This window comes from Salmo trutta, chromosome 1, assembly GCF_901001165.1.
Source record: "Salmo trutta chromosome 1, fSalTru1.1, whole genome shotgun sequence".
Lineage (NCBI taxonomy): Eukaryota > Metazoa > Chordata > Actinopteri > Salmoniformes > Salmonidae > Salmo > Salmo trutta.
Window position 1 is genome coordinate 13793072 of NC_042957.1, and position 72089 is coordinate 13865160.

The following is a 72089-nucleotide window of genomic DNA, read 5'->3' on the forward strand; positions in this document are numbered from 1 at the left end:
GCACTACATAGGGAATAGGGTGCCATTTGGAACACAGACCTGCTGAAGAGGAATTCATCAGTGCAGTTTAAACGTCATAATAAAAAAGTATTGCAGTCAGACATGCACGCTCACATGCACACGCATGCTCACTCTCACACACACACATATTAATTAATTTGCCATGTATTTTATCGTGTATGCTTTTACGTGAGTCAAGTGCAATCTGTCAGGTATCATTTTATCAACGAACAAGCAATATGCTCTCTCCCCATGCAGCTCCCCAATCAACAGTACATGAAGTGTAATTTGTTTTTTAACCTCGCCTGCGTAACATGACCTGCATTTTCTAGTTGATTTTCTGCCGACACAGTTTAGGACATTCAAAAAATAAATTAAGTTCAAGTTATTAGCATGTTTTAACCACTCCTATAAAAATTGTAGATTATCAGATGCTCAACAAGAAGGTCTGATTTCACTATTACTGAAACAGGAGCCAAGTGGCAAATATGAAGATCCAGTCCATTAAAAGAATTGTTGGCCCCCTACAACTCAGTGTTGTGATGCAAAAATTCGAGCAAAATGCATAGCGCATGTGATTGAAAAGGTATTGATGGATATTATTCATCCTAATCAGACAGGTTTTTTACTTGGAAAATACATATGTGATAATATAAGACAAGTACTGGAAATAATAGAACATTATGAAAAATCTGGGAAACCAGGTCTGGTATTCATAGCTGACTTTGAAAAGGCTTTTGATAATGTACGACTGGAATTTAAATATAAATGACCAGAATATTTCAGTTTTGGTGAATCTCTTATACAATGGGTTAAAGTTAGTTATAGTAACCCTAGGTGTAAAATAGTAAATAATGGCTAGTTCTCAGGAAGTAATGAACTGTCAAGAGGAGTAAAACAAGGCTGTCCACTATCAGCATATCTATTTATTATGGCCATCGAAGTGTTAGACATTAAAATCCCATGTAACAATAATATCAAGCGGCTAGAAATCCAGGGCTTAAAAATGAAGGTGTCATTGTACGCTGATGATTCATGTTTTATTTTAAATCCACAATTTGGATCCCTCCACAGCCTCATAGAGGATCTAGATATTTATTTACAACCAACACATGATATTACGTATTAGATCACAAAAAAATGTACTTTTACATTACAGTGTAGTATAAATTCTTGCAACCAATTGAATGTAATATATACTGCTCAAAAAAATAAAGGGAACACTTAAACAACACATCCTAGATCTGAATGAAAGAAATAATCTTATTAAATACTTTTTTCTTTACATAGTTGAATGTGCTGACAACAAAATCACACAAAAATAATCAATGGAAATCCAATTTATCAACCCATGGAGGTCTGGATTTGGAGTCACACTCAAAATTAAAGTGGAAAACCACACTACAGGCTGATCCAACTTTGATGTAATGTCCTTAAAACAAGTCAAAATGAGGCTCAGTAGTGTATGTGGCCTCCACATGCCTGTATGACCTCCCTACAATGCCTGGGCATGCTCTTGATGAGGTGGCGGATGGTCTCCTGAAGGATCTCCTCCCAGACCTGGACTAAAGCATCCGCCAACTCCTGGACAGTCTGTGGTGCAACGTGGCGTTGGTGGATGGAGCGAGACATGATGTCCCAGATGTGCTCAATTGGATTCAGGTCTGGGGAACAGGCGGGCCAGTCCATAGCATCAGTGCCTTCCTCTTGCAGGTACTGCTGACACACTCCAGCCACATGATGTCTAGCATTGTCTTGCATTAGGAGGAACCCAGGGCCAACCGCACCAGCATATGGTCTCACAAGGGGTCTGAGGATCTCATCTCGGTACCTAATGGCAGTCAGGCTACCTCTTGCGAGCACATGGAGGGCAGTGCGGCCCCCCAAAGAAATGCCACCCCACACCATGACTGACCCACCGCCAAACCGGTCATGCTGGAGGATGTTGCAGGCTGCAGAACGTTCTCCACGGCGTCTCCAGACTCTGTCACGTCTGTCACGTGGTCAGTGTGAACCTGCTTTCATCTGTGAAGAGCACAGGGCGCCAGTGGCGAATTTGCCAATCTTGGTGTTCTCTGGCAAATGCCAAACGTCCTGCACGGTGTTGGGCTGTAAGCATAACCCCCACCTGTGGACGTCGGGCCCTCATACCACCCTCATGGAGTCTGTTTCTGACCATTTGAGCAGACACATGCACATTTGTGGCCTGCTGGAGGTCATTTTGCAGGGCTCTGGCAGTGCTTCTCCTGCTCCTCCTTGCACAAAGGCGGAGGTAGCGGTCCTGCTGCTGGGTTGTTGCCCTCCTACGGCCTCCTCCACATCTCCTGATGTACTGGCCTGTCTCCTGGTAGCGCCTCCATGCTCTGGACACTACGCTGACAGACACAGCAAACCTTCTTCCCACAGCTCGCATTGATGTGCCATCCTGGATGAGCTGCACTACCTGAGCCACTTGTGTGGGTTGTAGACTCCGTCTCATGCTACCACTAGAGTGAAAGCACCGGCAGCATTCAAAAGTGACCAAAACATCAGCCAGGAAGCATAGGAACTGAGAAGTGGTCTGTGGTCCCCACCTGCAGAACCACTCCTTTATTGGGGGTGTCTTGCTAATTGCCTATAATTTCCACCTGTTGTCCATTCCATTTGCACAACAGCATATGAAATTTATTGTCAATCCGTGTTGCTTCCTAAGTGGACAGTTTTATTTCACAGAAGTGTGATTGACTTGGAGTTACATTATGTTGTTTAAGTGTTCCCTTTATTTTTTTGAGCAGTGTATATGGGGATACAACCATCCCAGCTCTGCAGATTTTTCTGCGAAGAGACTTGTAAGAATTGTAACATTTACCTGGAGCTAACTCTGCAAATAGCATTGCTGGGTGATTTCAAAAGTCATAGTCAATCGATCAATAATATAATAATACTCTTGGCAAAAATGTTTATCTTTAATTTTCAATCTGTAGAAACTATGAGAATAGAATGGTTCAGAACTTTTGTGAAACAGCACAGTTGAAAAATATTTGACAAATAGAAAACAAAACTGGATGGTATTCAGAGATAGATGAGAGGGGTTGAGTGGAGCTGAAAAGTGAGACAAAAAATAACAAGATAACTAATGTAAAAATATACTGTGTCCTCAAAATGTAAAAAGGTTTATAACTTTTGTGAAACAGCAAAGTTAAATATATGGCAAATAGAAATCAAAACAGGATGGTCTTCAGAGATAGATGGGAGAGTTTGAGGGTATCTGAAGTATGGGACTAAAAACAAACAAAAGATAACTATTGTAAAATATATTTTGTCAGTAAAATGTATATAGTAGGTATAAGCTGGAAGTAGAAGCCTAAGTGTTGTTGTCCATTTGTTTACTCCAATTACAGAGGGGTGGTAGGGTTAGGGGAAAATAACAAAGGAAAATATATAAAAAGAAAACAGATATTCATTTTATAGAAACTGTATATTAACAAAAAAAGATATATGGGGATTGGAAATGATGCAGACAATTGTATTGATGGAAGCGACAATCTATCAGCAATATTAATGGTGATCGACTCACAATTTAAAAAAATAATTTAAAAAAAAGCTCTACCCAACAGTGCAGTAATCAATATCAAAATAGTATATATACAGTACCGGTCAACGTTTGGGCACACCTCCTCATTCCAGGGTTTTTCTAAATGTTTTACCATTTTATACATTGTAGAGTAACCCATGTTTCCAAGAGAACCAGAATTTCAGGACACGCATCCTGAACCCAAATGTAAATTATGTCAATGTTTAAAATCATACTTCGCACATTTAGGTTTATTAGCCCAAGCCCCCATCAGTTCACAGGCATAGGGTCATCTGCAGCTATCTGTTGATTGAGCTGAGATTTTGCCATGGTCCCTGGCCAACCACATTTGAGCAAAGCGGTCTGAGCATTTGACAGACCTCCCTCAAGTCCATGAATGTTCATGAATGGCCAGAGATGTTATGCCATGGTGTTTTGTCTCAAGGGAATTATTTCGAGTCAGTATCTCTCTGTTTTTCTGATATTTTGAATGGTGTTAGAAAGAATATAGGCTGTTTAATGGGCTCATGACCAATTGTGCTATTTTGTGTGTTTCTTTGGTGCTGATCGTAACTTTTTTTGTGCATAATGTTTCCGCCATTGTTTCCTATGAGCTTCTGGACATCAGAACAGCTATCACTAACCTATATTTGACCTATATTTGACGACGACTTCTACTTCAATGAGTCGGAGACAAAAGACATATTGATTATATTGGACCTGGCCCAAATCTATAGAGGTCAACATGTGGGATACCTGACGAGACTACGTCTTGGATAAATTACCTCTACCCTCTGTTCCATTGGCAAACATGCAATCACTGGAGAGTAAACTGGATGAGCTCCATTCACAACTATTGTATCAATGTGATCTGAAGAACTGTAATATCCTGTGTTTTTCCAAGTGTTGGCTGAACAATGACATGGTAATTATAAATCTACTGCTTTTTCTAAGTTATCGTTTAAGTGTTTATATTATTTATCTTTCTTTTCTATCTGCATTTTTGGGAAGGGCCAGTAAGCATTTCACTGTTAGTCTACACCTGTTGTTTACGAAGCATGTGGTAAATAACATTTGATTTGATTTTGATTAATGGTGTTTTGTCTCAAAGGAATTGTTTCGAGTCAGTATCTCTCATTTTTATCGATATTTAGATTTCCAAACTTTTCTCTGGCTTTTCGTTAAACTTATGAGGCATATTCAGTTGAAAATGACAGCCAGTAGTAGTTAAAGCGGTATCCAAAATCATCTGTTATGAAACAGATGTCCCTCTGACACATAGGTGGCATGAAAGTACATAATAGTTCCCTTACCTAACATTCTCCTCACCACCTTCGTTGGGAAATCTGTGGTGCCGTTACTGTGAAGGTGTTACTTCCTACCTGATCCCTGGGGCCTGTCACTCTTCACTGATTGGCAGGGGAGGAACACACACACACTCTCTCTCGCACATGTAGTCAGACAGACACATAGTCAGACACACACACACACATTTACCCACACTTGGAGCAGTGCCATAAAGCTGTCAGCCTAGCAGCCCAACAGTGCTGCCATGATGATATGATTTATGTTGAAGCTAGATCATGTCAGTGATTTCATAAATTGATCTTGTCAGTTATTCCCACAAACGACATGGTGAGGATGGCTGCAGTGCACATGTCGACTCTTCTGCTCTGCCGAGCCAGCCAAAAGTTTCCTCCTATCTCTTCTTACGCTACAAAAGTCAGCCAGGAGAAGAGGAGATGGAACTTGACTATGGATTATTCTGTGGTGATGATGATGATGATGATGATGATGATGATGATGATGATGATGATGATGATGATGATGATGATAAAGGTGTGGTATTGTCAGGTGTTTGATAAGACAGAGGAGAAAAAGTTATATCCTGCTCATATTTCAGTCCCAGGTAAAGTTATATCCTGCTCATATTTCAGTCCCAGGTAAAGTTATATCCTGCTCATATTTCAGTCCCAGGTAAAGTTATATCCTGCTCATATTTCAGTCCCAGGTAAAGTTATATCCTGCTCATATTTCAGTCCCAGGTAAAGTTATATCCTGCTCATATTTCAGTCCCAGGTAAAGTTTCAGTCACTTCAGTCAGTGCCACTACTTCTTGTACTACCAGTTTCAATGAAGAGGGGTGTATCAAGGCTCAGGCTAAGACCCAGATGCAGACACAGGAGGCGGATAGTACGAGTCTCAGAGTTTATTATAGTACAAGGGGCAGGAAAAAGGTAAGTCAAGACAGGAAAAGAGTTGTAATCCAAACCTAGAAACAGGAGACAAAGGGCTGTGAGACAGAGGTATAAATTATCTTAAGGATCTGCCCCTTTTCAATTTTCACCTAAAATGACATACACAAATCTAACTGCCTGTAGCTCAAGACCTGAAGCAAGGATGTGCATATTCTTGATACCATTTTAAAGGAAACACATTGACATTTATGGAAATTAATGTAGAAGAATATAACACATTAGATCTGGTAAAAGATAATACAAAGAAAAAACATGCATTTAATTTTTTTTCCCATCATCATTGAAATGCAAGAGAAAGATCATAATGAATTATTCTAGCCGAGGCGCAATTTAGACTTTGGCCAATACATGGCAGCAGTGTATATGCAACGTTTTAGACTGATCCAATGAACTATTGCATATCTATTCAAAATGTTGTATCAATACTGCCCAAATGTGCCTAATTGGTTTATTCATACGTTTTCAAGTTCATAATTGTGCACTCTCCTCAAACAATAGCATAAATTATCCGCCGCCATTGTTGCAACTCCTATTACCAGTCTGTTCAACCTTTCTTTCGTATCGTCCGAGATCCCTAAAGATTGGAAAGCTGCCTCGGTCATCCCCCTCTTCAAAGGGGGTGACACTCTAGACCTAAACTGTTACAGACCTATATTCATCCTGCCCTGCCTTTCTAGTCTTCGAAAGCCATGTTAACAAACAGATCACTGACCATTTCGAATCCCACCATATCTTCTACTCTGTGCAATCCGGTTTCAAAGGTGGTCATGGATGCACCTCTGCCACGCTCAAGGTACTAAACGATATCATAACCTCCATCGATAAGAGACAATACTGTGCATACTTCATCAATCTGGCCAAGGCTATCAACTCTGTCAATCACCGTGCTCTTATCGGCAGACTCAACAGCCTTGGTTCCTAAAATGACTGCCTCGCCTGGTTCACCAACTACTTCTCAGATAGAGTTCAGTGTGTCAAATCAGAGGGCCTGTTGTCCGGACCTCTGGCAGTCTCTATGGGGGTGCCATAGGGTTCAATTCTCGGGCTGACTCTTTTCTCTGAATATATCAACGTTGTCGCTCTTGCTGCGGGTGATTCCCTGATCCACCTCTATGCAGATGACACCATTCTGTATACATCTGGCCCTGCTTTGGACACTGTGTTAAGAAACCTCAAACGAGCTTCAATGCCATACAACACTCCTTCCGTGGCCTCCAACTGCTCTTAAATGCTAGTAAAACTAAATGCATGTTTTTCAACCGATCGCTGCCCGCACCCGTCCACTGGACTAACATCACTACTCTGGATGGTTCTGACTTAGAATATGTGGACAACTACAAATACCTAGGTGTCTGGCTAGACTGTAAACTCTCCTTCCAGACTCATATTAAACATCTCCAATCCAAAATTAAATCTAGAATCGGCTTTCTATTTCACAACAAAGCCTTCTTCACTCACACCGCTAAACATACCCTCGTAAAACCAACTATCCTACCGATCCTTGACTTCGGCGATGTCATTTACAAAATAGCCTCCAACACTCTACTCAGCAAACTGGATGCAGTCTATCACAGTGCCATTCATTTTGTCACCAAAGCCCCATATACCACCCACCACTGCGATCTGTATGCTCTCATCGGCAGGCCCCCGCTACATATACGTCGCCAGACCCACTGGCTCCAGGTCATTTAAAAGTCTTTGCTAGGTAAAGCTCCGCCTTATCTCAGCTCACTGGTCACAATAACAACACCCACCCGTAGCACGCACTCCAGCAGGTATATCTCACTGGTCATCCCCAAAGCCAACACCTCCTTTGGCCACCTTTCCTTCCAGTTCTCTGCTGCCAATGACTGGAACGAATTGCAAAAATTGCTGAAGTTGGAGACTTATATCTCCCTCACTAACTTTAAACATCAGCTATCTGAGCAGCTTACCGATCGCTGCAGCTGTACACAGCCCATCTGTAAATAGCCCATCCAATCTACCTACCTCATCCCCATATTGTTTTATTTACTTATTTGCTCTTTTGCACACCAGTATTTCTACTTGCACATCATCATCTGCACATCTATCACTCCAGTGTTAATTTGCTGAATTGTAATTAATTCGCGACTATGGCCTATTTATCGCCTTACCTCCGCACGCCATTTGCACACACTGTATATAGAGTGTTTTATATTGTGTTATTGACTGTACGTTTGTTTATTCCATGTGTAACTCTGTGTTGTTGTTTGTGTCACACTGCTTTGCTTTATCTTGCCCAGGTCACAGTTGTTCTCAACTGGCCTACCTGGTTAATAAATAAAGGTGAAAAAAAATGTAATTGTATTTTTTCACTGTAATAGCTACTGTAAATTGGACAGTGCAGTTAGATTAACAATAATTTAGGCTTTCTGCCCATATCAGATATGTCTGTGTCCTGGGAATTTGTTTTGTTTCTTACAACCTCATGCTAATCACATTAGCCTACGTTAACTCAACCGTCCCGAGGTCGGGACACCGATCCTGTAGATTAATCCTAGACAAATGAAAAGTGGGATGTATACGGAGGGTGTGGGGCAATAGAAGATGAACAGCATAGGGGCTAAGGATTTTAGAGATGGGAAAAGGGCAGATGAAATGGAGAGAAAGTTTAAAGGACTCCACCCGAAGGGGCAGGTCCTGAATAAAAAGCCAACCCTCTGCCCGAACCAATAGCTGAGAGCAGGGATCAGGTGGCGATCCGCCTGTTTCTGATACCTGGATGTGGTCTTCAGAAGAGTGGCCCGGGCTCTCTTCTAGGTACGGCGACAGCGGCCGACACACATCTGGGCAAAGGGTATGATGACTTCTTCCTCTTGCTCAGGGAAGAGCGGGGGCTGATATCCCAAGGAACACTCGAAAGGCTAGAGACCAGTGGCCGAGCAGGGAAGGGTGTTGAACATGGCTCTTGCAACACCAAGACCTCGGGAGGCTGAAGAAATTTGGCTTAGCACCCGATGTCACAGGAAGGCCAAAAAGATCATCAAGGACAACAACCACCCGAACCACTGCTTGTTCATCCCGTTATCATCCTGAAGGCGAGGTCAGTACAGTTGCATCAAAGCTGAGACTGATAAACTGAAAGACAGCTTATATTTCAAGGTCATCAGACTGTTAAATAGCCATCACTAGCACATTAGAGGCTGCTGCCTAAATACATAGACTTGAAATCACTGGCCACTTTAATAAATGGAACACTTATGTCGTGTCTTTGGCTATGCCAGATTAAGTGATATTTCATGCTAACCTATAAAATTCTTTCTCTGTAATTAATATTACCTGATTAAACTAATCATGTAAATGTAATTAACTAGAAAGTCGGGGCACCACGGAAGAACGTTTATGGAGCCGTTATCTTCCGAATAAACTCTTAAAATACTTAGTAATCTTTTACATCGATAGCCATCATCTTAATCATCTTATTTTCAGTCTCATAATGAAAATTGTAAATTCTTGGTTATCTTCACGAACCCTGGCTAACAATTAGAATAAGCAATACAAAATTGGGTTTAACTATTTATTTACTAAATACCTAAACCAATCACACAGAATTACAAATACACAGAATACAATGATGTCATACAGAAAACATCCCTGGTGGACGGAACCTGTATGAAAGCTGGTTACACAAAAACCTAAAGGGGGTTGGGCTTGAATGAAAGAGCGGGAAGACTTAGGAACAAAGAAACAGCAGCTATGCTATCGTAAATCCATTATCTTATGCATTACTAAATCACCGCCCATTTGGAAAAGGAAAATGCAATAAATATTTACTGAGCTGCGCTTCGGTAGATTGGTCGTAGATGCTGGCCGGGTTGGCCAACAGATCTTCCTGTCATCGGAAGAATGTCTCTGGTGGTAAATTGGATACGTGGTGGTATCTTCGTCTGTTTGTTAGACTGGATCCGTCGTCCGTCCTACTAACTCAACGGCTAGGAAGTATCACTTCTGTAGTGAATAAGCTCAAAGTTCATACCATTCGCCACCAAAGCTCACGCCGAGGTTGGCTTAGTTCTGTACTTGACGTGTGTCCTAACGTAGAGGCTGCAGACCTCACGTACTGGAACATGTGGTTATCTTTTCGTCAAAGGCTTATATAGTGGAGAGGGGGAAGGATGTGTTTCATCGTTTATAACCCCTGTCTCTTCACAGGGGTGGGCCACTGATCAAGCAGGGCACTTTCCTTATGAAAACCCAATTCTCTCATTTGGAGGCTAAAATTACATTTAATCTCCTAACAAACAATTTCAATATCAAACATTTCAATTGCATAACAATTCCATGTGACTCTGATAACTAGAGGGTGTATACTTTCCCAGGTACAGTTTATGTTGTCCTGTCATCAGTCATAATGTCTCAGATGACAACCGAACTGACATCCATACTCATTACGTTCCAAAGCATATTTCCAACTGGTTTTATTACCAAAATATGGTTCCTTTCCCCATTTGTTTGATGTTCCCAGACTCTCTATATTTAACAGGACAGCAGTCCTTCAGGACAGCAGTCCTTCAGTAGGGTCAGAAAGAGAGGGGAAGGGAGAAAGGTATTTATGGGGGGGTCATAAACCTTACCCACAGGCCAACGTCATGACACTAGTCACTTTAATAATGTTTACATATTTTGCATTACTCATCTCATGTGAATATAATGTATTCTATGATGACCCAATAAGAACTGAGGACCACGATCGGAGACCATGTCGACCGGAAGTCCATGGATCCGGAAGACGTGCTGCACCATGAGCAGGGCCGTCTCCTTGGCTGAGGGTAACTTGGGAAGGGTAATAAAATGGGCGGCTTTAGAAAACCTATCCACCACCGTCAGGATCGTGGTGTTGCCATCTGACGAGGAAGACCATTAACAAAGTCCAGTGATATATGGGACCAAGGGCGGTGAGGAACAGGGAGTGGTTGAAGAAGGCCAGACATGGGTTGCCATGGAGTCTTATTTTGTGCCCACACAGTGCAGTCGGTGATGAATACGGAGACATCGGGAACCATGGAAGGCCACCAAAAACGTTGTCGAATGAATGCCAGGGTCCAACGAGGAATGTGCCCATTCCAGGACAGGGGAACACCCGGTTAGCCGGACCCCCCCCATGGACCAGGCTCTCTTACCCCAGACGTTATAATGTATGCCATTTAGCAGACGCTTTCATCCAACCGGAGCATACAATTTGTATGGGGGGGTGGGGGGGGGGGGGGGAATCAAACCCACAATCCTGGTGTTGCAAGAGCCATGTTCAACCAAATGAGTTACATGGGACCCAGTAATGGAGAAATCATTTCTAGAAAATATAGGGGTGAGGGTCTTCATTCCTGTTAGTAAATATCAGAAAGAACCAAACGCCACACTGTGTAGAAATCAAAAGCGCTCTCTCTCCTCCCCCTTTCCCTCTCTCTCTAGAGACACCTAGTACCATTGGTGACTCAGCATCTATTTGTGTCACATGTGGGAGGGAGAGAGAGAGAGAGGAAACCATCAACCTGAAGAGTGTTGTGAACGATGGGGAAATAAGTAGCAGTGGGAAGCCCAGAGCAAGAGGTAAATTAATTATCACATCCGGCAGGAAATGGCAGCCAGGGACCTCAAAGGGTCCCCAGGGCCCCCTCCCTGCCCACCTTTAAGCCCCAGAGAGGCTTTCAATACTACGAGCAGTTGTTTAGAAACCCCACATAGATACTTTTATTTATACTGTATAGTGTATGTTTACACCCCTTCAAATTATTGGATTTGGATATTTCAGCCACACTCGTTGCTTACAGATGTATAAAATTGAGCACACAGCCATGCAATCTCCATAGACAAACATTGGCAGTAAAATGGCCTTACTGAAGAGCTCAGTGACTTTCAATATGGCACAGTCATAGGATGCCATCATTCCAAAAAGTCAGTTTGTCAAATTTCTGCCCTGCTAGAGCTGCCCCGGTCAACTGTAAGTGATGTTATTGTGAAGTGGAAATGTCTAGGAGCAACAACGGCTCAGCCATGAAGTGGAAGGCCACACAAGCTCACAGAACAGGACCGCCGAGTGCTAAGAATCGCCTGTCCTTGGTTGCAACACTTACTACCGAGTTCCAAACTGCCTCTGGAAGCAACATCAGCACAAAAACTGTTCGTTGGGAGCTTCCTGAAATGGGTTTCCATGGCCGAGCAGCCGCACACAAGCCTAAGATCACTATGTGCAATGCCAAGCGTTGGCTAGAGTGGTGTTAAGCTCGCTGCCATTGGACTCTGGAGCAGTGGAAACACGTTCTCTGAAGTGATGAATCAAACTTCACCAGCTGGCAGTCCGACAGACAAATCTGGGTTTGGTGAATGCCAGGAGGATGCTAACTGCCCGAATACATAGTGCCAACTGTAAAGTTTGGTGGTGGAGGAATAATGGTCTGGGGCTGTTTTTCATGGTTCGGGCTAGGCCTCTTAGTTCCAGTGAAGGAAAATCTCAAAGCTACAGCATACAATGATATTCTAGATGATTCTGTGCTTCCAACTTTGTGGCAACAGTTTGGGGAAGGCACTTTCCTGAGAAATTCCTGATAGAGAGGGCTGCCGAGCTTCCAGCTCTTAAGACACTTTGCAATATTTTGTTTTTTGATGTATTATTTCCTACATTATTAGCCCAGAAAATGTTTTGTGTTATTACATACAGCCGGGAAGAACTATGGAGGCGGTAACTCACCAGCACTACCAGCATTATGACCAGGAATACGACTTTCCTGAAGCGGATCCTTTGTTCGCACCACCTATGGCAATTGAACTGATTCTAGAGGCCGACCCAAAACACTGCCGGCGGAGTAGAGTTACTCGGAGTGGTCTTCTAGTCCGACTTAGGAGGTGCGCACATTACCCACCGCTTCCGAGTATATTACTCGCTAATGTTCAGTCTCTGGATAATGAAATGACAAGCTCAGGGCGAGGATTTCTTCCCAGAGAGACATCATGGATTGTACAATTTTTTTACTTTTGATTTTAATTTAACATTTATATAACTAGGCAAGTCAGTTAAGAACAAATTCTTATTTACAATGACGGCCTACACCGGCCCAACCCAGACAATGCTGGGCCAATTGTGCACCGCCCTATGGGACTCCCAATCACGGCCGGATGTGATACAGCCTGGATTCAAACCAGGGATTGTAGTGATGCCTCTTGCAGAGATGCAGTGCCTTAGACCGCTGCAACACACTGGAGCCCAAAACATACTCTGTTTCACAGAAACATGGCTCTCTCGGGATATACTGTCTGAGTCGGTCCAGCCAGTTGGGTTCTCAGTTCATCGCGCCGACAGGAATAAATATCTCGCCGGGAAGAAGAAGGGTGGGGGTGTATGTTTAATGATTAACAACTCATGGTGTGATTGTGATAACATACAGGAACTCAAGTCCTTTTGTTCACCCAACCTAGAATACCTCACAATCAAATGCCGACCATATTATCTAAAGAGACTTTTCTTTGGTTAAAGTCACAGCCCTTTATATCCTCCCTCAAGCCGAAACCACGACGGCCCTCAAAGAACTTCACTGGACTTTATGCAAACTGGAAAACACATATTCTTAGACCACATTTATTGCAGCTGGCAATTTACACAAAGCAAATTTGAGGAAAAGGCTGCCGAAGTTCTATCAACACATTGACTGTGTTACCCGCGCTGCTAAAACACTCGACCACTGCTACTCCAACTTCCGGGATGTCTACAAGGCCCTCCCCCGCCGTCCTTTTTGCAAATCTGACCACGACTCCGTTTTTCTCCTCCCTTCCTATAGGCAGAAACTCAAACAGGAAGTACCCGTGCTAAGGACTATTCAATTCTGGTCTGACCAATTGGAATCAACGCTTCAAGATTGTTTTGATCACGCAGACTGGGATATGTTCTGGGTAGCCTCAGAGAATAACATTGACGAATATACTGATACGGTGTCTGAGTTTATCAGGAAGTGTATAGGAGATGTACCCACTGTTAAAATCTACCCTGACCAGAAACCATGGATAGATGGCATTATTAGCGCAAAACTGAAAGCGCTAACCACCAAATTTAACCATAGCAAGGTGACTGGGACTGGGGGCTCTCCTTCTCCATGGCCAATGTGAGTAAGACATTTAAGTGTGGTAACCGTTGCAAGGCTGCCGGGTCAGACGGCATCCCTAGCCACATCTTCAGAGCATGCTCAGACCAGCTGGCTGGTGTGTTTACAGACATATTCAATCTCTCCCTATCCCATTCTGCTGTCCCCACATGCTTCAAGATGGCCACCATTGTTCCTGTACCCAAGAAAACATTGGTAACTGAACTAAATGACTATCACCAAGTAGCACTCAATTCTGTCATCATGAAGTACTTTGAGAGACTAGTCAAGGATCATATCACCTCTACCTTACCTGTCACCCTATACCCACTTCAATTTGCTTACTGCCCCAATAGATCCACAGATGATGCAACCGCAGTCGCAATGCACACTGCCCTATCCCATCTGGACAAGAGGAATACCTATGTAAGAATGCTGCTCGTTGACTTTAGCTCAGTATTCAACACAATAGTACCCTACAAGCTCATCATTAAGCTCGAGGACCTCTGTCTGAATCCCACCCTGTGCAACTGGGTTCTGGACTTCCTAATGGGCCGTCACCAGGTGGTGAAGGTAGGAAACAACACCTTCATTTAGCTGATTCTCAACACTGGGGCCCCCACAAGTGTGCGTGCTCAGGCCCCTCCTGTACTCCCTGATCACCCATGACTGCGTGGCCAAGCAAGACTCCAACTCAGGGAGGAGGTGAGGGCTCTGGAAGTGTGGTGCCAGGAAAATAACCTCTCACTCAATGTCAACAGAACATAGGAGATTATAGTGGACTTCAGGAAATAGCAGAGTGAGCACCCCTATCCACATCGATGAGACCGCAGTGGAGAAGGTGAAAAGCTTCAAGTTCCTCAGCGTACACATTACTGACAGACTGAAATGGTCCACCCACACAGACAATGTGGTGAAGAAGACGCAACAGCACCTCTTCAACCTCAGGAGGCTGAAGAAATTTGTCTTAGCACCCGATGTCACAGGAAGGCCAAAAAGATCATCAAGGACAACAACCACCCGAACCACTGCCTGTTCACCCCACTATCATCCAGAAGGCGAGGTCAGTACAGTTGCATCAAAGCTGAGACCGAGATACTGAAAAACAGATTCTATCTCAAGGCCATCAGACTGTTAAATAGCCATCACTAGCACATTAGAGACTGCTGCCTAAATACATAGACTTGAAAACACTGGCCACTTTAATAAATGGAACACTAGTCACTTTAATAATGTTTACATATTTTGCATTACTCATCTCATGTGTATTTACTGTATTCTATTCTACTGTATCTTAGTCTTGTTGCTCTGATATTGCTAGTCAATATATTTACATATTCTTAATTCCATTCCTTTACTTAGATTTGTGTGTATTGGGTATATGTTGTGAAATTGTTAGATATTACTTGTTAGATATTACTGCACTGTCGAAGCTAGAAACACAAGCATTTCGCTACACCTGCAATAACATCTGCTAAACATGTATATGTGACCAATAAAATGTGATTTGATTTTCCTGTTTAAGCATGACATTGGCACCGTGCACAAAGCAAGGTCCATACAGAAATGGTTTGTCAAGATCGGTGTGGAAGAACTTGACTGGCCTGCACAGAGCCGTGACTTCAACCCCAACGAACACCTTTAGGTGTGATCAATGGATGGTTTGGTGACTGGTTGACTGAGTCCATGGCAGGTATCACCCTCTACTTTATTCCTACTAGACGACTATCAACACCCATTCTCCTATTTGGCGCCGCTCTTCGGTTTGCCTTCTACCCCATGGTTTCTCTATGAATTTATTTGGAGAAAGGATTTCTTCTTGGTGTAAAATGATGGATGGGGTATTGTGATAATCCTTTACAGTGAGTGCTAATGTTTTCCCCTTTCCCTTCACGCACATCAGTTCTTCTTACGCTGTATTTATATTTTGCATTTTAATGGCTGCTTGGCAAATTCTCAGGGCAGTTTTGCAATGCAAATGCACATCTTAACAAAAGAGGAGCGCTGTGCTTTTTTTATAAACACCATTGCTCTTCTCCCCCCGAGACACTCGTTGGCGGCAGGGAAAAGGAGTGGGATCAACATGCAATCATCAAAGCTGGAGGAAACTGCTTATCTAACCCGCCACTGCTATGGAACTGTGTTTTAAGACATATGTTACTGTATTTATGTTCCTATGCTCTATTCTACTCCGCTGTGTCGCTGACCTTCACACTATAAAGTAGTTCCCACTAATGGTGCGGGATGGTTTCTAAACACCATTTTGATGTTGAGGCAAATGTTTCTAAAGGTAGTGAGGCTCAAGGTTTTTCTAGGACATTTGGACATCCGATAAAATCTCCAGTTAAAGTGGCTGGGTTTCAAAATCACTTTGAACTACAAATGAAGAACCCTCCTTTAAGAAGTGTACATTCAGTGCTTCAATTTCATCTTGGCTAACTCGTTCTTCTAGGCATGGGCATTGCATTGTATCTGAATAAAGTTGTTTCAAATGTCAAATGTGAACGGTGAGTGTAGCACTATAGCTACTCTGTGAGGTGTGAGCGAGTGGGTGTAGGGGGATTACAGCAATGGACTATTAGTTCTCAGCTTAGAAGGTCTGCATTTGGAGGAAGACTGAATGCGCATAATCTCAATAATGAGCTATATAGCATTTTCCCTCCATTTCTCTGGAATTTATGGTCTCTGTGGATCTATTACAAAATATTGTGAAGAGCCAATGTGATTTCTCCTTGAACATTCAAACTCATCAGTCATTGTAATCGTTCCAGCGAGAAGTTGTATAGATGGGGCTCCAGATTCAGAAAAAAACATCAAAAAGAAATGCTTAAGTGTGATTACTTAGTCCAATCAATTTGTCCTCCATTGAATTGAGGCATGTTATAATCTTCCAGTAAATACAAAGCAATATAGCGAATCAAAGTGCTTACCCTTATTTGAAAGGTAGAATTGTTCTTGAAGAACGATCTGGACTTAATGGCCATGTACAGTACTCTTATAATCTCCACCCGGCACAGCCAGAAGAGAACTGGCCACCCGTCAGAGCCTGTTCCTCTCTAGGTTTCTGTCTAGGTTCAAGCCATTCTAGGGAGTTTTTCCTAGGCACTGTGCTTCTACATCTGCATTGCTTGCTGTTTGGGGTTATAGGCTGGGTTTCCGTGTAAGCACGTCGTGACATCTGCTGATGTGAAAAGTGCTTTATAAATAAATGTGATTTGATTTTAGAATGTCTGAATGATGTTCCACCTGGAAAGCCCTACAACAATGTGTGCAACAGGCCAAAAATTGGTGTTCAATTTCTGATACAACACCTACTGATTGTTTTGAATAGCAGCAGTAAGACTACCACATAGCATCAGTAAGACTACCACACAGCCTACATAGCAGCCTGGCAGCAGTAAGACTACCAAATAGCCTACATAGCAGCAGTAAGACTACCACAAAGCCTAAATAGCAGCCTGGCAGCAGTAAGACTACCACAAAGCCTAAATAGCAGCCTGGCAGCAGTAAGACTACCACATAGCCTACATAGCAGCAGTAAGACTACCACATAGTCTACATAGCAGCAGTAAGACTACCACTGACTACAAAACAACCTGGAAGCAGTAAGACTACCACAAAGCCTACATAGCAGCCTGGCAGCAGTAAGACTAGCACATAGCCTACATAGCAGCAGTAAGACTACCACATAGTCTACATAGCAGCAGTAAGACTACCACACAGCCTACATAGCAGCCTGGCAGCAGTAAGACTAGCACATAGCCTACATAGCAGCCTGGCAGCAGTAAGACTAGCACATAGCCTACATAGCAGCAGTAAGACTACCACATAGTCTACATAGCAGCAGTAAGACTACCACACAGCCTACATAGCAGCAGTAAGACTACCACAGACTACAAAACAACCTGGAAGCAGTAAGACTACCAAATAGCCTACATAGCAGCAGTAAGACTACCACATAGCCTACATAGCAGCAGTAAGACTACCACAGACTACAAAACAACCTAGAAGCAGTTAGACTACCACATAGCCTACATAGCAGCCGTTAGACTACCACAGACCACATAGCAGCAGTAAGACTACCACATAGCCTACATAGCAGCAGTAAGACTACCACATAGCCTACATAGCAGCAGTAAGACTACCACATAGCAGCAGTAAGACTACCACATAGCAGCAGTAAAACTACCACATAGCCTACATAGCAGCAGTAGTTAGACTACCAAATAGCCTACATAGCAGCAGTAAGACTACCACATAGCCTACATAGCAGCAGTAAGACTACCACATAGCCTACATAGCAGCAGTAAGACTACCACATAGCCTACATAGCAGCAGTAGTTAGACTACCACATAGCCTACATATCAGCAGTAGTTAGACTATCACATAGCCTACACAGCAGCAGTAGTTAGACTACCACATAGCCAACATAGCAGCAGTAAGACTACCACAGACTACAAAACAACCTGGAAGCAGTAAGACTACCAAATAGCCTACATAGCAGCAGTAAGACTACCACATAGCCTACATAGCAGCAGTAAGACTACCACAGACTACAAAACAACCTAGAAGCAGTTAGACTACCACATAGCCTACATAGCAGCCGTTAGACTACCACAGACCACATAGCAGCAGTAAGACTACCACATAGCCTACATAGCAGCAGTAAGACTACCACATAGCCTACATAGCAGCAGTAAGACTACCACATAGCAGCAGTAAGACTACCACATAGCAGCAGTAAGACTACCACATAGCCTACATAGCAGCAGTAGTTAGACTACCAAATAGCCTACATAGCAGCAGTAAGACTACCACATAGCCTACATAGCAGCAGTAAGACTACCACATAGCCTACATAGCAGCAGTAAGACTACCACATAGCCTACATAGCAGCAGTAGTTAGACTACCACATAGCCAACATAGCAGCAGTAAGACTACCACATAGTCTACACAGCAGCAGTAGTTAGACTACCACATAGCCTGCATAGCAGCAGTAGTTAGACCACCACATAGCCTACATAGCAGCAGTAAGAATACCACATAGTCTACACAGCAGCAGTAGTTAGACTACCACATAGCCTACATAGCAGCAGTAAGAATACCACATAGCCTACATAGCAGCAGTAAGAATACCACATAGGCTACATAGCAGCAGTAAGACTACCACATAGCCTACATAGCAGCAGTAAGACTACCACATAGCCTACATAGCAGCAGTAGTTAGACTACCACATAGCCTACATAGCAGCAGTAAGACTACCACATAGCCTACATAGCAGCAGTAAGAATACCACATAGGCTACATAGCAGCAGTAAGACTACCACATAGCCTACATAGCAGCAGTAAGACTACCACATAGTCTACACAGCAGCAGTAGTTAGACTACCACATAGCCTGCATAGCAGCAGTAGTTAGACCACCACATAGCCTACATAGCAGCAGTAAGACTACCACATAGCCTACATAGCAGCAGTAAGAATACCACATAGGCTACATAGCAGCAGTAAGACTACCACATAGCCTACATAGCAGCAGTAAGACTACCACATAGTCTACACAGCAGCAGTAGTTAGACTACCACATAGCCTGCATAGCAGCAGTAGTTAGACCACCACATAGCCTACATAGCAGCAGTAAGACTACCACATAGCCTACATAGCAGCAGTAAGACTACCACATAGCCTACATAGCAGCAGTAAGACTACCACATAGCCTACACAGCAGCAGTAGTTAGACCACCACATAGCCTACATAGCAGCAGTAAGACTACCACATAGCCTACATAGCAGCAGTAAGACTACCACATAGCCTACATAGCAGTAGTTAGACTACCACATAGCCTACATAGCAGCAGTAGTTAGACCACCACATAGCCTACACAGCAGCAGTAAGACTACCACATAGCCTACATAGCAGCAGTAAGACTACCACATAGCCTACATAGCAGCAGTAAGACTACCACATAGCCTACATAGCAGTAGTTAGACTACCACATAGCCTACATAGCAGCAGTAGTTAGACTACCACATAGCCTACATATCAGCAGTAGTTAGACTACCACATAGCCTACATATCAGCAGTAGTTAGACTGCCACATAGCAGATTTATGAGATATATGAGTTCAGAAAACAAAAAATGTCCCCCTAAACAATACTGTTACTTTTTACGGTCATATATAATGAAGAGTAAACAACCTGATATTGGCTAATGAAGAGTAATCAACCTGACATTGGCTAATGAAGGGTAAACAAACTGACATTGGCTAATGAAGAGTAAACAAACTGATATTGGCTAATGAAGAGTAAACAACCTGACATTGGCTAATGAAGAGTAAACAACCTGATATTGGCTAATGAAGGGTAAACAAACTGACATTGGCTAATGAAGAGTAAACAAACTGATATTGGCTAATGAAGAGTAAACAACCTGACATTGGCTAATGAAGAGTAAACAACCTGACATTGGCTAATGAAGAGTAAACAACCTGACATTGGCTAATGAAGAGTAAACAACCTGACATTGGCTAATGAAGGGTAAACAACCTGATATTGGCTAATGAAGAGTAATCAACCTGACATTGGCTAATGAAGAGTAAACAACCTGACATTGGCTAATGAAGAGTAAACAACATGATATTGGCTAATGAAGAGTAAACAACCTGATATTGGCTAATGAAGAGTAAACAACCTGATATTGGCTAATGAAGAGTAAACAACCTGACATTGGCTAATGAAGGGTAAACAACCTGATATTGGCTAATGAAGAGTAAACAACCTGACATTGGCTAATGAAGGGTAAACAACCTGACATTGGCTAATGAAGAGTAAACAACCTGACATTGGCTAATGAAGAGTAAACAACCTGACATTGGCTAATGAAGGGTAAACAACCTGACATTGGCTAATGAAGAACAAACAACCTGATATTGGCTAATGAAGAGTAAACAACCTGACATTGGCTAATGAAGGGTAAACAACCTGACATTGGCTAATGAAGGGTAAACAAACTGACATTGGCTAATGCAGACTCAGAAAATGATTTTAAATAAATAAAGCCCATGCAGAACGCAGTAATGAAGGAAAATAATGAGGCATAAAGTACAAAGCCGTTCACGTCTTAATGTGCAGAAAACTTCTCTGACATTTGAGATCTGCCAGAGCTTATGCTTCCTCGCTGTGTGTGTGTGTGTGTGTGTGTGTGTGTGTGTGTGTGTGTGTGTGTGTGTGTGTGTGTGTGTGTGTGTGCGCGCGTTGTTCGCTCTGCATAATTGGGTCACCTCAGTGCTGAAACACTAACAGTCCCTTGATCTGGCAGTTTAGTTGACAAGGAGTCCCAGGGAGCTACGGGGAGAGAAGTACACAAACATTTTATTTACCATTAACAGGGGATGTACAGACAAAACTTTTACAAAATAATTATTTATCTTTTGGACAGCATGTGGGAGGGGATTAGAGGAAGGAGGGGAGAGGTTATAATGGGAGAAGCTGTTAATTGGTTGATTAGAAGTCCTGGGCTGCATCTCAAAAGTCTACAGTGCTTTCCTCTTCTCATCTCCTTATCTCTTTCTTGCATGCTATTCATACATCAGGAAATGCAACAACATGTTTCAATGTCCACATGAAGCATGAAGTAATGTATTGGTCATTCTAAGTTGTACACTAGCAAGGACATGGAATGTCTGTAGAGTCTCTGTCCTTTAAGGTTGCAGTAGTTAGTCTGCCCGTGATACCAGACTCATGGCACAGCATATGGCTTCTGTTGTTGACAACTTGGCCTGACAGGCCCTGAGTGAAGATAGGCCCTGAGTGAAGATAGGCCCTGAGTTAAGATAGGCCCTGAGTTAAGATAGGCCCTGAGTTAAGATAGGCCCTGAGTTAAGCGCTCTACTAATTGTAGCAAGCTGATGTCTGTCTGGGGGCCTGGTTCTGTGAAGCGGAGTCTGTGAAGTGGATCTGTGAATCATTGCAGCTCGAGCCCCCCCCTCACCCCCACCCACTAGCTCTCCTACCTCATGGATTTTCAAACCCACATACTGTCTCTCTCTCTGTGTGTGTGTGTGTGTGTGTGTGTGTGTGTGTGTGTGTGTGTGTGTGTGTGTGTGTGTCTCCGTGCATGCATGTGTGTGTTGAGATGTCTGCTCTTTAAAGTGGCCAATATATGGCCAAAGATTGGAATAGAGATTGATCATACGTGGCATCTGAGGCCCCTACTCTCCTCTCATTGTCTTTTTTTGAGGTACCCAATATTCTGTTATGGGTATTTATCTCCATCTCTCTCCTCTGAGCCCCTTGCTGTGTCAGACAGTGTTATGGGCGCTCCAGCGACATTACAATGATGGATTAAGCCAGACGTTAAATTGCCTATTTGTGGGAAATTAATAAAGAAAATTGAGGAAAATATACTTCCTTATGACCTCAAATTGTCATGGACATTACAGAGATACGGGAGCGTCCTTAATGACATTCCACAGAAGAACCCCAATGATTATCTTTAGATTTACCATCCTTCTTCTGTCACGGCATTGACGGAAGGTGGCGGCCCTCCTCGCCCGGGCGGCGCTCGGTGGTCGTCGTTGCCGGCCTACTAGTTGCCACCGATCCTCTGTTTCACTTTCTGTTGGTTAGGTCTAGGTTAGGCACGCACCTGTTTTGTATTAGTTGATTAGTGGGGGGGTATTTAGTCTTGCTATATAGGCTTGTTGTTTGTGCGTGATTGTTTTACGTCAGGACGATTTTCGTCTGAGGAACAGGTGTTTCCCTCTGCCTGTGGCTTTGCAGAGTTTATTGTGGGCTGCGTCCCTACATTGTGTGTGGGCTGGTATTTTGGGCATTTGTTTTATTCGCCCTGCCCTACCTAGTTTTTGGACTGAGTGGATACCTATTAAACGTGTGTTCACGGATTTGTGTCTCCTGCGCTTGACTTCACCCCTCCTGCTTCCTTGAGCCGCCTGACACCTTCAGTGAAAAAATGTGATCAAAATAAACTGAGCAAAGCAGGAGAGCAGGGCTACTGGTAAAAGAGTAACACATCGTCTACTGTCTAACCCACCATGTTGGATATGTGTTTAGATATGTTTAGATCTGTGTTAAGACACGTAGAAACTGTGTTGCACTGCCAAGCCTGCTCAACTGTAGTATGCTCTTTATAAAACTGTGAGAGACTGTTAATCTGATAAAGTCCTAACCTTAACCCACCATTAAAATGGCGTCGGAAGAAATGGCAGTAGTTTTACGAGCGCCCAACCAATTGTGCTATTATGTCTTTTTTTCGCGTTACTTGTATTGTATTGTTATTTTGTACATAATGTTTCTGCAACTGTATCTTACAGCAAAAAAGAGCTTCTGATATCAGGACAGCGATCACTCACCTCAGATTAGATGTAGATTTTCTGCTAACCCAACTGTCTGTGTGTTTTTTCTCAGGTAAATCACTTCAAGTGAAGAAAGTTTTTTTCATGCACTTTGTTGCACAATGCAAAAGACAAATCCTATATACAGAAACTGAGGCAGTTCTATTAATTCATTTTACTATTTGCACTTGTTGGAGAACAAGACATTCTCCAAACACCCCACAGGGCCAACATCCCCATTATTTGCAAGAGGAAGCGACGCAGGTACAGAGGACAAAGAGCCGGATGCCCGGAAAAGGCGAGTGGGAAAGCTGCCGTTACCGTCAATACTACTCGCCGACGTGCAATCATTGGACAATAAATTAGACGAGGTACGATCATGAATATCCTACCAATGGGACATCAAAAACTGTAATATCCTATGTTTCACGGAATCGTGGCTGAATGACGACATGGATATTCAGCTAGCGGAATATACGCTGCACCGGCAAGATAGAACAGCACACTCCGGTAAGACGAGGAGGGTGGGGCGGTCTGTGCATATTTGTAAACAACAGCTGGTGCACGAAATCTAAGGAGGTCTCTAGATTTTTCTCGCCTGAAGTAGAGTATATTGCGATAAATTGCAGGCCACACTACTTGCCTAGAGAGTTTTCAGCTATACTTTTCGTGGATGTTTATTTACCACCACAGACAGATGCTAGCACTAAGACCGCACTCAGTCAGCTGTATAAGGAAATAAGCAAACAGGAAATCGCTCACCCAGACGCGGCGCTTCTAGTGGCCGGAGACTTTAATGCAGGGAAACTTAAATCAGTTCTACCATATTTCTATCTAAAGCATCGAGGACATCATCCCCACAGTGACTGTACGTGCATACCCCAACCAGAAGCCATGGATTACAGGCAACATTCGCACTGAGCTAAAGGGTAGAGCTGCCGCTTTCAAGGTGCGGGATTCTAACCCGAAAGCTTACAAGAAATCCTGCTATGCCCTGTGACGAACCATCACACAGGCAAAGCGTCAATACAGGGCTAAGATTGAATCATACTACACCGGCTCCAACGCTCGTCTTATGTGGCAGGGCTTGCAAACCATTACAGACTACAAAGGGAAGCACAGGCGCGAGCTGCCCAGTGACACGAGCCTACCAGACGAGCTAAACCACTTCTATGCTCGCTTCGAGGCAAGCAACACCGAGGCATGCATGAGAGCATCAGCTGTTCCGGACGACTGTGTGATCACGCTCTCCGTAGCCGATGTGAGTAAGACTTTTAAACAGGTAAACATACACAAGGCTGCGGGGTCATACAGATTACCAGGACGTGTGCTCCGGGCATGTGCTGACCAACTGGCAGGTGTCTTCACTGACATTTTCAACATGTCCCTGATTGAGTCTGTAATACCAATATGTTTCAAGCAGACCACCATAGTCCCTGTGCCCAAGAACAAAAAGGCAACCTGCCTAAATGACTACAGACCCGTAGCACTCACGTCCGTAGCCATGAAGTGCTTTGAAAGGTTGGTAATGGCTCACATCAAAACCATTATCCCAGAAACCCTAGACCCACTCCAATTTGCATACCGCCCAAACAGATCCACAGATGATGCAATCTCTATTGCACTCCACACTGCCCTTTCCCACCTGGACAAAAAGAAGACTTATGTGAGAATGCTATTCATTGACTACAGCTCAGCGTTCAACACCATAGTGCCCTCAAAGCTCATCACCAATCTAAGGACCCTGGGACTAAACACCTCCCTCTGCAACTGGATCCTGGACTTCCTGACGGGCCGCCCCCAGGTGGTGAGGGTAGGTAGCAACACATCTGCCACGCTGATCCTCAACACTGGAGCTCCCCAAGGGTACATGCTCAGTCCCCTCCTGTACTCCCTGTTCACCCTTTAACTGCATGGCCAGGCACGACTCCAACACCATCATTAAGTTTGCCGATGACACAACAGTGGTAGGCCTGATCACAGACAAAGACGAGACAACCTATAGGGAGGAGATCAGAGACCTGGCCGGGTGGTGCCAGAATAACAACCTATCCCTCAACGTAACCAAGATTAAGGAGATGATTGTGGACTAGAGGAAAAGGAGGGCCGAGCACGCCCCCATTCTCATCGACGGGGCTGTAGTGGAGCAGGTTGAGAGCTTCAAGTTCCTTGGTGTCCACATCAATAACAAACTAGAATGATCCAAACACAACAAGACAGTCTTGAAGAGAGCACGTCAAAGCCTATTCCCCCTCAGGAAACTAAAAAGATTTGGCATGGGTCCTGAGATCCTCAACAGGTTCTATAGCTGCAACATCGAGTGCATCCTGTTGCGTCACTGCCTGGTAGAGCAATTGCTCAGCCTCTGACCGCAAGGCACTACAGAGGGTAGTGCGAACGGCCCAGTACATCACTGGGGCTAGGCGGTGTCAGAGGAAGGCCGTAAAAATTGTCAAAGACCCCAGCCACCCCAATCAGACTGTTCTCTCTACTATCGCATGGCAAGCGGTACCGGAGTGCCAAGTCTAGCACAAAATGGCTTCTCAACAGTTTATACCCCCAAGCCATAAGACCCCTGAACAGGTAATCAAATGGCTACCCGGACTTTTTGCATTGTGTGCCCCCCCATCCCATCTTTTTTTACGCTGCTGCTACTCTCTGTTTATCATATATGCATAGTCACTTTAACTATACATTCATACATACAACCTCAATTGGGCCGACCAACCAGTGCTCCCGTACATTGGCTAACCGGGCTCTCTGCATTGTGTCCCGCCACTCACCACCCGCCAACCCTCTTTTACGCTACTGCTACTGTCTGTTCATCATATATGCATAGTCACTTTAACCATATCTACATGTACATACTACCTCAATCAGCCTGACTAACCGGTGTCTGTATGTAGCCTCGCTACTGTATATAGCCTCGCTACTGTAATTAGCCTGTCTTTTTACTGTTGTTTTATTTCTTTACTTACCTATTGTTCACCTAATACCTTTTTTTACAGTATTGATTAGAGCCTGTAAGTAAGCATTTGACTAAGGTCTACACTTGTTGTATTCGGCGCACATGACAAATAATCTTTGATTTGATTATCTTCGAACCCTAATCACAGAAGAGTACGTTTCCCACAGGCAGTCACGACCATGTAGTATTCTGTAGTGTGCAGGCCATGTACTGTAGCTGTATTGTAAATGACTGCTGGTAGCTAGCCTGTGCAACTAAAAAGGCAGTGGCTTGAGCAGGCAGCAGCACCGAGAGAGAGAGAGAGAGAGAGAGAGAGAGAGAGAGAGAGAGAGAGAGAAAGAGAGAGAGAGAGAGAGAGAGAGAAAGAGAGAGAGAGAGAGAGAAAAAGAGAAAGAGAAAGAGAGAGAAAGAGAAAGAGAAAGAGAGAGAGAGAGAGAGAGAGAGAGAGAGAGAGAGAGAGAGAGGGAGAGAGAGAGGGGAAAGCCTTGGTTTATTATGTCTCTTAATGGAGCCCCATCTGTTAGAAACACAATAATGAATTCTATTCGCTTCCATCATCCCTTCCCTCCCTCTGCTGAAGGGGCTGAGAGTCGCTGTGAGTCGCACTCATGCTGTTAGAGTCAATTAAAATATTCATCCGTCAAGCTGCTGCTACTCTACAATACCATGGATGGGCTGGTCTGGGCTGATCTGCTCTCTCTGAGCCTCTCCACCACGGCTGGCCTGCCTTCTCTCTCTCTGGGAGATACTCAGATTGCATCCCAAATTGCACCCTATTCCCTATCAAGTGCTCTATGGGCCGTACGGTCTCTGTTAAAAATAGGGAATATGGGTGTCATTTGGGACGCATCCTGAGCCACTCTGAATATGCACTCTCTCCTTCTCACTCAAACACACACTTCTCTCTGTCTCACAGACCCGGACACACTTCCTCCTTCTACTTCTCTCTCTGTCTCACAGACCCGGACACACTTCCTCCTTCTACTTCTCTCTCTGTCTCACAGACCCGGACACACTTCCTCCTTCTACTTCTCTCTCTGTCTCACAGACCCGGACACACTTCCTCCTTCTACTTCTCTCTCTGTCCCACAGACCCGGAAACACTTCCTCCTATCTCTCTCTCTGTCTCACAGACCCGGACACACTCCCTCTTTCTACCTCGCTTTCTGTCGCTTTCTCCATCTCTCAAACACACTCGAGCTCGCTCTCCTCCTCTCATCGCTCCATCATTCATCCCTCTATCCTCCAAATGCAATTTAAAACTCACTCTGTCTCCACACTGTCATCGGTTTCACATGAGCTCTTCTCCATTTTAAACCCTGAATGAATATTGTTTCTTTTCCATATAGATTCTAGTTAAATGTGATATCTAGAGGGGAAAAAGGTGGGGCATCCAACCTATTATATGTGTGAATCCTTATCCCTTGATAAAAGGACCCTAAAATGAAAGATAAAATGGGTATAGCCTCTGCAGTTTTTATTGGACCCCATTGTGGGAGAAAGGCTCCTATTGCTATAACAACAGCCTAATAAAATTCACCTCCATGCATTTCTATTCCTCCCTAAGAGGATCAGGGAGTGTGCAGTGCAGTGTTCTATATTAAGGATTAGTTCTGGCAATGCTTGATGTGAATGTAGAGCACTGTAGGACGTGGGTCTGCATTGTGACCAGGGGAGAGGTGGAAGAGAGGAAGGAAGAGGGGAAAAGTGAGAAGAGATGGAGCAGAGGTGGGAGAGAAGGACGTGGGAAGAAAGGGAAAGGATGAGAGGGGGAGAGGGGGGTGTGAGAGAGAGAGGTGGGATGGGGGATAGGAGAGATGTGTGGTTCAGTTGGTAACAATGCCAAGGTTGTGGTTTATTGTGGGCTGTTGTTATGACTCTAAGCTAAGCCTTGATCTGTTGTTATGACTCTTAAGCTAAGGCGTGATCTGTTGTTATGACTCTAATCCAAGGCATGATCTGTTGTTATGACTCTTAAAACTTCTTCAGGCTAGCGTCTGTTTTTCTCCACTTCCTTTCTGACTGACGTGCCCAAAGTAAACTGCCTGTTACTCAGGCCCAGAAGCCAGGATATGTATATTATTGGTACCATTGGATAGAAAACACTTTGAAGTTTGTAGAAATGTTAAAATAATGTATGAGACTATAACACAATAGATACGGTAGGAGAAAATAGAAAGAAAAACCAACCTGATATTTTTGTTGTTGTTGAGAGCCCATGCTCTTACAATGGAAAGTATAGGGGCATATTCAAATCCAGCTCCCAGATTGCAACTCCTATGGCTTCCACTAGATGTCAACAGTCTCTGTTCAAGGTTTCAGGCTTGTTTCTTCCAAAACGAGGAAGAATAATGAGTTTTAGTTTTAGTTGCAAAATAAATGTAGAAATCTCTATTAATCAATTATTGCACCCACATTGCTCACGCGCGCCAGCAAGCGTCTGTGTTGCCAACGGCTAAAATAGAAGTCAGTTCTATTTGTAATGTAGATCGCGCTGCAAGTCCTGCCTCTCCCATCTCCTCATTGGTTTTACAGAAGCAGGTACACACGTGCCATCTCCTCATTGGTTATACCCACGTGGGTGACTGAAAGACCAACGAGGTCAGTGCACCTAATTTATGAAAGTTGCCAATTGCAATATAAAGTCAAGAGAAGAAAAAGCCTGGAAGGAGGAGAGATGACTAGAAACAATTCAGTTGACCATTTTATATGTGGATTAATTGGCGGAGTAGAAGAACTTGTGCGTTTCAGGTAAAATAACAACTCAATGTTTATATCCCAGGACAAATTATCTAACAACAGCAAGCTAGCTAAATAGAACAAATTAGTTAGCAAGTGCAAGCTAGCTAGCTAAATTGCCATAAATGTTTAATGCTTTTCGACCTGTCCCCAAATTAATATAATTGGTTAATAGTTTGTTTTGTTATTTTAACCTGCGTGTCGTGATCACGTTTGGTGTGGGGGGACAAAATACATTTATGCACGATGGCGCACACGCGCAGCCGGTTTGGGTTCCGTGTCAGAGTTGGAAATCAGTCTGTGCGTGTGCGATGAAGAGGACGTGCACCTGCTAATATCGCATTCCTATTGAACATACTTCTTTCCGTATGAAATATTATAGTTTAATTACATTTTAGGGTACCTGAGGATTAAATAGAAATGTATTTTCACTTGTTTTAACAAAGTTTAGCTGTAGCGTTTTGGATTCCTTTCTCTGCATGTTGAACGAGTGGATTACTCAAATCGATAGCGCCAACTAAACAGACATTTTGGGATATAAAGAAGGATTTTAGCTATCAAAACAACACTACATGTTGTAGCTGGGACCCTTTGGATTGCAAATCAGAGGAAGATTTTCAAAAGTAAGTGAATATTTAATTGCTATTTGTGGATTTATGAAACCTGTGCTTGTTGAAAGATATTTTGATGTGGGGCGCCGTCCTCAAACAATCGCATGGCATGCTTTCGCTGTAAAGCCTACTGTAAATCGGACAATGCAGTTAGATTAACAAGAATTTAAGCTTTTAACAGATATAAGACACTTGTATGTACCTAAATGTTTAATATCGATAATTTGTATTATTTTTTATTTTAATTGAGCACCCTCCAATTTCACCGGAAGATGTCAATAGGTGTCGACACCTAGCCGTAAGAAGTTTAGTTTTTGCAAACAGGACATAAGTACACAAGCAACATGTACATAAAAAACAAGTACATAAGCAACCAAAATCTGCAAAGGGCAAAACCTGCTTCAAACCTACTCTTTAGAATATTTTTTTAGGCCTGCTGTTATAGCAACCATAACAATCCACCTCTCTTGATAAGAGAAGGAAATGCTAGGGCTACAACCCAGCAGGAGGAGGGATGGACAAATCGGTAGGCTCCTGCCAAGAATAACATTTAAACATTAACAACATGAACCCAAAGATGCTTCAACGGTATACAGCTCCAAAACATACTCATATAATTTCCCACCTCAGATTGGGTACATGTATTACATGACTCACTATCCACAAGCTTTACCTTGAACCTTCACTCTGGGGTCAATTAAAACCTATGAGCAAATTTAAAATTAATAAATTGATGGGCGAGGCTCTTAAGAGACAAAAATATTGCCCCACATTGTGGTTCAATACCATTCAAACCCTACACTTTGTAGGTCCCTTACCCACACCTCCATATCATGTAAATGTTGATATTGTGAGTCACTAACGTATCATAGAGTGAGGACACCATTCAGGCTTTCCCTGGACATGAAAATTATTTCAATAAAGAGTGGAAGCCTGGTTTGGTGTCCCATGGTACCCTGTAGGTTTTCAGTCTGAGATAAAAAAAATAAAAAATAAAAAACATGGAAGAACATGGGAGAAAATATTACTCTTTCAGAACTTGAAAGGAACCAAGCCCTTGCAGACTGAAGATATCCTTCAAAGCATGAAGGCTTTACCAAGAAGGTAATGTAAAGGGCATAGAGCCAGATAAAACAAATCTGTTATTCAAATAAGAGATACAGTTGAAGTCAGAAGTTTACATATACTTAGGTTGGAGTCATTAAAACTCGCTTTTCAACCACTCCATAAATTTCTTAATTACAAACTATAGTTTTGGCAAGTCGGTTAGGACAGCTACTTTGTGCATGACACAAGTCATTTTTTCAACAATTGTTTACAGACAGATTATTTCACTTGGAATTCACTGTATCACAATTCCAGTGGGTCAGAAGGTTACATACACTAAGTTGACAGTGCCTTCAAACAGCTTGGAAAATTCCAGAAAATTATGTCATGGCTTTAGAAGCTTCTGATAGGCTAATTGATGTCATTTGAGTCAATTGGAGGTGTACCTGTGGATGTACTTCAAGGCCTACCTTCAAACTCAGTGCCTCTTTGCTTGACATCATGGGAAAATCAAAAAAAATCAGCCAAGACCTCAGAAAAAAACTGTAGACCTCCACAAGTCTGGTTCATCTATGGGAGCAATTTCCAAATGCCTGAAGGTACCATGTTCATCTGTACAAACAATAGTACGCAAGTATAAACACCATGGGACCACGCAGCCGTCATAGGAAGGAGACGTGTTCTGTCTCCTAGAGATGAACGTACTTTACTTTGGTGCGAAAAGTGCAAATCAATCCCAGAACAACAGCAAAGGACCTTGTGAAGATGCTGGAGGAAACAGAAGTATCTATATCCACAGTAAAACGAGTCCTATATCGACATAACCTGAAAGGCTGCTCAGCAAGGAAGAAGCCACTGCTCCAAAACCACCACAAAAAAGCCAGACTACAGTTTGTAACTGCATATGGGGACAAAGATCGGACTTTTTGGAGAAAATGTCCTCTGGTCTAATGAATCAAAATAGAACTGTTTGGCCATATTGACCATCATTGTGTTTGGAGGAAAAAGGGGGAGGCGTGCAAGCCGAAGAAAACCATCCCAACCGTGAAGTACAGGGGTGGCAGCATCATGTTGTGGGGGTGCTTTGCTGCAGGAGGGACTGGTGCACTGCACAAAATAGATGGCATCATGAGGCAGGAAAATTATGTGGATATATTGAAGCAACATCTCAAGACATCAGTCAGGAAGTTAAAGCTTGGTTGCAAATGGGTCTTCCAAATGGACAATGACCCCAAGCATACTTCCAAAGTTGTGGCAAAATGGCTTAAGGACAACAAAGTCAAGGTACTGGAGCGGCCATCACAAAGCCCTGACCTCAACCCTACAGAATATTTGTGGGCAGAACTGAAAAAGCTTGTTTAAAGAGGTCAAGTGTGTGTGGTATAGAATGAAAAATATCATTCAAATCCAGTAAGATGACATCAGCCAAAAGGGAGATATGGTTGACTGTTTCTCTGATCTTAATAGGCAAGATTATTATTTGTCCTAATGGCCTGGGCTAGCGATTCTAACAAAAGGGCAAATAGACCGGGACTAATAGGACAACCCTGTTTTGTGGATCTTTATAGGGTAAACTCTGGGGAGGCGGAATGGTCAGTCTAGACACGGGCAATGGGTCACAGACCATACTAATAAATGAAGTTCCAAAACAGCCCATATATACTCCCATTCCACATGGTCAAAAGCCTTCTCTGCCTCTTTTATTTTTGTACCTTTATTTAACTAGGCAAGTCAGTTAAGAACAAATTCTTATTTTCAATGACGGCCTTTGAACAGTGGGTTAACTGCCTTGTTCAGGGGCAGAACTACAGATTTTTACCTTGTCAGCTCGGAATTCAATCTTGCAACCTTTCGGTTACTAGTCCAATGCTCTAACCACCAGGCGACCTGCTGCTACCTGCCGTCTCATCTAGTGAGAGGAATCCAGATTGGTCCGGCTTAACCAAAGATGATATGCAAGTATCTAGTCATTTTGATAAGACCTTCACAAAGAGTTTAAAATTGCAGTTCAAAATCGATAAGTGCCTGTAGCTTGAACATTCAAGATGGTCCTTGCCACCTTTCAATAGCAAGGAAATAAGAGCTGTTTTGTGGTCACTATGGAATATCCCAATCTACAGCGAGTGGTTGATTGAGTCTAGTAATAGAGATCTGACTAAATTCCACACAGCCAACAATAATTCAGGAGGGATACCATTCAACCCTGGAGTTCTGCCAAGGAGATGGGTACATCTAACAGACTGACTTGATTAACAGAAAGGGAAGGAAGGTCCAATGAATTTAAAAAGGACAACATCTTCTTAGAGGCTTCAGGAAATTCAGAGGTGTACAGATTGGAAAAGAAAGTAGTGAAGTATGATTCATTTGGGAGGGAAGGGTACAAAGTTTACCGTTATTGTTCCTAACAACATAAATAGATGACAAATGTTCAGTTTGCTTCAGTCTCATTGCCAAGTGCCTTCTTCGTCTATTCACATTCTCAGTCATTCAGTCTAGCTTTTAAAGCCTTAGAACTAGTCAATATCTTATACTCAGTTATATAAATGTGGGGAGTTCTCTCCGCCCATTTCCAGTATAGTTAGACTTTTGTTTCAACTCTAGACTGGATATTTCTCTCTCTAATAAAGGAAGGTTAGGTTTTTAACTCTGACGTGACGAGAAGTAAGTATATTCCTCTAATGCAACACTTTGTTACTTCCCACAATGTATGTGGTTCTACCCTGGTTGTGCATTAAGCTGTAAGAGATTCTTAATAACTACAGCATTGGTGGGTCCCTCTCGGGACGGTTGAGCTAACGTAGGCTAATGCGATTAGCATGAGGTTGTAAGTAACAAGAACATTTCCCAGGACATAGACATATCTGAAATTGGCATGGACAAAATGGCACCGGAAGAAATGGCAGCAGTTTTACGGGCGCCCAACCAATTGTGCTATTATGTATTTTTTTGCGTTATTTGTAACTTATTTTGTACATATTGTTTCTGCAACTGTATCTTAAGACAAAAAAGAGCTTCTGGATATCAGGACAGTGATCACTCACCTCGGATTAGACAAAAAAAAATTATTCCGCAAGACAAACAAGACATTCTCCAAACACCCCAATGTGCCAACATCCCCGTTCTTTGCAAGAGGAAGCGACGCAGGTACAGAGGACAAAGTGTCAGATGCCTGGTCAGGACCCGGAAAAGGCGAGTGGGAAAGCTGCCGTTCGGTCAATACTACTCGCCGACGTGCAATCATTGGACAATAAACTAGACGAGGTACGAAAACAAATATCCTACCAATGGGACATCAAAAACTGTAATATCCTATGTTTCACGGAATCGTGGCTGAATTGACGACATGGAAATTCAGCTAGCGGGGTATACGCTGCACCGGCAAGATAGAACAGCACACTCCGTTAAGACGAGGGGGGGGCGGTCTGTGCATATTTGTAAACAACAGCTGGTGCACGAAATCTAAGGAAGTCTCTAGATTTTGCTCACCTGAAGTAGAGTGTATTGTGAAAAATTGCAGGCCACACTACTTGCCTAGAGCTGTCAGCTATACTTTTCGTGGCTGTTTATTTACCGCCACAGACAGGTGCTGGCACTAAGACCGCACTCAGTCAGCTGTATAAGGAAATAAGCAAACAGGAAACCACTCACCCAGAGGTGGAGCTCCTAGTGGCCGGAGACTTTAATGCAGGGAAACTTAAATCAGTTCTACCATATTTCTATCTAAATTTCCATCAACATGTTAAACGTGTAACCAGAGGGAAAACATTTTTAGATCACCTGTACTCCACACAAAGAGAAGCGTACAAAGCTCTCCCTCGCCCTCCATTTGGTAAATCCAACCACAACTCTATCATCCTGATTCCTGCTAACAAGCAAAAATTAAAGCAGGAAGCACCAGTGACTCGGTCTATAAAAAGTGACACGAGCCTACCAGATGAGCTAAACCACTTCTATGCTCGCTTCGAGGCAAGCAACACTAAGGCATGCATGAGAGCATCAGCTGATCTGGACGACTGTGTGATCACACTCTCCGTAGCCGATGTGAGTAAGACCTTTAAACAGGGAAACATACACAAGGCTGCGGGGCCAGACGGATTACCAGGATGTGTGCTCCGGGCATGTGCTGACCAACTGGCAGGTGTCTTCACTGACATTTTTAACATGTCCCTGAATGAGTCTGTAATACCAACATCTTACAAGCAGACCACCATAGTGGCACAGACCACCAAAAGGCAACCTGCCTAACCTGCCTCAGCGTTCAACACCATAGTACCCTCAAAGCTCATCACTAAGCTAAGGATCCTGGGACTAAACACCTCCCGCTGCAACTGGATCCTGGACTTCCTGACGGGCCGCCCCCAGGTGATGAGGGTAGGTAGCAACACATCTGCCATGCTGATCCTCAACACTGGAGCTCCCCGGGGGTGCGTGCTCAGTCCCCTCCTGTACTCCCTGTTCGCTCACGACTGCATGGCCAGGCACGACTCCAACACCATCCCTAAGTTTGCAGAGCCGTGGTGACGCGCAGTAGGTCGCTTATCTGGGCTCGGAGGGATGCATTGAGTACGAACCTCCAGTCATGGAACCGTTGAGCCCGATGGGCCAGGCTGTACCCGTAGCGGCTGAGTATCTCCAGTTTGAGTCCGTCGTAGTTAGTGCCTGTTCGTCGTTCAGGTCCCAATACGCCTTTTGGGCTTTCCCAGAGAGGAACGGGGCCAGCAGAATTTCCCACTTCGACCTTGGCCATCCTTCCCATAGCACTGTCCGTTCATATGTACATAGGTATGTTTCGATGTCATCGACTTCCGTTAACTTGATTAAAAACTGGTTGGGATGTGATTCAGGAGACTCTCCTCCTTGCAGCTTCCTGATTTCCTCAACGAGGCGGACGTTTTGTAGTTACTGTTCCTCCAGCATTCGTTCCTGAACAGCCTGTTGTGCTTGTTGGGCCCGGACGAACTGAGCTATCAACTCGTCCATGCTGATGCTGTGTAAACGTCAACCCTGATCTGACCATGTTATCAGAGTGCCGCATTCTCCACCACTTGTGGCAGACCAGGGGGTTTGGTCAAGACTTTTACACAGATCAGACACGGACAGAGTAGGATTAGCTCGGTTTCAAGGGTGTTTATTTAAATAATACATCAAAAAAGAAAAGGATAGGTTTCCCCCATGAGACCCTCTCCAGGATACCGTCTTCTGGGCTCCAGGTCTTGCTGTATCCTGTCGGGATCAAAACTGCACTCACTCCTGTTACCTCTGTAACCGTCCCCAACTATACGGGAGTCCTTTCTTCCACCACTCTCCCTGTGTGCTGCCCTTCTGGCAACTTTATGGGCCTTGCACATCTGGTGAGCAATCAGCCCTTGATTACTCCCCAACTCCCAATCAGCCTCAATTAGTCCTGGCTGGAGAACCCGTCGAGACATGGCACGTCCAGCAGATGGAGTCATCGCCTCATGATGTATACACTGTCTGTCACAGGCCTCGACGAGTCTCCCCCTGGTGGCTGACCTGCTGTACACCACAGCCCACACACACATAACATGTGCAAACTGACGCAACACACAAACTCGCACACACTTTCACACTCACCACATAGGCTGCTTCTGCTGACTACTATCTATCCTTTTGGCTATCCCCTTTACTCCTACCTCAATGACCTCATACCTCTGCACATTGACTCGGTACTGGTACTCCCTGTATATGCCCATGTTATTTCCACTCGTTATTCACTGTGTATTTATTCCTTGTGTCACTATTTCTATTTTATTTATATCTTCATCTTTAACTTGTTATGGATAGGGGGCAGTATTTTCACGGCCGGATAAAAAACGTACCCGATTTAATCTGATTATTACTCCTGCCCAGAAACTAGAATATGCATATAATTATTAGCTTTGGATAGAAAACACTCCAAAGTTTCTAAAACTGTTTGAATGGTGTCTGTGAGTATAACAGAACTCATTTGGCAGGCCAAAACCTGAGAAGATTCCAAACAGGAAGCGCCCTCTCTGACCATTTATTGGCCTTCTTGATCATCTCTATCCAAAACAGGGGATCTCTGGCATAACGTGACATTTTCTAATGCTCCCATAGGCTCTCAGAAGGCGCCAGAATGTTGAATGATGTCTTTGCAGGCCATGGCTGAAAAACAGTAGCGCATTTGGATAGTGGTCGTTCTGAGAACAATGAGACTGGGGGCGCGTGCACGAGAAGACTCCATGTTTTCATTTTCAGTCTTTGAACCAAAACAACGACTCCCGGTCGGAATATTAACGCTTTTTTACGAGAAAAATCGCATAAAAATTGATTTTAAACAGCGTTTGACATGCTTCGAAGTACGGTAATGGAATATTTTGGAATTTTTTTTCACGAAACGCGCCGGGCGCGTCACCCTTCTTTACCCTTCGGATAGTGTCTTGAACGCACAACAAAACGCCGCTATTTAGATATAACTATGGATTATTTGGAATCAAACCAACATTTGTTATTGAAGTAGCAGTCCTGGGAGTGCATTCTGACGAAGAACAGCAAAGGTAATCCAATTTTTCTTAGAGTAAATCTGAGTTTGGTGAGTGCCAAACTTGGTGGGTGTCAAAATAGCTAGCCATGATGGCCGGGCTATCTACTCAGAATTTTGCAAAATGTGCTTTCACCGAAAAGCTATTTTAAAATCGGACACCGCGATTGCATAAAGGAGTTCTGTATCTATAATTCTTAAAATGATTTATGTTTTTTGTGAACGTTTATCGTGAGTAATTTAGTAAATTCACCGGAAGTGTTCGGTGGGAATGCTAGTTCTGAACGTCACATGCTAATGTAAAAAGCTGGTTTTTGATATAAATATGAACTTGATTGAACAAAACATGCATGTATTGTATAACATAATGTCCTAGGAGTGTCATCTGATGAAGATCATCAAAGGTTAGTGCTGCATTTAGCTGTGGTTTTGTTTTTTGTGACATTATATGCTAGCTTGAAAAATGGGTGTCTGATTATTTCTGGCTGGGTACTCTGCTGACATAATCTAATGTTTTGCTTTCGCTGTAAAGCCTTTTTGAAATCGGACAGTGTGGTTAGATAAAGGAGAGTCTTGTCTTTAAAATGCTGTAAAACAGTCATATGTTTGAGAAATTGAAGTAATAGCATTTCTAAGGTATTTGAAAAACGCGCCACGTGATTCCACTGGCTGTTGAGTAGGTGGGACGATTTCGTCCCACATACCCTAGAGAGGTTAAGTCAAACGACACCGCAGGTCCTGCTCACATTGCCCTACCCTATGCTTTGACCTCTTTCTCCCCTCTCTCTCCAGATGAAATCTTGCGACTTGTGACAGCCGGCCGCCCAACAACATGCCCGCTCGACCCTATCCCCTCCTCTCTTCTCCAGACCATTTCTGGAGACCTTCTCCCCTACCTCACCTCGCTCATCAACTCATCCTTGACCACTGGCTACGTCCCTTCCGTCTTCAAGAGAGCGAGAGTTGCAACCCTTCTCAAAAAACCTACACTCGATCCCTCCGATGTCAACAACTACCGACCAGTATCCCTTCTTTCTTTTCTCTCCAAAACTCTTGAGCGTGCCGTCCTTGGCCAGCTCTCTTGCTATCTCTCTCAGAATGACCTTCTTGATCCAAATCAGTCAGGTTTCAAGACTGGTCATTCAACTGAGACTGCTCTTCTCTGTGTCACGGAGGCTCTCCGCACTGCTAAGGCTAACTCTCTCTCCTCTGCTCTCATCCTTCTAGACCTATCTGCTGCCTTTGATACTGTGAACCATCAGATCCTCCTCTCCACCCTCTCCGAGTTGGGCATCTCCGGCGCGGCTCACTCTTGGATTGCGTCCTACCTGACAGGTCGCTCCTACCAGGTGGCGTGGTGAGAATACGTCTCCGCACCACGTGCTCTCACCACTGGTGTCCCCCAGGGCTCAGTTCTAGGCCCTCTCCTATTCTCGCTATACACCAAGTCACTTGGCTCTGTCATATCCTCACATGGTCTCTCCTATCATTGCTACGCAGACGACACACAATTAATCTTCTCCTTTCCCCCTTCTGATAACCAGGTGGCGAATCGCATCTCTGCATGTCTGGCAGACATATCAGTGTGGATGACGGATCACCACCTCAAGCTGAACCTCGGCAAGACAGAGCTGCTCTTCCTCCCGGGGAAGGACTGCCTGTTCCATGATCTCGCCATCACGGTTGATAACTCCATTTTGTCCTCCTCCCAGAGTGCTAAGAGCCTTGGCGTGACCCTGGACAACACCCTGTCGTTCTCCGCTAACATCAAGGCAGTGACCCGATCCTGTAGGTTCATGCTCTACAACATTCGCAGAGTACGACCCTGCCTTACACAGGAAGCGGCGCAGGTCCTAATCCAGGCACTTGTCATCTCCCGTCTAGATTACTGCAACTCGCTGTTGGCGGGGCTCCCTGCCTGTGCCATTAAACCCCTATAACTCATCCAGAACGCCGCAGCCCGTCTGGTCTTCAACCTTCCCAAGTTCTCTCACATCACCCCGCTCCTCCGCACACTCCACTTGCTTCTAGTTGAAGCTCGCATCTGCTACAAGACCATGGTGCTTGCCTACGGAGCTGTGAGGGGAACGGCACCTCCGTACCTTCAGGCTCTGATCAGTCCCTACACCCAAAGAAGGGCACTGCGTTCATCCACCTCTAGCCTGCTCGCCTCCCTACCTCTGCGGAAGCACAGTTCCCGCTCAGCCCAGTCAAAACTGTTCGCTGCTCTGGCACCCCAATGGTGGAACAAGCTCCCTCACGACGCCAGGACAGCGGAGTTAATCACCACCTTCCGGAGACACCTGAAACCCCACCTCTTTAATGAATACCTGGCATAGGATAAAGTAATCCTTCTAACCCCCCCAAAAAAGATATAGATGTACTATTGTAAAGTGGTTGTTCCACTGGATATCATAAGGTGAATGCACCAATTTGTAAGTTGCTCTGGATAAGAGCGTCTGCTAAATGACGTAAATGTAAATGTAAATGTAAGAACCTAGTAAGAAACCTAGAGAGGAACCAGGCTCTGAGGGGTGTTCATTTTTTCTTCTGGCTGAGCCGGGTGGAGATTATAAGAGTACATGGCCATTAATCTCTACGGGATCGTTGACCCCCCGCCCCCCCCACGGGACGGTTGAGCTAACGTGCGCTAATGTGATTAGCATGAGGTTGTAAGTAACAAGGACATAGATATATTTGATATGGGCAGAAAGCTTAAATTGTTGTTAATCTAACTGCACTGTCCAATTTACAATAGATATTACAGTGAACGAATACCATGCTATTATTTGAGGAGAGTGTACAGTTATGAACTTGAAAATGTATCAATAAACCAATTAGGCACATTTGGGCAGACTTGATACATCATTTTGAACAGAAATGCAACAGGTCATTGGATCAGTCTAAAACGTTGCACATACACGGCTTCCATCTAGTGGCCAAAGTCTAAATTGCGCCTAAACTGGAATAATGTATTGTGATCTTTCTCTTGCATTTCAAAGAAAATATATATTTTTTAAACACTGTTTTTTTATCTTTGTATTATCTTTTACTAGATCTATTGTGTTATATTGTCCTACATTAATTTAACATTTCCACAAACTTCAAAGTGTTTCCTTTCAAATGGTATCAAGAATATGCATATCCTTGCTTCAGGTCCTGAGCTACAAGCAGTTAGATTTGGGTATGTTGTGAAATCAAAATTGCAAGATTATGTTATAATGGTGTAATTGCATCAAATGGTTGTTTTATGCAACAGAATAGAGGATTCGTATAACTTTATTATGTCTGTGTGACCTGAAAGTGGGCCTCTGGGAGATTAAACACTGACAGGAGATTTACGATATCTTTGGGTGATACCGCATTCTAGAGCACGAGTTAATGTTTCTGTACTGGGGTACCTGGGGAGAGATGGCTCCAGTATGGAGTTGGGGGGTCAGACCCTGGTCTCTACACAATGAGGATAGTTTTCACAGCAGATACTGTCTGCTGTGAATTATACGTATCGTTCATACAAATCTTAATCTTGTAACCCATTCCATACATCTGTTGTGTGTCATGTAGACTGAAGGAGGACGGACTTTGCTATAAAATGCTGTGGCTCAAACCAGCTTGTTGAGTTCTCAGTGATCACCTCCAGGGGTGATTACCGACCAGCTCCATTACTGCAGTAATTAAATAATAAAGTTTTATTGTTTTGAAGAAATCTAAAAGTCTCTCCTTGTGATTACAATAATTCCACCACAATGTCATTTCAGGCAAAAATTGAACAAAAGGGTCCGATCCTTAGGGATAGGCGTCCCGTCAACGGGACAGCTGTAAATCATGCAGCGCCTTGTGTCACGATTGTAGATTTTAGAGAAACAACAAATGTCGATACATATAAGTGTCTTATATCGGCTGAAAGCTTAAAATCTTGTTAAAATAACTGCACTAGCCAATTTAGAGTAGCTATCTGTCACGTCCTGACCAGTAGAGGGTGTAGTTGGGTCAGGACGTGGCAGAAGAGTCTGTGTGTTTGTTGTTTCATTAATTTTGGCCGTGTGACTTCCAATCAGGCACAGCTGTAGAGGGTTGTGGCTGATTGGGAGTCACACATAAGTGGCCTACTTTGCCTTTTGGGGTTGTGGGGAATTGTTGTGAGCACTGCTGCGTTTGTTTGAGCCTGCCACACTGTTGCGAGTATTGTTTGTTGTTTTTTTTGTTTCAAGTGGATACTCTACTCCTTTTTTTGGTAAATAAAAAACCATGAGTATTCACACTTCTGCTGCGCCTTGGTCCACCTTTCATATCCACGAGGGAAGCCGTGACAATTTCTGTGAAAAAAAATGCCATGCTATTGTTTGAGGAGAGCTTCTAACAACAAAACACTTTTTTCACCGCAACAGGTTTGATAAATTCACCTCTGAAGGTGAAATGTGTACTTACATTCTGAAATATTGCTCTGATTTATCATCCAAAGGGTCCCAGAGATAACATGAAGTGGCGTTTTGTTAGATAAAATCCTTTTTCATATCCTAAAACGGTCCATATAGCTGCACGATCGATTTTGCATTTCCACTCCTTCAATTTGCAAAGAAAGGAATCATCTGTGAAAATCTAACCCTAAACGTTGCTTCAACCAGTCAAATCACATTCATATTTATTCCTCAGAGATCCTAGAACGTAACCAGACTTCACTATATCGTTAGAGGTGTAGTATATCCTATAGGACACCCAATTTGGTCAGAGAGCGACGCCTTTATTTGTCACAAAATGTAGCTGCTAACCTTGTGTGACAGCATGTAACGGCCGTCGTTGAAGAGAGAAGGGGACCAAGGCGCAGCGGGTTGCGTGCTCATCATTATTTTATTTATATTAAAGTAACACGAAAACAATAAACAAAGAACGACAGACCGACAGTTTCACAGGCTAATAATAACAGCAGTGCAAAATACAACTACCCACAAAGAGACAGGTGAAAACAAGCTCCCTAAGTATGACTCCCAATCAGGAACAACGATGTACAGCTGTTCCTGATTGAGAGCCACACCAGGCCAACAAAGAAATACAAAACCTAGAAAACCTAGAAACCCAAAACAAGAACATACACCAAAAACCCCGGGACACATAAATACAATACCCCTCTACATACACCTAACCCCCGAACCATATAAAACAATTACCCTCTGCCATGTCCTGACCAAACTACCATAACCAATAACCCCTATACTGGTCAGGACGTGACACAGCAAGCCTTTTCCTTTTGGACAGAAATTATAAGAATATGGAGAGTTATGAAATCTGGGTGTTTTGCAAATGTTGAACTTATAATATGGCTACTAATACTGGAAAAGCTAAATCAAAGTCCAAGTATACATATTTGACGATATTTTTGCAGAAAAAATGCAATGTGAATGTAAATGTCTCCTTCACGATTTGCCCAAATGTACCTGGGTGACTTCACACTAAATGTCATGTAGTTTGCTCATACTTCAAGTTATCCGTCTGAAACGTTGCACATACACTGCTGCCATCTTGTGGACATGACTAGATGTGGGACTTTTCTGTTGCATTTCAAAGATGGTGGTAGAAAAAAAATAAAAACGATTGTTTTTTTCTTGGTATTTTCTTCTTCCAGATCTAATGTGTTATATTCTCCTACATTCAATTCACATTTCTACAAACTTCAAAGTGTTTCCTTTCAAATGGTACCAGGAAAATGCATATCCTTGCTTCAGGGCCTGAGCTACAGGCAGTTAGATTTGGGTATGTCATTTTAGGGGACATTTTTTAAAAAGGGAGCTATCCCTAAGAAGATTTAAGAGGTTTAAAGGCCAGGTAGTCAATATCATTGCTGACACACTACAGTTCAGAATAAACCATAGTCCCCACAGTCATTGTCTATCTCAGAGTCATATCTTGACTACAAAAGCTGTCGATTAGCCCGTCCCATATGCCCACAGTCAGTAATATGGGAAACCTATATTAGCCAGCCTATCCTAGGGACTACAGGGACGCTAACCTGTATTAGCCAGCCTATCCTAGGGACTACAGGGACGCTAACCTGTATTAGCCAGCCTATCCTAGGTACTACAGGGATGGTAACCTGTATTAACAGCCTGATCATGTCTTATAACTCTCCTGGTCACATCATTACACATGATAATCCAGTCTGCTGATTCTTAATGAGATAGCGTTGATCCTGCAGCTTCTAGCCTTTAAACCTCTTCCACCCCGGGCTCAGCAGACAACCAGTTCAGTGATGCATACAAAAACACACACACACACACACACACACACACACACACACAACTGCTGCTCAGTGTGACACGCACACAACGCACCCACACACAGGCACACACAGACAGACCGACCTCTGCTCAGTGTGAGAGAGAGAGAGTCAGTGTGTCGTGTCAGATAGAAGTGGACTTCGTTCTTCCCTTCTTCAGAGTCATCAGGGCTGCTGTGAGTCCTCTCTCCTCCTCTAGATGAAAGTAATGCTCCTCGACCGTGCTGCAATCAATGGGAGCTCTCTATGCTGCTCTGCTCTGCTCTACGCTGCTCTGATCTACGCTGCTATACTCTCGTGCACTGCCTCAGAGGGGATTTGAAGGTGGGAGGGTTGGAGGGTTGTCTTCAGGGGAGCATTTGACACACCACAGGATGCACACTTTTAGAAAGAAAGGAGCTAAATATAAACATCAATGTAAAAGGGTTCTTCGGCTATCCCCATAGGACAGTGGTTCCCACAATTGAAGTAGTCCTGTACCCCTTCAAACATTTAACCTCCAGCTGCGTACCCCCTCTAGCACCAGGGTCAGCACGCTCTCAAATGTTGTTTTTTGGCATCATTGTAAGCCTGCCACACACACACTATACGATACATTTACCCAGCTTGTGGGAAGTGACAAAGAGCACTTATAGGACCAGGACACAAATAATAATATAATAATAATAATAAATAATTTTCTCTTTATTTAGCCATCTTACATAGTAAACATGTGTTCATCAAAAATTGTGAATAACTCACCACAGGTTAATGAGAAGGGTGTGCTTGAAAAGATGCACATAACTCTGCAATGTTGGGTTGTATTGGAGAGAGTCTCAGTCTTAAATCATTTCCCACACACAGTCTGTGCCTGTAATTAGTTTTCATGCTAGTGAGGGCCGAGAATCCACTCTCACATAGGTACGTGGTTGCAAAGGGCATTAGTGTCTTAACAGCGCGATTTGACAAGGCAAGAAACTCTGAGCACAGCCCTATCCATAAATCTGGCTGAGGCTTCTGATTAAATTCAATTTTCACAGAACCGCTTGTTGCAATTTTGATGGTGCTCTCTTGTTCAGATATCAGTAAGTGGACTGGAGGCAGGGCATGAAAGGGATAATGAGTCCAGTTGTTTGTGTCGTCCATTTCGGGAAAGTACCTGCGTAATTGCACACCCAACTCACTCAGGTGCTTCGTTATATCACATTTGACATTGTCTGTAAGCTTGAGTTCATTTGCACACAAAAAATCATACATTGATGTAAAGACCTGTGTGTTGTCCTTGTTAATGTAGACAGAGAAGAGCTCCAACTTCTTAATCATAGCCTCAATTTTGTCCCACACCTTGAATATAGTTGTGGAGAGTCCCTGTAATCATAGATTCAGATCATCCAGGAGAGAAAAAACATCACCCAGATAGGCCAGTCCTGTGAGAAACTCGTCATCATGCAAGCGGTCAGACAAGTGAAAATTGTGGTCAGTAAAGAAAACTTTAAGCTAGTCTGTCAGTTCAAAAAAACGTGTCAATACTTTGCCCCTTGATAACTAACGCACCTCTGTATGTTGTAAAAGCGTTACATGGTCGCTGCCCATATCATTGCATAATGCAGAAAATACAGTTCAGGGGCCTTGCTTTAACAAAGTTAACCATTTTCACTGTATTGTCCAACACGTCTTTCAAGCTGTCAGGCATTCCCTTGGCAGTAAGAGCCTCTCGTTAATGCTGCAGTGTACCCAAGTGGTGTCGGGAGCAACTGCTTGCACGCGCGTTACCACTCCACTATGTCTCCCTGTCATGGCTTTTGCGCCATCAGTACAGATACCAACACATCTTGACCACCAAAGTCCATTTGATGTCACAAAGCTGTCCAGTACTTAAAAAATATCCTCTGATGTTGTCATGGTTTAGAGTGGTTTGCAGAAGATGATGTAAAGGACATATACCAGGAGCTGTGCTGGCCCCTTCTTATTAATGGTATCTGTTGCCTTTATCCATGTCTTACTACTTATTTGACATTGTGTTGTTATTTCGCTGAACACTAGATGGTTTAATTTTATTTTTGGCAGTGAAACGAGCCTACTCATATAGCCCCGTTGGAAATGTATAGCCCCATTGGAAAATATAAATGTACTGTTCGAAAATGTGAAGATGTTTATCACATTTTTATTTGGCGTACCCCCGACGGCATTGCACGTACCACCGTTTGGGGACACCTGCCGTAGGAGAACCCTTTGAAGACCCCTTTTTGGTTGCAGGTAGAACTGTTTTGGGTTTCAAGTAGAACCCTATCCACAGAGGGTTCTACATGGAATCTAAAAGGGTTCTACCTGGAACCAAAAAGGGTTCTATTATGGGGACAGCTGAAGAACCCTTTTGGAACCCTGTTTTCTAAGAGTGTCAAAAATTGTACATGCATAACATAAAATACATTATGTTAAAAGTGCCTGCAGGGGCTGGACAATACAGAGACCAGAGAGAGATTGTTCGTCTTCTAAAGGTTGGAGAGGCTCAAGACTCACTTCGATGTTCACTTACCACACCTTTTAATTGTTTTTGTATCCTCTTTTCATGGTATCCGGTGTATGTGACAATAAAACATCTTATCTTTCCATCCAAAACTATGAAGAGATATCTCAGCCATGTCATTCAAGATTGATGTCGAAATTGGACGTCTGTCAATGTCCTGAGCACTTCGGGAAATGCCTTCAAAACTGGCCACTAGGGGCAACAGTGAGCGCTTTCACCATCAAGTAGGCTTGGGTTTTGCTTGGGTGTTTTAGATAGGGGGTGATGGATATGGGTAATCCCATGACTCTTGATCAGAAAGTTGCGTGTTTGAAACCCGCAGTCGTGGGCACAGTTTTTTTGTTTTAACCCTTAAACTTTCGGAATGAGTGCCTAAACATAATCCCTTAACTTATTTCAGGACTTGTTGGATATCCTACAACCATTACAGGAGGAAAACTACTGTTACTGTTTTCTACCTCTTTTCTCCATTTCCACCACAACATCTCTCCCTCTCTCTCTCTCATATGAAACATGGCCTCGCTCTCTCTCTCTTTCTCTCTCCCTCCTTTTCTCACTTCTGTGGTGGGATCTACATAATCACAGACAGATTCGTTTTGGGAAAGGGTTGAGGGGCAATTGACAGTAGCTGCTAACTCAATACAACTCAGCTGCTACTGCAGCACATACACATATTTGGATTCATTAAAGTAGAAGATAACACATTTCCTAATTTAAACTGAGAAAGAGAGTAAATAGAGAGGAAACAGTGCAGGATCATACTAATGAAAATAGTTTAGTAGACTGTGCTTACTGTTGTCAAACAGTAGTCTGTGACATCACTGTCGGCAATCAAATGATCAGCAATGGTAACAAAACACTGCACTGATTGCATGTGTTTGATGTCCGTCTATTTATCACTCCCAAGATAAATAGCGTGCGTGAGTGGGTGCATGGATGCGTGTGTGTCCTCCTTAATAACCAGCGTGTCTGAGGGCAGACGCGCTGTGTGTGACCAACACACACACCGTGCACAACCAACACACACACCGTGCACAGCCCTGTGTGTGACAAACACACACACCGTGCACAGCCCTGTGTATGACCAACCAGGTCACCCGTGATACAAGTCAGTATTAGACTTTTATCCATGTCTGGGGATATCGGGAGATTACGTGGTAACCAGCCACTAGGGGCAACAGTGAGCACAGTAACCTTCAAGTTGGTTTCGGTTTTGCTAGGGTGTTGTGGATGGCAGATAGGCATAAGCATTTGCCTCTGATAGCAAAGGTTGTAAGCTTGAACCCAGTGATAAAGATTTTTTTGAGATTTTTGTTTTAAACCTATCCCAAACCTTAACCCTTACCATAACAATTTAGACTTAATGCCTAACCTTAAGAATTTGGAGTTAATTCCTGAACTTAACCCGAACCTTAAAAATGTGGAGTCAATGCCTAAACTTAGATTTGACGTTTGGAACAACTTCAAAATTTGATGTTTGAGAAACATGTATGAAGGTCTAATTCTGAGTAGGTGGGTGGGCGGTGTGTGTGTCTTGGCCTTCTACATCATCCGATATAACACATGCTGGCGCCAAGCTATGTCACCACTCCCCATGTCCCTACAGCCACAAGCCACCATCCCAAACATAGAAAATTACCGGACATGGAAAGAAATTTGTCATGTGCAGTGAGACAGCGACATCCAAGACATCCAAGACATGGAAATGTAGTTGACGAAAGGTTTGAACTTGCCGCGGCGTAATCAGTAACTCTGACGCTTCGCTGTCTCCATTCTACAATCATGAGAAATGTTTAGCCAGGCAGGCATGTTCCAGAATGCTTAACTCATGGGGTAAGAGCCATGTCATGGAGAGATCAGTAGACAACGACTGGTTTGAGCAATAAGCTGTGCTGGGCAGATCATGAAAACTGCATTTCAATCAGCGCATTAATCGATTTCTTGGGGGGTTTCAGAGGAGGGTGGAGAGGGGAGAAGGGAGACGGGAGACGTAATTTAACATTGGACCCTGTGAGACAGCTCGGAAGGGAACAAGTGTGTGTGTGTGTGTGTGTGTGGCGAAAGAGTTGGGAGGACAAATTACACAAGCTTTCAATCACAGCCATGCTGCCTACACCCCGAAAGGAGGGTGGAGAAGGAGATGTATGTGTGTGTGTGTGTGTGTAAGTGAAGGTTCAGTCACAACTCATTAGTCACAGAAGTCAGGTATTTAGACAGCAGGTGGGCTACATGTGGCTCAGTTCAAATCTAAGACCGTCAGGTACCAGTCAGGTTGGAGGCTTTGGTGTCAGTTAGCTACATCACATATGGGTATCATCTAAATATTCTTGTAAATGGGATGGGGATATCGGTTATCCCCATCCCATTTACAAGAATTCCATTGCGACTTAGGCTATCGTCTTGTCAGCCTACATTCATTTCAAATGATGGTTATGTTTGGGTATCAAATACATCCACTGTAATGTGTTATAACTTAATGTTTTTCCCTTCTAGGTTTTCCTTTTCTAATAGAATGATTAACGACACCTAGTTAAAGATTTTCAGCAAAACTACAGTGCATTTGGAAAGTATTTCGACCCCCTGACTTTTTCCACATTTTGTTACGTTACATCCTTATTCTAAAATTGATTAAATAGTTTCAGGTCTCTCCAGAGATGTTTGATCGGGATCAAGTCCAAGCTCTGGCTGGTCCACTCAAGGATATTCAGAGACTTGTCCCAAAGCCACTCCTGCGTTGTCTTGGCTATGTGCTTAGGGTCGTTGTCCTGTTGGAAGGTGAACCTTCGCCCCAGTCTGAGGTCCTGAGTGCTCTGAAGCAGGTTCTCATCAAGGATCGCTCTGTACATCTTTTTCTCAATCCTGACTAGTCTTCCAGTCCCTGCCACTGAAAAACATCCCCACAGCATGATGCTGCCACCAACATGCTCCACCGTAGGGATGGTGCCAGGTTTCGTCCAGACGTGACGCTTGGCATTCAGGCCAAAGAGTTCAATCTTGGTTTCATCAGACCAGAGAATCTTGTTTACCTTGGTCTGAGAGTCCTTTATGTGCCTTTTGGCAAACTCCAAGCAGGCTGTCATGTGCCTTTTACGGAGGAGTGGCTTCCGTCTGGCCACTACCATAAGGCCTGATTGGTGGAGTGCTGCAGAGATGGTTGTCCTTCTGGAAGGTTCTCCCATCTTCACAGAGGAACTCTGGAGCTGTCAGCATGACCATTGGGTTCTTGGTCACCTCCCTGACCAAGGCCCTTCTACCCCAATTTCTCAGTTTGGCTGGGTGGCCAACTCTAGGTAGAGTCTTGGTGCTTCCAAACTTCTTCCGTTTAAGAATGATGAAGGCCACTGTGTTCTTGGGGACCTTCAATGCTTTCTAAATCTTTTGCTTCACATCCCCAGATCTGTGCCTTCACAAAACCCTGTCTCGGCGCTCTTACGGACAAATCCTTCAACCTCATGGCTTGATTTTTGCTCTGACATGCATTGTCAACTGTGGTACCTTGTATAGACAGGTGTGTGCCTTCCCAAATCATGTCCAATCGATTAAATTTACCACAGGTGGACTCCAATCAAGTTGATCAATGGAAACAGGATGCACCTGAGCTCAATTCCAAGTCTCATAGCAAAGGAAAGGAAAGGGAAAGGGGGATGCCTAGTCAGTTTTGAAAGATATTTCATTATTATTTATTTTTGTACATTTGCAATAGATTGTAAAAACCTGTTTCCGCTTCTTCATTATGCGGTATTGTGTGTAGACTGCTGAGGAACTTATTTTTATTTAATCCATTGTAGAACAAGGCTGTAACTTAACAAAATGTGGAAAAAGTCAAGGTGTTTGAATACTTTCTAAATGCACTGTACATGGGCTACACATACTGTACTAAGACAGAAAGACGCTTTTTTGCACGCTTGGATGCTTTCTCAGGTGAGTTTGATGAGTCTTTGCTGTCAGTGCATGTATTGGTCGAAATTATCATTATATTTAGAGATGACCTATCAGATCTCAGAATTCTTGCCAATCAGATTTCGGGGTGGGGGGCACTGGTCCTTAAGCATGTTTGTATCAATAGGCACAAACCTGTGTTAAGTTTGACTGAATGTGGTTGGCTATCTAGGAAAGGTTGTTGATTTGGGTGCTATAATCAGGCACCATCTTTTTTTCAAATGTTAAAACGTAATTTTTTTAACATTTTATCATCTAGTAATCATGTCTTTAGTTCCTCTGCATTTAGTCAAACATGGACTTAATAATTGTTTTTATTTTAGCTGACACAAGCTTACATTCCTACTGTAAAACAGGCCTAAAATGATTTCCTCCTAAATGGCTAGTCAATTGAATCACTTAAAAATGCAGCCTAAACTCCAGGCATTCAATAATGCATTAAACAATGTTTCTGCTCATTTACTAAATTGATTACATCTCATTAGCTATGTAAACAAAAGCTGTTTTCAGTGCTAAAATAAGTTGCAATATGCCCAATAAATCAAAATAGGATTTATTTCCTCAGGAATAATTTATTTAATTCTAGACTGAAAACGTATTATTTCTCGAGAGTTTTACAAGCAGTTTTGTTAAGTGTAGGTAGTTTAAATAGCAACCTCTGTTTAAGCTGTCACAGCTGGAGACCGTGACTGCTTAAATTGGAATGACCTCTGAACCTGGTAAAGGGACATAACAAATAGCATAGAGACAGAGAGAGAGTGAGTGAGTGAGTGAGTGTACAATAACCAGTTTTTCCCCTCCATCTTCTAAACACAGCTTCCTCTAGCCGCAGATTTACTTCCCTTTGAAATCCATAATGGTCTAAAAGTGGCCTTTTATCATAATTGCTTTTTTAAGTGTTTTTTTTACATGACCTCTGGTCTACCCAGCACATAGAGTTCCTTTGAAAAACTCCCTTTAATTACATTATGACTGCATAATTTACTGGCAGGAGCAAGTTGACATTTTTAAAACATGAAAATATCTGCTAAATTGGGATAATTTCTGCCTGTCGTCTTCTGGATAAGTGGCAGAGAGTCCCTGCGGTCAGGTAGGGGCAAGCGACCTTTAGGGACTAGTCTGAAACTGTATCGTCTACATCCACATCCACCAAACGAGAACACTGTTGTAGCTTATCAGTGTGGCTGTGTCTGGTTCTTTATGCTACTCTGGACCTTACTTACAGAGCTAGACCTGCTGGGAGATGGAGGATTTGATTAAGAATAATTAATTTAGACATGTCTCTGAGTGTGTACACACACCTGCCGAACCCTGCTGAGGGAGGCACTATCCAGAGGAGGCTGCAGCCCCGGCTCTCCATGACCGAGTGGGGGCTCTCTCAGTAAGAAGAGATAGAGGCAGCAGAGGCCTAATCGGCCCAGTGTGCCATTAGCAACTCATTACTGTGCTAAATGATAGATCATTTCCAAATGATCTCTGCCGTATACCTTAACAATTAACTCACAGGCAATTAAAGACCTTTGGGCCCTCCGATAGATCAGAGTTATTAAACTGCAGCATATTGGACCAATAAAAATCAAGGTTTCCAGCAGAGTGCTCAGAGAGACTCCCTCCTGGAGAATACATGTTGTAAGAGGGTTTTCTTTGAATAATTAGATTCAATTCAGTATTCATATGTAGAATATATAGACCTTCTGAGTGTGGTTTAATTGTACAAAGATGTGGCAAAATTGTATAGTTTTTTGTACAAAGACGTGGCAAAATGTTTATAGTTTGAGAAAACATAAAAATATTCCCCGAGGTGCATAGTGCGCCAACGGGCCGCCTGCCTCTTTCTGTGGTGTTACCTTCCCCAGCAAGAAAACCCAAAATGTCGCTCAAACAGAAGAGGGAACTAACAAAGAGTCACTGACCAACAACCAAACAAAATAGGTGGGGTTTTAGGAGTGGTTCTGAAAGACACTCAAGGGGTGGACACTGAAAGTTGCCAAGCAATAACAACTGGAACCTAAAAGACACATCATGAGCACCCATTAAATTTGCCCACTAAGAGCTAAACAAAATAAAAACCCACACCAAACTTAAAGACAGGAAGCAAACCAAAAAGGTGGACCAAAACAAAATCAGACAAAGGAATGTTTCTCCATAAATAAACTAGGGCGTGCTAACTAAAAGTGTTGACCCTCCACATCTGTCAAGACAACTGGAACACTGGGCCAGCCACTCTTAAATAGCACCTGGGCCAGCACCTTCCCACTAACGAGATGGCAACGAGCACAGGTGTAACACATACTGACTAACGAGGTGACACCAATCAGTGCGCCCTATGTGTTAACGTGCTTTACATGCTGAAGTCCAACCTAAAAAACATAAATAGAAATACTAATGCCTATAACGGCGATTATAATTATTTGACACCATGAACCGATGGTAAAAACACGACTTCTCAACACAGAGGTTGGGCATTACATCAGCATACTAATTATTTAGCAATCTTGGGAGAAAATAGAAAGTCTAAGTGGCACAGTAATATCGCTATCACTTATATTCATTAATTTCAACACGGGCTACGAGGATTGAGAATCCACTTCCGGAACCTGTCGTCTGAGCCCTATAGGCGGTGGATTCTGCCCCGGTCACTCCGCAGCCACTCCCATAATAGGAACTTCCTAGTTTGCATCTTGATTGTTGTGGTCAGATTTGTATTTTTTTTACTACTAAACTGTTTATAGTTTAAAAGCCTGGTTTTCTCATCTCCATACAAGCGAGAACATTTTCAAAGACTTGTCCAAAAAATAATTTTGTATTGATTGTCAAAAGAAGTTCCCTCTGTGGACTATTCTAAGGACCAAAGTTTGGAAGGCTTTTTCTGAGGCCTATTTTTGGGGCCTACTTTATAAGGCCTACTTTCTTTTGTGGACTTCTTCCTTCCTTTGGATTATTATTCAGACTAGTAACTCAACTGGTAAAATCAATACTTAGTTAATTTCTCACAGCTGGCAAAATAAGAATTGAGTTCTTGCTGGATTTTGGGACTGAACAAAACAGAACATGTACTAGCTCTATATTCACTCTACCTATTTGTATGTAAACTCCATGGTCTGTTTTCTGTCTCTAAATGTTGTCTATCACTAGCAGCACCATATTACAAAGTAAAATTCAGTGTATGTGTAAATGTATGTGGTAAATAAAAGTGATTTTGATTTCTGATTCTCTGTCATTGGAGGACAGAGACATTGTTGCTCAACTAAAACGTAACCTTGCATTTTAATTTGTGATTAAGAGACTGAGTAAGATCAAATTTAATTTAATTTTGATTTGATTTGCAATGCCAGCAGATTCCTTTCTGAATACACATCAGTCAATCTTTACCTGACATTCGTGCCCTCCCTTGTTTTTCTATTAGCAGTGTTGGGTTTAGCCTAGTGCTAACTGACCGTTACAAGATAGATCATCTCTAAAAACCCAAAACTAAAATCTTGTGTAGTTGCGTCAGATGCTCGATTAAGTTCTGGGTGAAGACGTGTTCGAAAAGATACGCCATGTTATAAAGTGCGTCAGATGCTCGATTAAGTTCTGGGTGAAGACGTGTTCGAAAAGATACGCCATGTTATAAAGTGCGTCAGATGCGCGATTAAGTTCTGGGTGAAGACGTGTTCGAAAAGATACGCCATGTTATAAAGTGGAGCAGATGCAGGGCGGTAGCTCCACCCCCTTCTCTTTGCAAGTTTTAAAACCAGCAGGTCTATGGACCAAACGTACCATTCCCTTCCAAAATTTGAAAGAGGTGAAAACTTCCTAATTTGTCCTAATGGTCATTAACAAAAACTCTGTGCACCGGGATACATTTCCTCATTAGTGTTTGCATCCAACAACTGTCTGTTGACAGATGTTACGATACCAGTCATCTTACATGTATTTGTTCACAGAGATTTTAAAATATTCCTAGTCATTCAGCATTAGGCATGTAGACATTAAATATACAGTGCATTTGGAAAGTATGCAGAGCCCAGCACCTTTTCCACATTTTGTGACGTTAAAGCCTTATTACATTTTTTTTATGAAATACATTTTTTTCACTCATCAATCTACACACAATACCCCATAATGACAAAGCGAAAAAAAAAAATATTTGATAATTTTACAAATATATAAAAACTAAACATAAATACCTTATTTACATACAGTTGAAGTCGGAAGTTTACATACACCTTAGCCAAATACGTTTAAACTCAGTTTTTCACAATTCCTGACATTTAATCCTAGTAAAAATTCCCTGTCTTAGGTCAGTTAGGATCACCACATTATTTTAAGAATGTGAAATGTCAGAGTAATAGTAGAGTGAATTTATTTCAATTTTTATTTCTTTCATTACATTCCCAGTGTGACAGAAGAATACATACACTCAATTAGTATTTGGTAGTATTGCCTTTAAATTGTTTAACTTGGGTCAAATGTTTTGGGTAGCCTTCCACAAGCTTCCCACAATAAGTTGGGTGAATTTTGGCCCATTCCTCCTGACAGAGCTGGTGTAACTGAGTCAGGTTTCTAGGCCTCCTAGCTCGCACATGCTTTTTCAGTTCTGCCCACAAATGTTCTATAGGTTTGAGGTCAGGGCTTTGTGATGGTCACTCCAACACCTTGACTTTGTTGTCCTTAAGCCATTTTGCCACAACTTTGGAAGTATGCTTGGGGTCGATGTCCATTTGGAAGACCCATTTGGGACCAAGCTTTAACTTCCTGACTGATGTCTTGAGATGTTGCTTCAATATATCCACATCATTTTCCTGCCTCATGATGCCATCTATTTTGTGAAGTGCACCAGTCCCTCCTGCAGCAAAGCACCCCCACAACATGATGCTGCCACCCCAGTGCTTCACAGTTGGGATGGTTTTCTTCGGCTTGCACGCCTCCCTATTTATCCTTCAAACATAATGATGGTCATTATGGCCAAACAGTTCTATTTTGTTTCTTCAGACCAGAGGACATTTCTTCAAAATGTATGATCTTTGTCTCCATGTGCAGTTGCAAACTGTAGTCTTGCTTTTTTATTGCAATTTTGGAGCAGAGGCTCCTTCCTTGCTGAGCGGCCTTTCAGGTTATGTCGATGTAGGACTCATTTTACTGTGGATATAGATACTTTTGTACCTGTTTCCTCCAGCATCTTCACAAGGTCCTTTGCTGTTGTTCTGGGATTGATTTGCACTTTTCGCACCAAAGTACGTTCATCTCTAGGAGACAGAACGCGTCTCCTTCCTGAGTGGTATGGCGGCTGAGTGGTCCCATGATGTTTATACTTGCGTACTATTGTTTGTACAGATGAACAAGGTACCTTCAGGTGTTTGGAAATTGCTCCCAAGGATGAACCAGACTGTGGAGGTCCACATTTTTTTCTGAGGTCTTGACTGATTTCTTTTGATTTTCCCATGATGTTAAGCAAAGAGGCACTGACTTTGAAGGTAAGTGTTGAAATACATCCAGAGGTACACCTCCAATTGAATCAAGTAATGTCAATTAGCCTATCAGAAGCTTCTAAAGCCATGACATCATTTTCTGGAATTTTCCAAGCTGTTTAAAGGCACAGTCAACTTAGTGTATGTAAGCTTCTGACCCACTGGAATTGTGATACAGTGAATTATAAGTGAAATAATCTGTCTGTAAGCAATTGTTGGAAAAATGACTTGTGTCATGCACAAAGTAGATGTCCTAACCGACTTGCCAAAACTATAGTTTTTTAACAATACATTTATGGAGTTGTTGAAGAACAAGTTTTAATGACTCCAACCTAAGTGTATGTAAACTTCCAACTTCAACTGTAAGTATTCAGACCCTTTGCTATGACACTCGAAATGGAGCTCAGTTGCATCCTGTTTCCATTGATTATCCTTGAGATGTTTCTACGACTTGATTGGAGTGCACCTGTGGTAAATTAAATTGATTGGACATGATTTGGAAAGGCACACACCTGTCTATATAAGATCCCACAGTTGACAGTGCATGTCAGAACAAAACCAAGTCATGAGGTTGAAGGAATTGCCTATAGAGCTCTGAGACAGGATTGTGTTGAGGCACAGATCTGGGGAAGGGTACACAGTGGCCTCCATTCTAAATGGAAGAAGTTTGGAACCACCAAGGCTCTTCCTAGAGCTGGCCACCCGGCCAAACTGAGCAATGGGGGAGAAGGGCCTTGGTCAGGTGACCAAGAACCCGATGGTCACTCTGACAGAGCTCCAGAGTTCCTCTGTGGAGATGGGAGAACCTTCCAGAAGGACAACCATCTCTTCAGCACTCTACCAATCAGGCCTTTATGGTAGAGTGGCCAGACGGAAGCAACTCCTCAGTAAAAGGCACATGACAGCCCGCTTGGAGTTTGCCAAAAGGCACCTAACGACTCTCAGACCATGAGAAACAAGATTCTCTGATCTGATGAAACCAAGTTGATCTCTTTGGCCTGAATGCCAAGCGTTACATCTGGAGCAAACCTGGCACCATCCCTACACATAAGCATGTTGGTGGCAGCTTCATGATGTGGAGGATATTTTATGCAGCAGGGACTGGGAGACTATTCAGGGTTGAGGCAAAGATGATCGGAGTAAAGTACAGACAGATCCTTGATGAAAACCTGCTCCAGAGAGCTCAGGACCTCAGACTGGGGCAAAGGTTCACCTTTAACAAGATAACGACCCTAAGCACACAGCCAAGACAACACAGTAGTGGCTTCGGGACAAGTCTCTGAATATCCATGAGTGGCCCAGCCAGAGCCTGGACTTGAACCCAATCGACCATCTCTGGAGAGACGTGAAAATAACTGTGCAGCGATGTTCCCCAACCAACCTGACAGAGCTTGAGAGGATCTGCAAAGAAGAATGGGAGCAACTCCCCAAATACAGGTATGCCAAGCTTGTAGCGTCATACCCAAGAAGACTCGGTGCAGTATTCGCTGCCAAAGGTGATTCAACAAAGTACTGAGTAAAGGGTCTGAATACTTATGTAAATGAGATTTCAGTTTTTTATTCTTAATAAATTATCAAAACATTCTAAAAACCTGTTTTTGCTTTGTTATTATGGGGTATTGTGTGTAGATTGATGGGGGGGAAACAATTTAATACCTTTTAGAATAAGGCCGTAACTTAACAAAATGATGAAAAATTCAAGGGGTCTGAATACTTTTCAAATGCACTGTATGCTTGTAATCATTAAGGACTGGAGCTAAGCACATGCAAAGTCCTAGAGGAAATCCGGGTTCCGTCTCCTTTCCACCAGACACTGGGAGATTAATTCACCTTTCAGCAGAACAATAATTTAAAACACAAGGCCAATTCTAAGCTGGATTTGCTTACCAAGGACACAGTGAATGTTCCTGAGTGGCTGAGTTACAGTTTTGACTTAACCTCTTTGGTATAGGGGGCAGTATTGAGAATTTTGGAAAAAATATGTTCCCATTTTTAACTGCCTCCTACACCAACTCAGAAGCTAGAATATGCATATTATTGTTCAGGTTTGGATAGAAAACACTCTGAATTTTCTAAAACTGTTTGAATGGTGTCTGTGAGTATAACATAACTCCTATGGCAGGCAAAAACCTGACAAGGCTTCAAGCAGGAAGTGCCCTGTCTGACAAGGAGTCGTGCGTCTTACCTCTTTTTATTGAAAAGTAAGGATCTTAGCTGTAACGTGACAATTCCCAGGGCTCCAATAGGCTCTCAGAGCCCGCGAAATAACTGAAGGTTTACGAGGGAACCTCAGGTTGAAATATATTATCGCCTTTTGTAAGTGGATGCTCGGAGGACCTTTCAATGATGCGCGTGCATGAGTCGCTTCTGAGGAGAAATTTTATTCGGCTGTTTAGGCTCAATGCATACTCCCGGTCGGAATATTAACACTTCTCTATGACATAAATGGCATAAAAATTGGTTTTAAACAGCGGTTGACATGCTTCGAAGTACGGTAATGGAATATTTAGACATTTTTGACACGCCAATGCGCCATGCGCGACACCGCGAAGAAGCATTCTAGAACTCACGAACAAAACGTCGCTGTTTGGATATAACGATGGATTATTTGGGACCAAACCAACATTTGTTATTGAAGTAGAAGTCCTGGCAGTGTATTCTGATGAAGAACAAGCAAGGTAAGAACATCTTTCTTATAGGAAATGTGATTTTGGTGGATGCTGACCTGGGTGGGTATCTAAATAGCTAGCCCTGTAATGCCGGGCTATGTACTTAGATTATTGCAAAATGTGCTTCATCCGAAAAGCTATTTTAAAATCGGACATATCGAGTGCATAGAGGGGTAATGTATCTATAATTCTTAAAATAATTGTTATGCTTTTTGTGAACGTTTATCGTGAGTAATTTAGCAAACTGTTAGTAAATTCACCGGAAGTTTGCGGTGGTTATGCTTTTTCTGAACGTCACATGCTAATGTAAAAAGCTGGTTTTTGATATAAATATGAACTTGATTGAACAGACATGCATGTATTGTATAACACAATGTCCTAGGTGTGTCATCTGATGAAGATTATAAAAGGTTAGTGCTGCATTTAGCTGTGGTTTGGGTTTATGTGACATGATATGCTAGCTTGAAAAATGGGTGTCAGATTTTTTCTGGCTGGGCACTCTGCTGACATAATCTAATGTTTTGCTTTTGTTGTAAAGCCTTTTTGAAATCGGACAGTGGGGTTAGATTAACGAGATTCTTGTCTTTAAATAGCTGTGAAATAGTCATATGTTTGAGAAATTGAAGTTATAGCATTTCTAACGATTCAAAAATCGCGCCACTGGATTTCAGTGGCTGTTACGTAGGTGGGACGAGTTCGTCCCACATGTACTAGAGAGGTTAAATCTATTTAAAAATCTATGACAAGACCTTAAAATGATAGTATTGCTATGATCAACAACCAATTTGACTGAGCTTGAAGAATTTTGAAGATAATAATGGCCAATGTTGCACACTCCAGGTGTGGAAAACTCTTAGAGACTTACCCAGAATGACTCACAGCTGTAATCACTGCCAAAGGTGCTTCTACAAAATATTGAGTCAGGGGTGTGAATACTTATGTCAATTAAGATTTTCTGTATTTCATTTTTTTTTTAAATGCTAATATTTCAAAAAACATGTTTTTTCATTATAGGGTATTTTGTGCTGTAACACAACAAAATGAGGAATAAGTTAAGGTGTATGAATACTTTCTGGAGGCAGTGTATATTGAAAACCTCACCTTGCATCGATCAAGGTTCAAAATGGCCACCCGATTGAAAATGTTCTCGACATGCCACTGTTAAGGACACCCCCAAGTGTTACTAAATTTATTTCAGTGTCACACACCGCTCCTAAAAAAACTTTCAGGCAGCTATCAAATTAGTGATTCATATCTTCAGTGTCTGTGTTCCTGTTCCGTTGTGACAGGCTGAAATTGCTTTATTATTCTCTTCGAGCCCTGACGGATCCCCAGCAGCCTCCAAACTCATCTGGGATTGCTGACTTCTGTCTGAGAGGAAATAAAGTGTTGGGGATTCAACAGCGATGGCGGCGATGGTTGGTGACACGTTCTGACAGAGGAGAGGGAAGGAGAGGGAGAGAGGGAAGGAGAGAGCGAGAAGGAGAGCAGGAAGGAAAGAGAAGGAGAGAGAGCGAGAAGGAGAGCGAGAAGGAGAGAGAGAAGGAGAGAAAGAAGGAGAGCGGGAAGGAGCAAGAAGGAGAGAAAGTAGAGAGAGAGCGAAACAGAGAGAGAGGAGAGAGAGAGGGAAGGAGAGACAGAGGCCCAGTGGTGAAAGAAAGGAAAGACATCTGTGTCAGTAGAAGCAGCTTCCTCTTCAATAAAAAGGCTGCAAATTGAGGTTTTTGAACCGGGAACCTACATCGCAGCTGGTGGTTTTTAAGACCCTCCTTTTGAGTTTTGAAGCATGGCACCACTCAGACACTCACTCTCCACCTCGATATGTTCCAGTGGGAGCCTGCAGGGAGCCACACAGGACAACCAACAGGACGGTAATACCCCACTGGGCACTGACTTCAGTTCAACTTGTAGTTTTGATTTGCATTTGGTTGAGTTGTCAACTGATATGAGTTCAATGTGAATTTTAAAACAAAAAGTCATCATGTCATTGGATTTTGATTAAATATTGAGTGAAAAAAAATATGAAATTCCCTTACGTTGATGACTTTTTGCAAAGCCAATCAGTTTTCCAAGCTGATTCAACGTCATTACATTGAAATTAAGAGGAAAAAGCGTCTGTTCAACCAGTTATTGCCCAGTGTGCCAATTCTCGGTGTCTCATACCACGTTCAGTGGTGCGTGCTCAGTCCCCTCCTGTACTCTCTGTTCACTCATGACTGCATGGCCAGGCACGAATCCACACCATCATTAAGTTTGCCGATGACACAACAGCGGTAGGCCTGATCACCAACAATGACGAGACAGCCTATAGGGAGGAGGTCAGAGACCTGGCAGTGTGGTGCCAGGGCAACAACCTCTCCTTCAACGTGATCAAGACAAAGGAGATGATTGTAGACTACAGGAAAAGGAGGACCGAGCACGCCCCCATTCTCATCAACGGGGCTGTAGTGGAGCTGGTTGAGAGCGTCAAATTCCTTGGTGTCCACATCACCAAGAAACTAACATGGTCCAAGCACACCAAGACATTCGTGAAGAGGGCACGACAAAACCTATTCCCCCTTAGGAGACTCAAAACGTTCTACGGATGCACCATCAAGAGCTTCCTGACTGCCTGGTACGGCAACTGCTCGGCCTCTGACCGCAAGGCACTACAGAGGGTAGTGCGTATGGCCCAGTACATCACTGGGGCTAAGCTTCCTGCCATCCAGGACCTCTATACCAGGCGGTGTCAGAGGAAGGCCCTAAAAATTGTCAAAGATTCCAGACACCCTAGTCATAGACTGTTCTCTCTGCTACCGCACGGCAAGCGGTACTGGAGCGCCAAGTCTAGGTCCAAGAGGCCTCTAAACAGCTTCTACCCCCAAGCCCTAAGACTCCTGAACATCTAATGAAATGGCTACCCAGACTATTTGCATTGACCCCCTCTTTTATGCCGCTGCTTCTCTCTGTTATTATCTATGCATAGTCACTTTAATAACTCTACCTACATGTACATATTACCTCAATTACCTCAACTAACCGGTGCCCCCGCACATTGACTCTGTACTGGTACCCCCTGTATATAGTCTCGCTATTGTTATTTTACCGCTGCACTTTAACAACTTGTTGCTTTTATTTCTTATTCTTATTCATATTTTTTAAACTGCATTGTTGGTTAGGTGCTTGTAAGAAAGCATTTCACTGTAAGGTCTACTACACCTGTTGTATTCTGCGAATGTGACTAATAAAATCTTATTTGATTTGTAGTTTGAAGAAGATATCAAGGCAGTATACTACAATACACAGAGAGAAACCATGTTAATGTTTCACAAGCTGTAGTAGGTCTACTGTTTAAGACTTCTGGTCATTCTCATACCCCGGCCTGAGACAGGGAGCCTAATATCTGTTCAGTCACAATGGGTTGAGTCCTGACTTGAGATAAGCACACAATACTGACGTCAATGCATGACTGTGACGCCGGAGTTTACATAGCGTATGGTGATGCACCTATCTCAAGTTACGACCGGCACAATACAAGACACGGTTTGGAGTCTGTACTTGTCTCTTTTTCTTCTCAAGTTCAAACAGGGAGCCCAGTTCCACTAACAGCTGCTAATTACATTGATGTGGGATCCCAGGGTGAGCTTGTTAATCAAACCCACCATTGTTTCTTCTCTATTCTGGCAGAGCTTCACATTCTCCCTGGATGACACAGCAGCTAACAGTTAACATCACACCGACACAATTATCGCTAGAATATTCTCCTCCACTCACTCACACACACACCATCGTCTGATGACGCATAGAAACTGAGACGCACCGTGTAGAACATCTCCAAGCACTGACCATTTTATGGCCCTCTCTTCTTTTAGTTTTATTGGCATTGTCTTTTCATTCTCCGGTTCTGTTAAGAGTTTATCTGGATTTGGTGGGTACAGTATTGTACCCTGTTCTTGGAGAAAAATAACTCTGTGGGCTAGGAGGATTGTATGTTGTCCCCAGGTCCTGGTAACCATGGGAACAGTGCCAATGTTAAGACAGACAGTAGGCCTATTCACCTCTCTTAATTATTATTTTCTACAGATAATGATTTAGTCTAGGTAAGTTTCAGTATCTGGTCAAGGTTAGAACAAAGAGTAAAACATGTATCTATATGTTTTTAAAATGAGTAAAGACGCAATACAATGATTTCAAAAAGTACATCACTAATCTTTGATATCACCCGTAACCGTAACATTCAAATATTCCTGCTATAAAATAATCTCACCCTCAAACTTTTACTAGATAATATTATGGAGCAGAAGCTTTCCTTTTTGAATCAGATGTTCCTTCCTTCTCTGAACAATAAGAAAGAAATAACAATAAAAAATACTCAAAGCTGTCAGCCGACAAAGTTTGGCATCAAACAGAACCCATAATGCCGGTGGCAATCACGCAGTGGGAGCGCCTCTAGAGAGGGTGTATCAGTCTGATCTGACACAGGGACTTAATACGCCATTCATCCTCTCTGATCCTCTTCTCTCTGCTCTGTAGTCCCAAGGCTCCCATAGACAACACACATCAGGGACATTTTGTCACAGTAGAACAAAGACAGACAAAAGCATACTTTTTTAAAATTCTGTGTGTCTTTTAGATTAATGCTGTAACATACTTTGATTGTGGTTTTATTGACTTTGCTGTATTGTGGAGGATATTGGAAAGTAGGAACTGTTCAGTGTGTGTGGGGAAACGACAGGCGAGGAAGGTACTCAGGGACAATGAATGGCTTTATGTTTGCACCAGTAATGAATAGAACATCATTTTTTTATTTAACCAGGCAAGTCAGTTATGACGGCCTACCCCGGCCAAACCCTCCCCTAACCCGGACAACACTGGGCCAATTGTGTGCAGCCCTATGTGACTCCCAATCATGGCTGGTTGTGATACAGCCCGGGATCGAACCAGGGTCTGTAGTGACTCATCTAGCACTGAGATGCAGTGCCTTAGACCGCTGCGAAACTTGGGAGCCCATCATAAGATGGAATAGTACTTTATTATCTACAGTGAGGGAAAAAAGTATTTGATCCCCTGCTGATTTTGTACGTTTGCCCACTGACAAAGAAATTATCAGTCTATAATTTTAATGGTAGGTTTATTTGAACAGTGAGAGACAGAATAACAACAAAAAAATCCAGAAAAAAACGCATGTCAAAAATGTTAGAAATTGATTTGCATTTTAATGAGGGAAATAAGTATTTGACCGCTCTGCAAAACATGACTTAGTCCTGATCAGGTCAGGTTACAGGAGACCACAACCCTACAGAGTATCTCTCAACCCCCAACAGAGGAGGAGAGATCTAGGGGTCTGAAGATGTGGGGGTTTTATGACCCCTCACGCCCATGATAGTCTTAGGCCACAGAGAAATTCCTTTGTCCTCACTATGGAGAACTGGCCTCAGAACATTAAACATGCAATAAAGGGACTTTGGAACAATGGTCTCCGTCAGCCACAATGGTGGCCATGACGATAGATGGAATATGAAAATGTATGTAATTTTTGTATTGTTATTAAAGGTTAAGAGATGACGTTATTACGAAAACACTGTACCTTTAAGAGTTTTCCATGTATATGCCTGATGTTTATACATTGTACGTTGTGTGGAAAATATCCAAGTCAAAGAGAATGTTTTGGTAAAGATGAGATGTGAAGTTAGTTGTCTAAAATTGGATTTGAGTCAAATCTAGGCCTTGTCCCTTAACTTGGTACGCCCAGAGAATTGCCCTAAAGGCTAAAGTGACCCCAGGCTGCAGCCAAGGTCTGAATGGTCAATGAACCCCAAAACGCAACACAAGGTTGAAGACAAAGAAATCATTTTCTACCCAAGCTACGGATGAGTAGCTGTGTCTAAGCGGGTGAATTCAAGCCGAACCACCTAGCCTCCACTGTTCATCGAATCGTGGTATCTACGTTGTTTCATTCCTACGCTGTGAGCTCTGAGCTACAGAGCTGTCTGTCCTCAGACGACACTATCAGAGAAAGGGGGAGAAATCAGACCTCTAAGCCAAGAAGGACATTGGCATCGTGAGGACAACCAGAGAGTTGCGCCGGAGAAGTGCGTCGTTGAGAAGCCTAAACGACCCACGCGGAGGTTCACCTTTGAGACCTCCAACACGTAATTACATCATTATATTCTGACCCATAAGAGCGGAAGTTCTGGGCAAGGCTAGGTTTTAAATAAGCATAGCTGACAAATGAACCCAAATGTATATTTCTCTCGTGTACTTTCTTTGTTTCTCTCTCTTTTAAATCCCCATTTTGGGTAACACTCGCCATGGTGTGTTGGCCCATTATACTAAGTCCTAATCAATAGCCTAGACTGTGTTTTGTGTAAGTGTATGTGTATCTGTTATCATCATTTTAGCTTGCTAGTAAATAAATAATCAACTAAGATTGGTGTGGTAAACTCATTGGTGTAGCCCGGGTTCGTGCAGATTCCCGGATTATGCGACTTTCAGAAATGAGACTGGAGGAAATTGATTAATTAGCGACTGTTGTAAAATGGATATTCTAATATTCTTTGAGTTAATTTGGGAAATAGAAACTCAATAAAACAAATTTCCCCATGGTACCCCAGGGTTAATAATTGCTTGATTAATTGCTTGATTCATTTAATCACGCAATTATAAACCGTTAATCATTCGATGAGCAACAGTCGTCACATTAACTAATACAACGTCACGTTGGCAATCACAGAGGTCAGACGTTTCTTGTAGTTGGCCACCAGGTTTGCACACATCTCAGGAGGGATTTTGTCCCACTCCTCTTTGCAGATATTCTCCAAGTCATTAAGGTTTCGAGGCTGACGTTTGGCAACTCGAACCATCAGCTCCCTCCACAGATTTTCTAAAGGATTAAGGTCTGGAGACTTAATGTGCTTCTTCTTGAGCCACTCCTTTGTTGCCTTGGCTGTGTGTTTTGGGTCATTGTCATGCTGGAATACCCATCCACGACCCATTTTCAATGCCCTGGCTGAGGGAAGGAGGTTCTCACCCAATAAAGAAAAACCCCATGAATGAGTAGGTGTGTCTAAACTTTTGAAAGGTACAATATATATATATATACACTGCTCAAAAAAATAAAGGGAACAATTAAACAACACAATGTAACTCCAAGTCAATCACACTTCTGTGAAATCAAACTGAACACTTAGGAAGCAACACTGATTGACAATGAATTTCACATCCTGTTGTGCAAATGGAATAGACAACAGGTGGAAATTACAGGCAATTAGCAAGACACCCCCAATAAAGGAGTGGTTCTGCAGGTGGGGACCACAGACCACTTCTCAGTTCCTATGCTTCCTGGCTGATGTTTTGGTCACTTTTGAATGCTGGCGGTGCTTTCACTCTAGTGGTAGCATGAGACGGAGTCTACAACCCACACAAGTGGCTCAGGTAGTGCAGCTCATCCAGGATGGTACATCAATGCGAGCTGTGGCAAGGTTTGCTGTGTCTGTCAGCGTAGTGTCCAGAGCATGGAGGCGCTACCAGGAGACAGGCCAGTACATCAGGAGATGTGGAGGAGGCCGTAGGAGGGCAACAACCCAGCAGCAGGACCGCTACCTCCGCCTTTGTGCAAGGAGGAGCAGGAGAAGCACTGCCAGAGCCCTGCAAAATGACCTCCAGCAGGCCACAAATGTGCATGTGTCTGCTCAAACGGTCAGAAACAGACTCCATGAGGGTGGTATGAGGGCCCGATGTCCACAGGTGGGGGTTGTGCTTACAGCCCAACACCGTGCAGGTCGTTTGGCATTTGCCAGAGAACACCAAGATTGGCAAATTCGCCACTGGCGCCCTGTGCTCTTCACAGATGAAAGCAGGTTCACACTGAGCACGTGACAAACGTGACAGTCTGGAGACGCCGTGGAGAACGTTCTGCTGCCTGCAATATCCTCCAGCATGACCGGTTTGGCGGTGGGTCAGTCATGGTGTGGGGTGTCATTTCTTTGGGGGGCCGCACAGCCCTCCATGTGCTCGCCAGAGGTAGCCTGACTGCCATTAGGTACCGATATGAGATCCTCAGACCCCTTGTGAGACAATATGCTGGTGCGGTTGGCCCTGGGTTCCTCCTAATGCAAGACAATGCTAGACCTCATGTGGCTGGAGTGTGTCAGCAGTTCCTGCAAGAGGAAGGCATTGATGCTATGGACTGGCCCGCCCGTTCCCCAGACCTGAATCCAATTGAGCACATCTGGGACATCATGTCTCTCTCCATCCACCAACGCCACGTTGCACCACAGACTGTCCAGGAGTTGGCGGATGCTTTAGTCCAGGTCTGGGAGGAAATCCCTCAGGAGACCATCCGCCACCTCATCAGGAGCATGCCCAGGCGTTGTAGGGAGGTCATGCAGGCACGTGGAGGCCACACACACTACTGAGCCTCATTTTGACTTGTTTTAAGGACATTACATCAAAGTTGGATCAGCCTGTAGTGTGGTTTTCCACTTTAATTTTGAGTGTGACTCCAAATCCAGAACTCCATGGGTTGATAAATTGGATTTCCATTGATTATTTATGTGTGATTTTGTTGTCAGCACATTCAAGTATGTAAAGAAATTACACATTCAAGTATGTAAAGAGATTATTTATTTCATTCAGATCTAGGATGTGTTGTTTAAGTGTTCCCTTTATTTTTTTGAGCAGTATATATATACATGCATATAGTGTATTGGAAAGTATTCAGATCCCTTGACTTTTTCCACAGTTTGTTACGTTACAGCCTTATTCTAAAATGAATAAAATAGTTTTTCCCCCTCATCAATCTACACACAATACCCCTCAAAGACAAAGCAAAAACTGTTTCTTAGAATTTTAGCAAATTTACAAAAAATAAATACAATAAAAATACAAAACTGAAATATAGTTACATAAGTATTCAGACCCTTTACTCGGTACTTTGTTGAAGAACCTTTGGCAGCGATTACAGCCTTGAGTCTTTGTGGATATGACACTACAAGCTTGACATACCTGTATTTGGGGAGTTTCTCCCATTCTTCTTGGCAGATCCTCTCCAGCTCTGTCAGGTTGGATGGGGAACGTCGCTCCACAGCTATTTTCAGGTCTCTCCAGAGATGTTCGATGGGGTTCAAGTCCGGGCTTTGGCTGGGCCACTCAAAGACATTCAGAGACTTGTCCCAAAGCCACTCCATGCATTGTCTTGGCTGTGTGCTTAGGGTTCATCCCAGTTTGAGGTCCTGAGCACTCTGGAGCAGGTTTTCATCAAGGAACTCTCTGTACTTTGCTCCATTCATCTTTCCCTTGATCCTGACTAGTCTCCCAGTCCCTGCCACTGAAAAACTTTCCAAATTGTGTCCAATCAATTGAATTTACCACAGGTGGACTCCAATCAAGTTGTAGAAACATCTCAAGGATGATTCGTTGAAACAGGATGCACTTGAGCTCAATTACGAGTCTCATAGCAAAGGGTCTGAATACTTATGCAAATAAAGTATTTCAGTTTTTTTTTTAATACATTTACATTTTTTTATAAAAAGCTGTTTTTGCTTTGTCATTATTGGGTTTTGTGTGTAGACTGATGAGGAAAACAATACTGAGTTTAATTCATTCTAGAATAAGGCTGTAACTTAACAAAATGTGGAAAAAGTCAAGGAGTCTGAATTCTTTCCAGATGCACTGTATGTATATACATACTTGAGAAAAACAAAAGGTCAGCATCAGTGCAGTGCCCAGGAGCAATTTGGGGATTAAGTGCCAACACCAAAATGTTCCAGTCTTTCCTTTTCTGATTGTCAAATCAAGTCAAATCAAATGTTATTTGTCACATGCGCCGAATACAACAGGTGTAGACCTTACAGTGAAATGCTTACTTACAAGCCCTTAACCAACAATGCAGTTTTAAGAAAATACCCCCCCCCCCCAAAAAAAAGTAAGAATAAGAACAACAAGTAATTAAAGAGCAACAGTAAATATCAATAGCGGGGCTATATACAGTGAGTACCGGTACAGAGTCAATGTGATGGGGCACCGGTGTCGAGGTAATTGAGGTAATATGTACATGTAGGTAGAGATATTAAAGTGACTATGCATAGATAATAACAGAGAGTAGTAGCAGCAGCGTAGAAGGGGGGGGTCAATGAAAATAGTCTGGGTAGACATTTGATTAGCTGTTAAGGAGTCTTATGGCTTGGGGGTAGAAGCTGTTAAGAAGCCTCTTGGACCTAGACTTGGCTCTCCGGTACCGCTTGCCGTGCAGTAGCAGAGAGAACAGTCTATGACTAGGATGGCTGAAATCTTTGACAATGTTTAGGGCCTTCCTCTGACACCGCCTGGTATAGAGGTCCTGGATGGCAGGAAGCTTGGCCCCAGTGATGTACTGGGCTGTACGCGCTACCCTCTGTAGTGCTTTGCGGTCGGAGGCCGAGCAGTTGCCATACCAGGCAGTGATGCAACCGGTCAGGATGCACACTTTGATGGCTCAAAAGTGTGTAATTGTCATAGATACTGTTTGTTATGACCAACCAGGCACTGCCTGTACTAGCTTCCACTGTAGAACAACATGCCATGGTATCAGATTATCACAGTCAATTTGATTCAAGTCTGACCCGAAAACTATCATAGTGCTTTGCATGTAGAACAATCATCCAATCTACGATGTGTTTACAGTAGCTGTGAATTCCGTCCTCCGGGAGTCTAATTTAAAGTTAAAGCAATTGCATTGATATCTATGCCTACACTGATGAAATTATACCAAACACTTACAGTAGGGAGCACTGACGAGGAGCTCAAACCAAACGTTCACCTGTAGTAGTAGAGGAGAAGACGAAGAGAGCGGTACTTTTGCTTTGATGATCACATTTCTCCAGGATATGAATTATGAATCAAATCTCCCAAGGTGTAATTGAAAGTGAGTGGAAGCGTTTGAACTGCTCCACCGCTCCCCACTCCCTCACACAGTCCTGATACAGCTTTTCATCTGGAAGTGTGTCACCTCCTTCAGGAAAGGAGGGAAGGATGACATTTCTTCCACTTCTTCTTCCAACAAAGATCATCTGCGTATTCCAGAAAAATATCTATCTCTAACCTCGACTCATGACATCCTGCCTGTGTCATATATTTAATTAATGACCCAAACCAGGGTTCACACACTGGCATGGAAGGTGGGTGACAGTTTTGAAAGAGGAGATTTTCATAATTTATTGATGGCAGATTTGCAGTGTAACAACTTGAGGCTTTTATTTTAAAAAATGAGTGAAGATAAAGGAGCAGTGTGATTGAAGAACAATCAGAGAGAGAGAAATATACCGGTATGTAAAATGAATATTTCATCCTGTTAGCTGAGAAACAAAATATCTTCTTCTAAGCCTTGACAGTTGGCAGATGTCACAGACATCTTTCTTTTCTCTTTCCCCATGTCCCCTTCCCTGACTAGCCATTCGACATGCTCCCTCTCAGTTACATTACAATCAGTTTGTGCTGTAGACAATAATAGCCAACTCCTATGAACATTTACAGGATTCACAGATCTGGGACCAGGCAAGTAGCATATATTCATTTCAACATAATATACCATCGTAAAAATCATCTCCCTTTTCCTTCATAAGCATTATGCAGATCTTCAAAATAGCCTGATAATGAGGTGTTATGAAGCCCCACAGTCAGAAGTATCTTTTTAACAAGCAGATGATGCATAGATGGCTGGCCTATATCAGATTGCTCTCCATTCAGAACAAATGTGGCTGCAACTAAATTACTGATTTATGGAATGATGGTAAATATGCTAAATATATTTATTTACAGATGCAAGGCGATCATTAGCATGTGAAAATAATTTAGTGGACCCTAGTTACGATGTATTCAATTACAGTGGGACAGAGAGAGAGATACACCCCTTACAGCAGTAGTAGCAGTAAATTGCACAATAATATTGTATAAGAATGACATAAATCAATCGTGTACAGTTGATCGAAGATAGAGGCACAGGCCCAGCATCCATTAATTCCTCAGTAGCTAAGTGATCAATGCTTTGTCACAGTAGCATACCTGGAAACACACTTGATGTCCATTTGGCAACATGATGATCTGTAGAGGATTAATCTCATTAGGAGGAGACATAATAAATGATGCATTGATCCACTCTCTGAAGACACAGCCCAGTCTTCCTCCCTAGTCTTAGTGTGATTGGACAAAGCGTTCATCTTGATTATTGTCCACCCTAACCCACAGGAACAAGCTAAGTAACGTCCATTTATCATGTCATAGCCATTGTAAATCAGACCTGCTTTAGTTGGTCCCAAGTATACATTTCTTCTTCTTCTAATATTAAGATGAGTTATGCACTCATGTCGAACAATCAGATTTTCAGCAATGTGTTACCATTCAATTCAATGCACATTTTATTAGCCACATGCGCCGAATACAACTGGTGTAGACCTTACAGTGAAATGCTTACTTATGAGCCCCTAACCAACAATGCAGTTTAAAAAATAAGAATAAGAATAAGAAATAAAAGGAACAAGTAATTGAAGAGCAGCAGCAAAATAACAATAGCGAGACTATATACAGGGGGTACCGGTACAGTGTCAATGTGCGGGGGCTCTGGTTAGTCGAGGTAATTGAGGTAATATGTACATGTATTAAAGTGACTATGCATAGATAATACCTGTTGGTATGTTTACATTTTTTTATGTTCTCATAAATGTGTGGTAACTGTTTTTTTCTGACATGTTACTGGAGATATGTCCAGGGTGTAATACCAGCATACAGCCCAGTATTTTCCTCAACAATGACAGCTGATGGGTTATCAAACTGTCACAATCTGTGGACCGAGGTGGGAGGAATCAACTGTATGTTGGAAACTGGGGTTAGCAGTTTGACTTCTCTGGGAATATGAAGTGATGGGAGAATAATGACGCATGCAATCACTGTTATATAGGAGGAGGAACCAGGAACAAGGCCATCTCTGTCTCATAGGAAGAGTAATCAGGAACCAGGCCATAACTGTCTTATAGGAAGAGGAACCAGGAACCAGGCAATCAATGACAGGGACAAATCGGTTTTATGTTTCCGAGGGAGGGAGGGAAGGAGTGTATTCTGTAACACAATGGTGTGTCTGTCCAAACAGATTATGTCTAATCCCTTTTGTCTACAGCAGCATCGACAGCAAACACAGATTTATTTTTTGGGTCATGTCGTCGTCTCAACCTTGTTCACAATATTTCAACACAGAGATGCTTCTCAGAAATGCACCACCAGATTTAAAATTCCTCTTGTTATAGACTCCAACTATGATCTATTGTTACTCCTGTTAGATATAGACTACAACTATGATCTACTAGTCCTCCTGTTAGATATAGACTACAACTATGATCTACTGTTACTCCTGTTAGTTATAGACTACAACTATGATCTACTAGTCCTCATGTTAGATATAGACTACAACTATGATCTACTGTTACTCCTGTTAGTTATAGACTACAACTATGATCTACTGTTACTCTTGTTATAGACTACAACTATGATCTACTGTTACTCCTGTTAGATATAGACTGCAACTATGATCTACTGTTACTCCTGTTAGATATAGACTACAACTATGATCTACTGTTACTCCTGTTAGATATAGACTACAACTATGATCTACTGTTACTCCTGTTAGATATAGACTGCAACTATGCTCTACTGTTACTCCTGTTAGATATAGACTACAACTATGATCTACTGTTACTCCTGTTAGATATAGACTACAACTATGATCTACTGTTACTCCTGTTAGATATAGACTGCAACTATGATCTACTGTTACTCCTGTTAGATATAGACTACAACTATGATCTACTGTTACTCTTGTTAGATATAGACTACAACTATGATCTACTGTTACTCCTGTTAGATATAGACTACAACTATGATCTACTGTTACTCCTGTTAGATATAGACTACAACTATGATCTACTGTTACTCCTGTTAGATATAGACTACAACTATGATCTACTGTTACTCCTGTTAGATATAGACTACAACTATGATCTACTGTTACTCCTGTTAGATATAGACTACAACTATGATCTACTGTTACTCCTGTTAGATGTAGACTACAACTATGATCTACTGTTACTCCTGTTAGTTATAG